A 72,089-nucleotide genomic window follows, 5' to 3' on the forward strand; every position below is an offset into this window, starting at 1 on the left:
ATAAGCTCAGACAGAAGGAGCAAGCTTGCTACAGCCGAGACGGACACTTTGAAGAATGCACAGGAGCTGAGAAGAGAGGAGCTGCAGATGACAGACAGTTTGAAGATAGCCATTAAAAGCAGACTTTGACTCTGGAGAAGCTAAGAGAGGACAAACACCCCAAGAGCAATCAAGAGTGACATTTTGGAGAGAAGCTGAAGCCTGGAGAGGAATGTCCTGGGAGAAAGCCATTTTGAAACCAGAATTCCAGGGCAGATGCCAGCCACATGCCTTCCCATCTAGCAGAGGTTTTCTGGATGCCATTGGCCATCCTCCAGTGAAGGTACCTGATTGTTGATGCATTACCTTGGACACTTTACGGCCTTAAGACTGTAACTGTGTAACCAAATAAACCCCCTTTTATAAAAGCCAATCCGTTTCTGGTATTTTGCAAAAAGGCAGCATTAGCAAACCAGAACACCTGCCTTTCAAGCAATGTTAAAGGGAATTCTTCAGACTGAAAGGAAAGGACACTAAACAGTGATTCAAAGTGGCATAAAGAAAAAAAAGCCTCCTATAAAGGTAACCATTTTGGTAATTACAAATGCCAATATTATTGTAGTGTATTGTTAGTGACATAACTCCACTTATTACTTTCTAGAGGTACTAAAATGCAAATGCATTATAAGTAATTATTAATGTATGATTTTGGATGTACAATGTATAAAGATATCAGTGGTAACAGTTACAGAAAAAGGTGGGGGAAAGAGGGTTATGGAAAATTATATTTGCATGCTATTGAAATTAATTTGGTATCAAATCAAATATGACTTTTATATCTTTAGGATATTAAATTCAAATTCCATAATAACCACAAGGAAAACAGGTAAAAAAATATATATATCAAGATGGAAATGAGAAGGCACTCAAGACAGTGCAATAAAAAAAATCAAATAAAAAAGCAGGCATTAATAGAAGTGAGGGACAAAAAAGTATAAGACTTACAAAGGCCAAATATCAAAATGATAGAAGAAAGTCCTGTATTAACAGTAGTGACTTTAAATGTGAATGAATTAAACTTTTTTCAGTCAAAAGGCAGACATTGGCAGAGTGGATAGAAAAGCCTGACCAACTGTATGCTGTCTGCAAAAGACTCACCTTAAATTCAAAGATACAAGTTGGATGAAAGTGAAAGGATGGAAAAATATATACCATGCAAGTAGGAACCACAAGAGAGCTGGGTAGCCATATTAATAGCAGATAAAATAGACTTCAGTCAAAGCCACTTATGAGAGACAAAGAAGGCTATTACATACTGATAAAGGGGGCAATTCAACAAGATGTAACAATTATAAATACTTATGCACCAACAGCAGAGCCCCAGAACATATGAAGTAAATACTGAGAGACTTGAAGGGAGAAAATGATGGTTCTACATTAATAGTAGGTGACTTTAATATATTTATTCTCAGTAATGGATAGAACATATAGTGAGAAGATCAATAAGGAAACATAAGACTTGAAATATAGTCTAAAACAACCAGACCTATAGACATAGAATGCTTCACCCAAAAAAAGCAGAATATACATTCTTCTCAAGTGCACAGGGATCATTCTCCAGGATAGACTATATGTAAAGACACAAAACAGGTCTCAATATTTTCAAATGTATTGAAATAATACAATGTATATTCCCCAACTACAATGGAATTAAACTAAAAATCAATAACAGAGGGAAAAATGGAAAATTCACAAATATGTGGAATTTGAGCAACATGCACTTAAATAACCAATGGGTTAAAGTAGAAACACAAGCAAAATTTGGAAATTTCTTGAGGCAAATGAAAATACACCATACCAAAACTTATGGGATACAGCAAAGGCAGTGCTGAGAGGAAATTTATGGCTCTAAATGCTTATGTTAAAAAGAAGAAAGACTTCATGATGTACCTATCTACTGTTGATGAGCAGGTAGAATGGTGTAGCCTTTCTGAAGGTCAGTGTGGTTGTTCCACAAAAAGTTAAGTTTGTGGGGACCATAAGGTCCTGCAACCTCATTATGGGGTATGTCATTTGAAGATCTGAGAGCAGAGATATTAATGGACATTTGCAAACTGGTGTTCATGAAGGCAGTAATCATGATTTGCAAAGGGTGAAGGTGACCTAAGGGTACATTGACTGAAGAACTGAATGGTGTACTGTGGTGTACGCATACAGAGAAACATTAAGCAACTATGAGAAGGAGTGAAGCTGTGAGACACATAACGAGGTGAATGGATCCTGTACACAGTATTTGAGTGAATTACACCAGAAATAAAGGCAAACACTTTAATGCCTTGCCAACATGGACTAACTACAATGTGTAAACTCAGAACTGAATCTCAGAACATAGCCTAACGTGGGCATAATTATTGTAAAAGTCCCTAGATCGTAAGCTCTTACAGCAGTTAACTCTATTCCTGATTGGTCTCTGGAACAATGTGTATCTCTGAGACACCTGAAACTCAGAGCTAGAGCTTGGCAGATATGAATGTAAGTATTACTGCATACAGCATCTGTTAAAAAAAAAAAAAAGCTGAAAAAGAGCCCAGACTTCAATTAGTGATATGAATGAAGCAGATCTGGTTAGGACTAGGGCAAACTGGGCCAAAAGGTAAAGGTTGCAACTGACTGTGTTTTAAAATTTCAACTTCCATGTGAGACCAAGGTAAGAGATGTCTATTTGGTGCAGGATCTATATTTTCTAAACAGTATAACTCTAAGTAGGTTTGTTTGAATGCCACAATTACATGGAACTTTGAATAGAAGTGAGATATGGTAGTTTAGTATAGGTTAGAATGAAATAGTGACACATCCCAAAGTAATTTGGGCAGAGAATAAAAAACATATTTACAGCCCCCCCCCCCCCCCAAGGAGCTGGGGGAAGGTGCAGAAGTGCTGGACTTCCTCACCTGGACTGGTGTTGATGTTGTCACAAACATTGGGACTGGTGGTTTGATGTGCCAAGCCCTTGATCATGGGACTTGCCCTTATGAAGCTTGTTGCTGCAAAGGAGAGGCTAAACTTGCATATAATTGTGCCTAAGAGTCTCCCCCTGAGTACCTCTTTGTTGCTCAGATGTGGCCCTCTCTCTCTCTAACTGAGCCACCTCAGCGGGTGAACTGTCTGCGCTCCCCCCTACATGGGACCTGACTCACAGGGGTGTAAATCTCCCTGGCAATGCAGGATATGACTCCCTGGGATGAATCAGGACCCAGCATTGTGGGATTGAGAATATCTTCTTGACCAAAAGGGGGATGCAAAATGAGATGAAATAGTTTCAGTGACTGAGAGATTTCAAATGGAGTCAAGAGGTCACTCTGGTGGACATTCTTATGCATTATATAGATAACACCTCTTAGGTTTTAATGTATTGGAATAGATAGAAGTAAATACCTGAAACTACCAAACTCCAACCCAGTAGTCTGGACTCCTGAAGACGATTATACAATAAGATAGATTACAAGGGGTGACATTGTGATTGTGAAAACCTTGTGAATCACACTCCCTCTATCTAGTGTATGGATGGATGAGTAGAAAAATGGGGATAAAAACTAAATGACAAATAGGGTGGGAAAAAAAAAAAAAAGAAGAAAGACTTCAAATCAGAGACTTTAACTCAAAGCAGAGCTACCAGGAAAATAAGAGCAAACTAAATCCAAAGTGCACAGAAGGAAATAACAAAATTAGAGTGGACACAAATGAAATAGAAAACAATAAAAAAATAGAAAGAATAAACAAAACCAAAAGTTAGTTATTTTAAGAGATCAAAAAAATGGGCAAACCTTTAGGTACAGTGACAGAAAAAAAAAAGAAAGTATAAAAATAACTAAAGTCTGAAATATAAAGTGGGACATTACTACAAAATCCACAGAAATGAAAAGGACTATAAATGTATACTGGGAACAAATTAAATAACATAGATGAAGAGGACAAATTCTTAGAAACACACAAACTACCTACATTAACTTAAGAAGAATTAGAAAATCCCCACAAACCAATTACTAGTAAAGGAATTGAATCAGTAGTAATCTTCCAAGCAAAGAAAAGCTCAGGACCAGATGGCTTTACAGGAAAATTCTACCAAACATCCCAAAAAGAATTAACTCTGATTCTGTTCAAACTCTTTCAGAAAATTGAAGAGGAGGAAACAATCACTAATTATGAGGCCAACATCACCCTAATACCAAAATCAGATAAAAATAGCAAAAGGAAAGAAAAGTACATACCAATATTTTTTATGACTATAGACGCAAACCTCTTCAACAAAATACTAGCAAAATAGCATGTTAAAAGAATAATACACTATGATCCAGTGGGATTTATCCCTGGTATGCAAGGTTGGTTCAATGAAAGATAATCAATTAATGTAATGTATAATATTAATACAATGAAGAAAATAAACAAAACAAAACATGTGATCATCTTACTTGATGCAGAAAAGGCATTTGACAAAATCCAGCACCACTTCTTTATAAAAATGCTAAGAACATTAGGAATGTTCAAAATGATAAAGGGAATATATGAAAATCCAAAAACTAACATCTTACTTGATGGTAAAAACTAAAGCTTTCCCTCTAAGATCAGGAACAAGACAAGGATGCCCACTGTCACCACTGTTATTCAACATTGTACTGGAAGTTCTAGCCAGAGCAGTTATGGAACAAAAAGAAACAAAAGGAAATTGGAAAGGAAAAAGTAAAGTTTCACTATTTGCAGATAATGTGATCCTGTAACGAGAAAGTCCCAAAAAATCTACCACAATGCTCCTGGTGCTAATAAACAAGTTCAGTCCAGTGGCAGGGTGAAAGATCAATGTACAAAAATCAGAAACGTGTCTATACACTAGTAATGAGCAATATAAAGAGGAAATCAAGGAAAAAGTTCCATTCACAATAGAAATTTAAAAATATTAACTGCCCAGGGGTAAATTTTAATCAAGGATGTAAAGGAATTTTACTTGAAAAACTGCAAAACTTTGCTAAAAGAAATAGAATACCTAAATAAATGGAAAGAAATCCCATGCTTATAGATTGGAAGACTAATTATTGTTAATATGCCATTTCTATACAATGATTTAGAGATTCAAAACAATTCCTATTGAAGTACTAATAGCCTTCTTTGCAGAAATGGGAATGCCAATTATCAAATTTTTGAGAAGGGTAAGGGGCCCTGAATAAGCAATATAACTTTGAAATAGAAGAGCAAAACTGGTGAGCTCACACTTCCTGACCTTGAAATGTATTACAAACTACAGTAGTCTAAACAGCACAGGACTTGCACAAGGATATTTAGACCAATGGAATCAAATGAAAAGTTCTGAAATAAACCCATGCATCTATTGCCAATTGAGTTTTTACATGGCTGCCAAGTCAATTCAATTGGGATAGAATAGTTTCTTCAACAAATGTTGCTGGAAAAACTGGATATCCATATGCAAAAGAATGAAGGAAGTCCCCAATCTCACACAACACATAAAAACTGACTCAAAATAGTTCAAAGACCTAAATATAAGAACCAGGACTATAAGACTCTAAGAAGAAAACATAAGGAAGCATCTTCAGGACATTGTGTTAGGGAATGGTTTCTTAGACTTTGCTCCCAAGGCACTTGCCACAAAAGAAAAAATAAATAGATGTGACCTCATCACAATTAAAACATTTGTGGCATTGAAGGACTTTGCCACAAAAGTGAATAGACAACCTACTTAATGGGAAAAAAATATTTGGAAACCACATATCTGATAAGGTTTTAATATCCACAATATATAAAGAAATGCAACAACTTAACAATAAAGACAACAATCCAAATGGGCAAAAGACTTAAATAGACATCTCTCCAAAGAGGATATACAAATGGCTAAAAAGCACATAAAAAGATGCTCAACTGCAGTAGCTATTAGGGAAATGCACGTCAAAACCACAATAAAATATCATTTCACACCCACTAGAATAGCTACTATTAAAAAGGATACAAACAGAAAACTACAAGTGTTATAGAGGATGTGGAGAAATAGAAACACTCATTCATTATTGGTGGTAATGTAAAATGGTGCAGCTGCTGTGGAAGACAATTTGGCAATTCCTCAGAATGCTAGGTAAAGAACTATAATATGACCTGGCAATCCCACTACTAGGTATATACTCAAAAGAATTGACTATAAGGACTTGAGCAGATATTTGCACACCAATGTTCATAGCAATATTATTCACACTTGCCAAAAGATGGAAGCTGCCCAAATCACCATCAAATGATGACTGGATAAACAAAATGTGATATATATATCACATTGTATGTACATATATATATATAAAAATTGTTTTGGTTTGCTAATGCTGCCCTTTTGCAAAACACCAGAAATGGATTGTCTTTTATAAAGGGAGTTTATTGCTGGGAAGGCATGTGGCTGGCATCTACTTGTTCCCAGGTTGCATTTCAAAATGGTGTTCTCCAGAATGTCTGCATCAGCTTCCAACAGTGGTCTTCAAAATGAGTCTGTCAGCTGCAGCTAGCTGTGATCTCCTTCTGTCTGAGCTTTTTATGGCTCCGGTGAACTAACCAAGGCCCAAGCTAAATGGGTGGGGCCACACCTCCATGGAAATTATCTAATCAGAGTTATCACCTACAGTTGGGTGGGTCACATTTCCATGGAAACATCCAATCAAAAAGATTCCAATCTAACCAAAACTAATATGTCTGCCCCCACAAGATTGCATCAAAGATAATGGCATTTTGGTGGACATAATTCATCTAAACGGGCATGTATACACACACACACACACACACACACACACACACACACACACAAAAAATGAAATATTTTTCAGCATTAAAAACGAATGATGTTCTGATTCATGTGACAACATGGATGAACCTTGAATGTTGAATGAAATAAGACAGACATAAAAATACATATATGATCTCATTGATATGAAATAATTAGAATAAACAAATAGAGTTAGAATCTAGAGTATGGGTTACCAGGGACTGGCTTGGGGGTAGAGAATGGGATTTAATGCTTAAATTTTACAGAGTTTCCATTTGGAATGATGGAAAGGTTTGGTAATGGATAGTGGTGATGGTAGCTTCACATTGCGAGTGTAATTAACAACATGAATTATGCATGTGAATGTGGTTGAAAGGAGAAATTTTAGAAGGTATATGTATTGCTAAAATAAAAATTAAAAGAACAAATTAAAAGAAAATTAAAAGTTAAAAGAAAAAACACCTGTGAAATCAGTCATTGTTATTAAGGGGTAGAAATGCAAACTCACATTGTTGTTTTTTCATTTTTTAAATCAGTAAAACTGAATTAAAATGAATAATATGCTTGATTAGTTTCATTAAAAATATAATGATTACTCAAGATAAATTAAAATTTTGAACTTAAACAAAACAAAACTGTAGTATCTAAATCTTTGGAAACCTGGCTAGTAGAGACAATGGGGGAGGCTCAATTATATTTTTGTCTCTGAGTTCTATTCACAGTTTGATCATATATTGGATCATATATTGAAGGAGGATTTCTAGTGATACACAGATATGGCAAAACCATGAGGAGCAGCAATTTAGGTAAATCTGCATTGGGCATCTTGTAGATGTGTACCATAAATAATCTGGTCAGAATATTCAACAGAAACTCATATAATACTTAAACAATTTTAAATCTTCTGTAGTATGAACTTGATTTTATTTGACAAAATACCTTAGTCAGCAATAATTAATATTTTCCCTTAACATTGAATGTGAATAAAAAGTTAGGCAAGTTCAACATGCAGAAATATGCAAAGAAGTTGTCCTTAAATTAGACTACATTAGACGAGAATAAACTGATTCTGTTTGGAGGGATTATTTGAAAAGCATGCGGGAATTGATTTGCTCTTTTATCACTAAAACCCTAAGAAGAATAGTGGAATTTAAAAAGTGACATTTTAAATAATATACTAAACCAAGTGAAAAAGTGGTGCAGGAATTCCAGCAGGTAAAATACCTTAGCCAGGGATTAATTATAGATGAATATAAAAGCAGAGCCACCCTGACAGCTTTATGCAGAATTCTGACTTTCTGTGTAATCCTAGGACATTACACAGGAATTTGGGAAGAAGTAGAGAGAAAAGTAAGGCTCTTTTAGAAGTTGGGCCAGGCTTAAATAAATAGTTGACTAAACTAAAGTAAATTAAATCAATAATATATAAAGTAAAATAATGTTATAAAGTAATGCCATGGGTTTATTTATAAGAAGTTCACAACAAAAAAAAGTGTTGTACCAAGTAATTTCTCCTTACTTATAAATATTTATATACTTTTGTGAAATACTGTCTTGAAAACAAATATTTTAAGGCAATTTTGCAATCTTGAACAAGTAATTGTTTCACTTGTACCAGTAATAAAAACTAAGTGTGCCTTTTTATATCTATAGAAAAAAATTTGTAAAAGCGTCATAAAAATTCTAAGTAATTATTTTATTTTGCATCAATAATTTTTGAGTGCTGAAGCATGAGATATGAATACTTTTCTAGTACTTTACATAACTATTTATATGACAGTGGGTCATAAAGTTTACCAGCAATTTTAAACATACCCATTTTGAAAATACCCACATTAATTAGTGTGTTTAACTATATGCACCCTCATAGCTGTTACTTTCATATTATGTCTATATGCAATTTAATTACTATAAAATTGCTGACAAATTTTTAAAATCCTTGAGCAAATAAAATTGGGTTTAATTTTATTTCATTATTAATCAATGTAGTTCATGTGTTGAATTTAAAAAAAGCACACAAAAATTCTGCCACCTAGTGGATAATTGCCATTAGATTTTGACATACAGTCTTCCAATCCATAATCTCTGTGTTTCAAATGCCCATATCAGTGAATTGTTTGTAGAATATGATCAAAATAATATAGATAGGATACTGTATACCTATTATTATCTAATACACATATGCATACAGTTTTCAATGAAAACTTATAGTTTTGATATCTTTTTATTCCTTTTATAATTTAGTATCATTTTTTCAGTTATTAGATAGAAATCAATTGGAGTGATGCATTTACATTAAAAAAACTAGAAAAATTCATTATGATTATTAAAATTCACAGCAGTAAAAATGAAAAAAACTATGCATGTATATATATATGTGTGCATTTATGTATGTATATATGTATACACAAATATGTCACACATAAATGATATATTTTTGTATTACCAGGGATTAAGGTAGTAATGTCTCACTTCATTTTTTACCTATGCTCTTTATGCTAGCCTTTGAATCACTGTATGTAAAGGGCAAATGCCAGTTTGCATGAATAACAGCTTATATGCAGATGGTAGTATTTATATAGGGCTTGAATTCTGAGGAGGATCATATAGTAACAGAAAGAAAAAAATATGGAAAACTTTAAAGGTAAAATGATAATATAATTTAAAATGGTTTAGCAAGTAGAACTTGACATGTTTAATATGATGTTTTCACATACAGTGAGGATAAATATTACACTTTTTAAGAAAAAACATTCATGTTCACTCACCTGATCTGTTATCACACACATTTGCTTTGAAGAAGAAAATTAAATCCCTATGCCAGATTGTATTACTTGCCCTAGAGAATGGTTTTAAAAAGCAAGTAGAGTATAACAAACAAACAGACAAACAAACAAACAACAAAAAAAAAACCTGACAATACCAGGTGCTGACATGGATGCAGAGGTACTGGAATTCATTCATTGCTAATAGGAATGCAAAAGAGTTTGGACAGTTTGGAAAACAGTTAGCAATTTCTTATAAAGCTGAAGAGATACATACCTATTACATGACAAAAATGTGTATAAATGTTTACAGGTGCTTCATTTATAATTGCCAAAAACTTTATGATTGCCAGAAACTGTAAAACATGTCTTTCATTTGATAAATGGATAACAAAGTGTGGTACATCCACTTAATGGGATATTGCTTAACATTAAGAACATACTGTTAATACACACAATAGCATAGATGAATTTCCAATACAATATAAGTGAAAGTTGCCAGACTAATAAGGATACATAGTGAATGATTTTATTTATAGAACTTTCTGCAAAAGGTAAAACTGTGGTGACAGAAAGGAGATCAGTGGCTGCCTGTGGTTGGGGGATTGGAGAGGGATTTATTTAAAATGACATCAATATGGAATTACTTGGGGTGATGGAACTTGATTGTTTTGATAGATACATGCCTCTATGCTTTTGTCAGAACTCATAGGACAACACATCACTTGTGAATTTTAGTGTGTGTAAATTAAATAAACATGCAAATAAATGATTTAAAAGAAGCAGGATATAAGACAATGATCAAACATACTGACTTATTCACAATATCTACAATGCAAATTACATTACTTTTTTTTTAACTTTACCTATCAAATAAAAAAAATTCGAAATAAAACAAAGCAAAGCAAAGGAAAAACAAATTTTACATTATTCTTGATAATATAAATTGGTAAATGAGTATTTATATTATAACATAATAGAATGAGTTCAGGTTTTGAGAACAGAAAATGGAATCTCAACTCATACTATAAATTTATGACTGAAAAAGTAATGGTGCCTTTCTCACAGTCAGTTAACACAGGTAAATAATTAAAATTTATAATTCCTACTATAAGTTTTTTAATAGATTCAAATGATTTTGCATGCATGGCAAATAGCAAGAACTCATGAAATGTATAATTTTTTAAATTATTGTACTACTTTTATTAGCAATAACTATATTATATTATTTTAAATCAGATGCCAAAATGAAGATGTCAATATGAGTGAAAATTTAATTCCCTTTTGATAAAGAACAGATTATCCTACAGGGACACTTTGTAGTTATTATTATTTTGCAGTGCAAGCTCTTAACAATCTACTCAATGCTTGATGTGAGCAGAAAATTACCTGAAATTATTGTATAGATATGATATATGTGTGATACCTATTATTTGCAATATTTAAATACCCAGGTAGACTTGAATAGATTCTCTTAGTGCCACACTGTATGTCAACTAACCTAAAATATTAAATTCTTATATATTAAAATATCTGTTGTTTATTGAACCTTTTGGGTTTTACTATTTTTTATCTACCAAATTTTTTATCACTGTAATCTAAAGTAATTTTTTGCTGGTTTTTATCTAAAGACCAGAAAATATGGCATTTGTTAAAGAATCTGAAAATATAGGTAATGTGTATTAATCATTTGTGTGTAAAAATTGTTTGTCATTTGTATGTAAAAATTAATTTAACTACCTTAATGGCATTTATATAATTGTAAATGGATATTTCTGTCCTCTTTAAAATAAATTTCCTAAACTTCCCCTTAATTTTTAACCTTTTTTTTTAAAAAAAACATAAACTGTCTTCTTTCGTATTGCTGACCTTCTGATGTACTATCATTTAGGATATATGATTTTAAAGAATCAAAAATAACAGTGGATTTTTCAAGTTAGTTATTTACTTTTTTTAAAACTAAAATGATTCTAGAGGTAGAAGTCAAGGCTGTTATTGAAGCTCTATTTATGTCAGGGACCAGAATCTTCCTTTTTGTTTGTTCATTTGTTTTATTTTCAAATTTTCCTTCTCTGCCTTACCTGGTGAATAGTTTCCATCTTCAATATCAAATTAATATTCCATGTGGAAAGAAATATGATATGAAAACAGAAAAAGATGCTTCTATATTTGACAATCTCTTTTAAACAATTTGTTTAAAGGCTTCACTCAGCAAGTCTTTAATTCATCTGGTCGCCCTCGCTGCAAGGGAATCTATGAAATATTTTTTTTTAGCTATGGTAAAATTGGAGTTTTATTAGTCAGGAGGTTGTGGAACCACATTTATCCCTCCCAAATAATGATAAAGCCAAGATCCTATCCAGTTATTCTGTTAAGCCCAAAGTTTTTATATTTAGGTTCTGGGTAGTCCTTGCCATCAGTTAGGGATATAGGTCCTCTTATCTGTAACCCATAAACTAAACTGCATTTTATCTATCCATCTCATACTAAATATGTAATAAAAAAATGTGTGTAAGCTCAAAAAACTGAGTCAGAAAGTAGAAAATGAAAAAAAAACATAGCAGTAATAAAACTATCAATTCACTAGTTCACAGCAATAATCCATATTGTTTTTAGAGAAAAAGAGAAATTTTTGCCCACTGTTTCTGTGAATTTAGCAAGTATGCATGGCATACAATTGACATTTAGTGAGATGTGAATCTGGCACAAAATGTATGCTCAGTATATATTTGAATAATGCGTAAATGAATAGAGTATTCCAGCTTGCTAGATATGCCATTATGCAAAATACCAGAAACAGATTGGCTTTTATAAAAGGGGATTTATTCAGTTACATATGTACAGTTCTAAGGCCATGAAAGTGTCCAAATTAAGGCTTCAACATGAGAATACCTTCACTGAAGAATGGCCTATGGCATCTGGAGCACCTCTGTCAGCTAGGAAAGCACAAGGCTGACACTTGCTGGCCCTTTGCTCCTAGGTTGTGTTTCAAAATGGCTTTCTCCAGGGCAAGCTCTGGGCTTCATCTCTTAGCTTAGCATCTCCAAACATCCTTCTGTCTGCATCTCCAAGCATCTCCAAGCATCAGCAAGCATCTGTGTCTGTGTTGGCTTGGCATGCAGCATACAGGGGCCAAACCAATCAGACAATAGGACTTTCCACAAATCTTTTCTGGATAGCTCCATCTCCAGTCCTGGCTTGTACTGAAATGGCTGGTTGTTTCCAGGTTCCATTTAATCCTGCATGGGGATGTAGCCTCTGGGGTTTCACTTTTTGGAAACCCGGAGTTTTCCAGACCATCAATTTCTGGTTTCTTTGTATCTAAGAGTTCAGTTCTCAGCTTATCTTTTTCATTTCACATTTTACTATAAGCTGCAAGGAGAAGTCAGGCTGTATTTTCCACATTTAGTTTTGAGATCTCTTCAGGTAAATATCTCAGCTCATCACTTTCAAATTCTGTCTTCCATTTGACACCAGGACACAACTTTGACAAATTTTTTGATAATTTAATACAAGGATCACCTTTTCTCCAGTTGGCAATGACACAGCCATCATTTCTGTCTGAGTCCTCATTGGATGTATCTTTAGAGTCCATATTTCTAATAGTCCTTTCAAATCTGTCTAGGCCTTTTCTATCAAGTTCCTCACAATTCTTCCAGAATCTTCCCCTTATCCATTTAACAAGCCATTCCAAAATGTTTGGTATGTGCAAACTCAGCAGCACCCCACTCCTGGTACCAAAATCTTTTCTGGTTTGCTAATGCTGCCATTATGCAAAATACCAGAAATGGATTGGTTTTCATAATGGGGATTTATTAGGTTACAGATTTACAGTTCCAAGGCCATAAAAGTGTCTAAACTAAGGCATCAGCAAGAGGATACCTTCACTGGAGAAAGGCTGATGGTGTCTGGAAAACCTCCGTGAGCTGGGAAGGCAAGTGTCTGGCATCTGCTGTTCCTTTCCTCCTGGGTTCTGGTTTCAAAATGGCTTTCTCCAAAATGTCTTTGGGCTTGTCTGTTTTAGCTTCTCCAGAGCAAACTCTGTGCTAGCATCTCCAAACATCTCCAAGCATCTCCAAGTGTCAGCATTAGTGTCAGCTATTTGCTTCTCTCCAAAATGTCCCTCTCATCTTCTCTAAGTTCCTTCTGTGTGTAAGCTGTCTTATAGGACTCCAGTGGTCTAATTTAGGCCCACCCTGAATTGCCAGGGTAACACCACCATGGGAATAAACTAATCAAAGCTCTCTCTCACAGTTGGTTGAGTTACATCTCCATGGAAACACTCAATCAAAAGTTTCCACTCAACAACTTTGGATTAAATGATCATGGCCCTTTTGGGGATGCATAATATACCCAAACCAGCATGTGGAGTATCTCAGTAGGAAGATATGTTAGTCTTGTTTGTTTGCTTTTGATGGGACAAGAGAACATAAGTTTTGGATTCAATTGCATACTGGCTAAGATGAGTTTTCATCAAAATAAATGGCAAGCCTCTGAATATTGACTATTTATTATGAAGTGATAATCTGTAGTTACTTTAGGACTTAGGTAAATTAGATTTAGACTTTTCAGCTGAAGACTCCCTTTGGTAAGGTAGCTAAGAGCTTTCATGATGTAGATTAGGAGACAAGACTGAGATGAAAAGATATAAAGATATTGAGCTAAATTTAAAGTGTACATATGTTCTTAATATATACTTTTGGATATATATATATATATGTATATCATTCAAAGAATTAAGGAATTTAAAAATTCTTAAGGATTTCCTTCTTTTAGGTTGGAGTAGAAATACTCAATAATCCACAAGGTATTATTGACTAGTACATTATGAATTCCATCTGTGGAGAGAACTGCTATGTGGCACATCATGGGAACACAGGCACAGGGCAGCAACAATTCTTAAAATAACCACTTTATTACTTACACAGAAGAAAGAGGTCCAAAAGTGCAGGGAAAGAGATTTTGTCACGGCCAGCTTCCCAGAGAGGGCAACTGCTCAGGTCAGGATCAGTAGATGGCGGCTCCACATACCCCACTTTACATGGGAGACAATAGCAATTGAAGCATGTGTATTTATATATCCCAGGGAGAGGAAGCCCTGCCACTGATCAAAAAGCATGTATCAAGCAACCTTTGTGCAGATTTCTCATGCTGATAAGCCATAGGGCTGCTTGTTCTCAGCTTGGGGTTCAAGGTAGAGTCAGGCCATTCCACTAGACCTAAAGCTTCACAAGATTGCAGAATGGAAACATTGAAACATCTGCACACACAAAAAAGGAAGGGGTAGGTGAGGGCTGGGAGATGGCTTTTCAGCACTTACGTGACTTCCCTAGCACCATCTACTATGTTTCTTTCTTATGTAATTACTGTACATTATAAACTCTACCTTATGTGTACTGTAATGAAAATTTTTTTGATATTCTTTCTGCAGTATTAATATCTTGATTCTTCCTTTACATATTTTGCTCTTTTGGTCTCTTAGTTCTTTCTCAACCCTCATCCTTGTTTCAGCAAGAATTAAAGGAAATTGAAGAATAGGCATCATCTGCCCTCCTCTCTCTCTCTCTCTCTCTCACCTACTAAATAAACTAAAATTTCCCACAGTCAAAAAATTGCAATTTCCACAGGAAAAGTGAGCAAAATTTCTAGCTTTGTTAACATTCTAAATTGCATTCAAACCATTATTCTTCTTTCTTCCTGGCTATTACTCCTGGATGGAGTTTTACTCAGGTACTACTCCCTCCTTTTCTGGTATTTACATCAGGGAAAATAAATTATATCTATATATGTGTGTGGTTACAAATATGCATGTGCCTCTGTATGGAGATCTGTGGTGAGAGAGAGAAAGAAGTGAGTGTGAGAAGGAGAGGATATGAAGGAGAGGGAGAGGGAAAGAGAGAAGAGATGAGTAGAAGAAAAGGGGATGAAAAAATATTATTTTCTTAGAAAGTTGAAGTCTTTCTTTCACTTTCAGTTCTTTTCCTGGTTTTAATTACTCATCCCCAAGAACGAGCATCTTGGGTCAAAATCAAGACACCCACTCCCAAATGAGGCAGAATAATGGGCATGTTTTTTTTCTGCTTATTTATATCATGCACACAAAGCCATTGGTCATTGTTCCAGTATTCTCGCCTCTTCCTTTAAAGCAATAAACTACTTAGTTTACTGACCCAGTAACAGCTAGGAATTAATGTTTTCTTTTGATTTTGCCTCTCTGGTCTCTTTCACCTAGATTTGATGGATGTGCATTTGATCAGTTATTCTTTACATATCAGTGATAATTACAATTGATGAAGGAGCGAGAGAAATTCTTGAATTTACTTGATCAGATGCTAATTAGTCCTGATTAAGTTATAAAAAATGAGACTTTCACTAAGTTAACTTTTTATGAAGATATGACTGATGTTTGGGTCAAAGCATTAGTTGGCTTTTTTTGTCACCTATGTGGGCATATGTCCCTCATGATCTTTATAAGCAGCAAGATGAGTTGAGTATGGATATATTTGAATATATTAGAAATAATTATATATAATTTGCCCAAGTTAAAAAACTTGAAAATTCATAATTTTAAAAATAATATTCCTATTGCTGCAGCTTTTCACACTGTGATTATACACAAATTGGAGAATGTGTGGTGATATATAAGATTTTGGTGAGGGTGATATATGCCTTTCCTTTTAAGAATTAGTACTGTTAAATTTAATTTAAATTTAATTAGTACTATTAAACTGTGGTTGTATTTATTCTTATTGAAGATAGTGCATACTTGTATTTACAAGTGCCTGTTCTGGTTTGCTAATGCTGCTGTTACGTAAAATACCAGTAATGGATTGGCTTTTATAAAGGGGGTTTATTTGGTAGAAAATTTACAGTTCTACCTGATAAAAATGTCCAAACTAAGGCATCAACAAGAGTTTACCTTCACTAAAGAATGGCCAATGGCATCCAGAAAATCTTTTAACTGGGAAGGCATGTGGCTGGCATCTGCTGATTCTTTGTTCTGTGTTCTGGTTTCAAAACAGCTTTCTCCAAAATATCTCTGGGCTTGTCTCTTAGCTTCTCTGGAGCACACTCTGGGCTAGCATCTCTTAGCTAAGTATCTCCAAATGTCCTTCTGTCCTCATCTCCAAGTATCAGTAAGCATTAGCATCAACAAGCTAATAGAAACACCCTGGGAGAATAAGTAAGAATGCACAGGAGCAAAGAGAGAGAAGCTGAGAGACAGTAGCCCAGAGGCATTCTCAAGAAAGCCATTTTGAAACCAGAACCCAGGAGCAAAGGACTAGCAGTCACCAACCTGTGCCTTCCCAGCTGACAGAGGTGTTCCGGATGCCATTGGCCTTTCTTCAGTGAAGGTATCCTCTTATTGATGCCATAGTTTGGACACTTTTATGGCCTTAGAATTGTAAATTTGTAACCTAATAATCCCATTTATAAAAGCCAATCCATTTCTGGTATTTTGCATAATGGCAGAACTTGCAAACCAGAACATTGCCTTAATTGGGGGGGGGTTATTTAAATAAATCATATAAAGCCAAATAAGTGCCCTTTATTAGAAATTGTATTTACATCAAATGTATGAAATGACTTAGGTTTCTCATCACAATAAACTATACCATTAATAATAATGGTAGTCTAGAGAATGACAAAAATTTTAAATTGCTCTAAGTTCATGATTTTTTTTTAAGATTTATCTTAGAAACAATATCCAGAATAAAAATTAGTGGAATTATATACACCTATTCATAGAGAGGGAGAGACGAGAGAAAGCGTTCCAATTGTGGCAAAATTTTTATTTCCAAAAGATGTTTTCCAAATGTTTAAGGTCTTGAAAATGTATACTAAAGCTGCTTAACATATATAAAAGCAAACAGTAAACAAAAATGCCAAATACTCACCTAATTAATATTTATTAAAGATTAAACAGCTATAATATTTATGAATTATATTGCCTTTTACCTTGGTGAGCATAATTTTACTTCATTTATTAGTCCAAAGCTTTTCCAAATGCAGTTAAAATATGGTGGAGTAATATTGTTTGTAAGGAAAACATACCTGCAAGTTTTTGAGTATTTTAAACATGTTTTGCCATGTGTTAATTACAATAAATAAATTCCACAGAAGTCAACATGACAGTATTTTGCAAATGTAAGTCAATACCCTTTTCCAAGCAGGAATTTTATCCTTTTGGCTTTTTTAAATTTCCAGTTATAGAGGTGGCTCAAACTTAAATAGTAGAATTGAAAATAACAGCAAATTATCTTTCTTTAATTCCCTAATCCAATTTATATAATTTTAATAAATATAAAAAAAGAAAATGGCTTCAACTTTTCTTCTTTTTAACTATTAGAAAAATATTAAACTGTTATTACTTAGAATTTCAGTATTTTTATGGTTCTCAGGTTTTCTAAATATAGTCTGAAAGCTGAACATTTTATTCAAATTGTTAAGAATAAGAATGATATGATTCTCTGTATCCATGTTTTTCAAATGAAGAAAGTAAAAAAAAGAAAATGTGACTTGAAATAGTTCACACACAAAACTCTATTCTAAGGCAAAGAATTATCTCAATACTTTGTAGGATTATATTATAATTTAACTAATGCACACCATGTTAGGTATTTGAACAATTCCACAACCTGAGGATCTTGGGTGTTGAGACTCCAAGTCCAGAGAATAACCAGGTTTCTGCAAAAACATAGATATGGACTGACATGAATGATGGAATTTTCTCCACCATGTTGATTTGATAATCATCCAATGAGAGGATGTAGTGCCTTTAGAAGATGCTTCACATTCCTTAAACTGTGTTTTTTGAAGTGGGCTCCCTCCCCTTTATCTGTAACAGAAGGGTCCCCTCCCCCTCAACCGGCAACGACTGCAAAGTAAAAAATGTTGTGTAATCATTAAGCCCTGAGAAGAAGAACGTGAAACTGTACCGTTTTAGGGAGTGAAACTTGCGGTTGTACGCATCAGCCAAACATACCCGTTATAACAATCAACAATCGCACTGTTTCCAAGTGAAACTTTTTGTAACCAAGTGAAACTTTTTGTATCCAAGTGAAACTTTTTGTAAGATTTCTAAATGCCAACCTTGCTAAATTGTCTTTTGTAACCAATAGCTAACTGCCAACTCTGCTTCTGTTAAGATAGCTTGCTTGTGTTTCCAGGATGTGGTTTCTGTCTATATAAGGCACCAGCACACACAGGTCAGGGCTGATTACTGAACTCCCTGCACGGAGTGACAGTGAGCAGTCACCGGCTGGCTAATAAAGGCTCTTTAAATTCTGTTTGGCTGTCTCATACTTTAACTCACGGGCACCATAACATTTTTATATTTTAAGTTGAAGTTATCACTACAATGTTATTCCTTAATATTTTGTTTTTCAGAGTATACATGTTCATTTTCTTTGGGATTGCTTATCAAATATACTCCCAAGAATTAGCAATATTGGTGATAGCCTACTTTTTATAGGCTTCAGCTTGCCAATACTTGCAATTTTTTCACATTAAACAAAGTATCAAATTTTGTCATATATAAAAAAAAAAAAAAAAAAACTCAAGCATTAGGAGTTGTTGACTGTTTTAGAGTCCTGAGCTGCTTAATCAAATACTATGAAATAAGTTGGGTTAAACAATGGGAATTTATTCACTCATGGTTTGAAGCTGGGAAAACAGTCCAAATCAAGGTGTCATCAAGATGATGCTTCTTCCTGAAGACAGTGGCATTCTGGGGCTGACTATTGGCAACCCTTGGCCCTTAGCTCATCACATGGTGGCATCATCTCCTGGCCTCTCCCTTTTCTTCTGGGTTTTGCTGATGTTCATTCATCTTCTCTCTCTCTGTATTTCATTCCCTTATAAATGATTGGCCCTTAGCTCATCACATGGTGGCATCATCTCCTGGCCTCTCCCTTTTCTTCTGGGTTTTGCTGATGTTCATTCATCTTCTCTCTCTCTGTATTTCATTCCCTTATAAATGATTCCAGTAGTAGGATTAAGACCCATCTTGATTGAAGTAAGCCACACCTTAGTTTTTCAGCATACATTACTTCAAACCATCACAGGGACTATAATAGTTGGAAGTCACCTCAAAGACCAATGCAGTGAAGTATTGTTGCCCATAACTGTTTATCTGAATTCAAGGCAAGAACAAATGATTGTCTCCTTTTGTTCTCTTTTGGGCAGGGAACAAAGCACTCTTTATGTGTTAGAGTGGAGTTGAGTTCTACTCCTGAGAAAGACACAGTAAATTTAGTTGTTAATGCATTTATCCCCCCTTTTTCAGTCATTGAGCATTTGCCCAGCATGAGCATATCTGAGATTGTTCTATATATCTTTTAGTCATCAGAAAGTGTAACTATCACAAAATGCTAAGTGTAATTCTTACGTTTCAGTTTCATATTTTCAAGCAAATATCGCTTAAGTACAAGCCAACTCCATCATCTATTCCTTAACTGAAGAAATCATAATCTCCTTCAAACTGAAAGGAAAATTAGCTGAGTTATATTTATCATGAGATGGTATTTAGGGATGCAACATCATGGATTCATAAAGGACTTGCAAGAGCAATATTACTTATATGAGATTTTCTGCTATATTGAATTAAGAATCTGTAACTCCCACGTTAGAGTATGCTACTATTGCTTTGATAGTGGCAATGCCACTATCTTGTACTCTTTTTTCTATCCACAGAGAGCAAGTAAAACATAACAACATGAATATACACATCTAAAATTATGGTTTTGTTCTGTGTTTCTGATTAAAACTGAATGGAAAGAAGTAAAGAAGATAAATATCTGTCTTCTCAGCAAGAGTGACTGGATTTTCTTAGTGGATATTTTAACTTGGCTTTTAAGAGTATCCTAATCATTGACAAAAGGTCATATAAAGTGCCACAAAGCATTCAAAATAGAAGTTACATAGTATAGACAACAAGGGTCAAGTCCCTAAATACTTACTTATTATTAATTTGGATAATTAATTTGCTCATTTATTAATTCTTTCATTATAGTGACCTCCAGTGTTAATTAAATATGCAATGTGTGTCATGTACTGTCTTTGGCATCTTGGGAATGGCAATGAATGCAACAGCTAATGATGCGTCATTTAAAGATTTTTCTCTTCTATTTGAATGAGGCAGTCAAGAAACACAACAAAAACAAAGGCAAATAAATATACAACAATAATTTCAAATAAGAGCAAAATACTTGAAGAAAATAGAAGAGATTTAGGGAAGGCTTCAAAGGAGGTGAACTTGGAATTTAGACCTAAGGAATGGGATACGATTTAAAAAGCATAATTATTTGGTTTCTCAGTAAATAGCATATTATAAATTACAAATGATAGAGGTATTTATCTGCTGATCTGAGCAGGTGAAATGTTTGGAGCCATTTCTCCTGTGATCTATACTGGGTAATGGATTGATTTTATTATATACAAAGCAAACTTTTTAAAGGAAATACTAATATTTTTTGTTACCTCAGTTTTTTCCCCATTTTTGATATAGTACCTTGTATAGTCTCCTGTTGCAAATATAACTATGTGCACTTTGAGTTTTAGAATTTTTAGCAACACATTCCAAGCCACTTTATTTTTGAATACTGGGTGAAAACAGCATTATATAAATAGTATAACTAACAGATAAATTTCATATTATATTATTATCTACCAAATAAACAAGAAAGAGGAGAATAACTAGAAAATCTCTGCTATTTTATGAGAAAAAAACTTGGTTGAGAATCAAAATCTCTAGGTAATTTCCAGGTAAAGTGCAATTGTGTTTCAAAATGCAATGGTTTTGGCTAGAGATAGTGCTGTTAATTCAACATTTCTTAATTAGAGCTACAAGACAGACTTTATTTTGATGTAATCACATTTAAAGAAAAATACCTGGCTTATAAATCAATAAATACAGAAGGGCATTAATTTTGATTTGTTATCATTAATGAAGAGGGATATCTACAACAATTGTCAACAGAAATAGCAATTTTTGAATAGTCTCTACAATGCTATTGGATTTCTTCCACCATAAAAGTAAAATAACATTCTATACAAGTACACTCAACAAATAACAAAGTATGATTGATCAAAAACTCAATATTGTTTTTGGCTGTGTTACTTTTTACTGTTCTAATGAAGAAAGTAAGTTGATCATGTAGCCAATTTGCTCAATTATGCTTGAAATTGGTCAATGGGATGAATAATACATTCCAATTTGGAGGAAAAACAACTGATAGTATACCTATATTTGGACATAGCTTACATATGCATTACATAAATAATTAAAATGAAATTTGAAACAGTTACCTAAAACTTCATATTCAGAGCTATTTTGGGTCTAAAATACATTAATAAAAATAATTCAGGAAAAAGTCTAACGTATTCTCCACCATCACCCCTCTTCTATGGATCTTATTGACTTAATCTCTTTGCTTTTGGAGGAAACATTAATGATAAAATGAAATATATTTAGAGGTTTTAGGAAACATGATGCATATACCCTATTGCTTTGTCTCATAACTTGATTTTCTCTTCTTTTTCATGAATGATTCTAACTTTTTTCTGAGGCATCATAATCTGTCATCATGGAAATAGTCACATATGCCAGCATCCCACTGCTTGTGTTCAATTTGCAAACAGTATGTGAAAGTTTGTCAAATTCATGTGTTTTCATCGTGCTACTTTGTCACCATCTTGCAGGTTAAAAAGCCACCATATCTACTGCTGCAGTTTTCCCAGCAGAAAACAGGTGTGTATTGATTACACCATCAGCAGGGAAACAACATTTTTGTCTCTTCCTTACCATGTCATTATAATGTAAAATACCAGCTAAAAAACGGCAACAAGCTGATAGGTAGTGAAATGGAGGTAAAGTTTCCAGGTGTTTGGGAAGTTCTCCATGTGATTTTGCACAAAGATTTGATTTTCCTCATTTAATGACAGCATTTTGCTTATTGCCTCTTTTAAGAAGAGGGGGTGACATTTTTTACAAATGTATTCCCTTTCTCTCATATGCTCTCTCTCTGTCTGTGTCTCTGTCTCCATCATACTCACACACTCTCCCTCTTTCATATACATTTTCATATATATATATATATGTACACATATAAATGCATATACTGAAAAGCTGCATGCCAGCATTTAGCAGTGGCTTGGGAACATGATTAAGGCTAATCTTTTTCCCTCTACATTTGTTTCTTTTCATTTAGAATTTTTTCTTCATTAAACAGATATTTGATTTGTAATTTTTAAAAATGGTAATAAAAATACAGGATTTATAATCATGGATATTTAGAATACGTCCTAAAGGTAACAGAATCCTGTATATGTTGAATAGCATATTATTTTTAATTATTTCAATTATTTTTTTTCCTTAAAAAATGTAATTGCATATTATGGGGTGTGAAATAAAATACACTTCACCAATGTGAAAATATTATTTTAGTGCATTATTTATTGATTATGACTACCACTGTAAATATAAGTACTAGTTATTATGGTTCACTGGAAAATGAAATCTCTTGCTAAAGGTTAATTTGGAAGATGTTAAGTTAGAAATTTACTACACTTTTTAAAAAGATGTCAGAATTTGGAACAACTTACATAAATATCATGTATAGAGAGAAAGAAAATAAATTTTAAAAGCCTATGAACCTCCAAATATCAATAAAATGGAGAAGAAAAATTAAAAGAAAGTATAAAAGTGAAGAATAAGGGAAAGACAGTCTGACTCTAGCATTATCAGGCTCTGTTCTAATTTTTGATTATTTTATTTTATATTTTATTTTATTTTATTTGAAAGATCAAATATCCTTTTCAATGCTTACAGAGGATAGCTTTGTGCCTAGAGATAAGGTCAACATTTACTAAAACAGCCATATGGCTGGTAAAAGATCTTACACATGGATTATTATTTGCTAAAATTGTATTTCTTGAGCACCTACTAAATTGTAGGCACAGGGATTGCACTGTGAATGTAAAAAAAAGTAAAAACCACCAAAACCTTTTCTCTCATTAGCAGTCTAAAGAAAAACAGAGATACAAGTATTCACAAAATTAAATATTAAGTGCTTGAATGGAGGTAAGCATAAAGGGATACAGAATCACACAGGAATTCCACTCCCACCACGATGTTCTGACTTGTAGTTGCCCAATCCTCAAACTAGCTTCTATGTCACACATCAATCAAGCTTTTTCACTCTTTATATTTAAAAACTATTTAAGCCTTGTGCCTACCGTGGAGGCTGATCATGATGTAACCTGTTTTAAAAATTTTAATAATGACAGCCTTAGCAGCAGCAGTAGGAGCAACAAAACAATATGTGATGCATCAGTCACCGTGTCCCAGGTACTCTAAGGCTATCTAAAGGCATCACCAGATAGTGTCCTCACACAAACTATGCAATTGCTCAGAAATGGAACCTAAAACTAAGAGAGGTTCAACATCATGCTCCAGTAACAAATAAAATATCCACATTGATATTTGTCAAAACTAAGCTATTGATTATTATACTAATGCTTATATTTGCATATTTTAAAAGTATGAAATTTGCTTTTATATAAATTATCCCACTTGTCCTTTATAAAAATTTTGAGAAGGCAACATTATCAGTATTTCAGTTTTTAACATCATACCTTAACTTTTAATAGCCCTAGAGTAAATTTCTCTTTTTTTACATATATAATTTTTTGAATTTTTGTAAAGTTATACCATCATGTAAACACAACTTCAATCAAGTTGCAAAACATTTCAGTCATACCAAAAAGTGCCCTCATTTACCTTTGTAAACAACACACAGCTGCCCATCTGTAGTGCCAGACACCACCAATCTGTTTCTTGCCATAATCACAATTTTCCAGAAAGGCATCTGAATACACTCATTCAGTATGTAGTTATCTGAGTCTGGTTGATGTCACATACCATAATTCATCTGATTTTCATCCATGTTGTTGCATGTATCAACCATCCCTTCCTTTTTTACCATATTTTTTTATTGGGGAATAAATATACATAGAAGTGATAACTTTCCAAGTGCAATTTAACAAGTAGTTAGAGAGCAAATTCCAAAGAATGTTATGGGTTACAGTTCCACAATTTCAGTTATTTCCTTATTGTGAAATATAACATATAAGAAAAAAGGTAACAATTTTCAAAGTAAAATTTAACAAGTACTAATATAGGAAATTTCCAAAAATGTTATGAGTTATAGTACCATAGTTTCAGTTACTTCCTTATTGTGAAATATAACATATATACAAAAAGGTGATAACTTTCAAATTAAAATTTAAAAAGTAGCTATAGAGCAAATTTCAAAAAATGTTACGGGTTACAGTTCTACCAGTTCAGTTCTTTCCTTCCAGGTATTCTAATACCTTAGTAACTAAGAAAAAGAGAATTATATAGAAAATCAGTATTCATAATTTTTTGTTAAATTCCATCTTGTCTGTTGCTACCCCTTTCTCCCATTTAATAACTTTCCCGAACTTCAGGAATGTCTAGGCAGTGAGCACCCTAAATTGTTCATGTTGAAAACGGGTGTCAACATTATGGGAAAAAGGGACACATCTGGTTGATGTTCTGTAAGAGGCTATTGCCTCTGGGTTTTGGGAATTAGCTGGCATAGGAGCTCTCTGGATGATTTAAGATTCTGAAGAATAAACTTAGTGAGTGAAACTTTTCTACAGTCTCAGATTATCCCCTCCTTTTTATTGCTGAATATTATTCTATTGTATGACTGTATGATGGATGCAGCAAAAGTACTCATCTGCCCAACAGATGGGCATTTGGTTTATTTCCAGTTTTTTGCAATTATGAATAAACTTACTATAAATGTTTCTATGCAGGTCTTTGTGTGGTAATTCATTATTTCTATTGACTAAATACCTAGGAGGGAAATTACTTGATGGGATCATCTGTTAAACGTGTTTAACTTTACAAAAAACTGGCCAACTCTTTTCCAAAGTGGTTGTACCATTTTGCATCCCCAGTAGCAATGTATGTTGTTTCCCTTTGTTCCATATCTTCTCTACCACTTAATACAGCCAGATTTATTTAATTTTAAAATTTTAGCTATTTTATTAGGTATATAATACTATCTCATTTTAGATTCAATCTGCATTTCTCTAAGGACTAAAAAGGATGGACATGTTTTCACATGTTATTTGACAGCTATGCTGGTTCAGATATATTGTGCCCCCTAAAAGCCATATTATTTAATGCAATCTTGTGGGAGTAGACTTATTAATCTTTCAGATTAGGATGTGACCTCTTGATTGAATGTTTCCATGAGATTTGACCCCGCCCGTTCAGGGTAGGTCTTGATAAGTTTACTGGAGTCCTTTAAAGGGAGCTCACACAGAAAGCAGAGAGACGAAAATGCCCCAGGTTATGCTAAGCCAGAGACTCAGACCAAATTGCTGATGTTTGTAGACACTGGGAGATGCAGACAGAAGGATGTTTGGAGATGGCTACATTAAGAGATGAAACCCAAAGACATTCTGAAGAAAGCCATTTTGAAGCACAACCCAGGGGCAAAGGAACACAGATGCCAGTCACATGACTTTCTAGCTGACAGAGTTTTTCCAGATGCTATCAGCCATTCTTCAGTGAAGGTATCATCTTGATGATGCCTTAGTTTGGATATTTTTATGGCCTTTGGACTGCGAATCTGTCACTGAATAAAACCCCGTTTATAAAAGCCAATCCATTTCTGGCATTTTGCGTAATGGCAGCATTAGCAACCTGGAACAACATATATTCTCTTCGGTGAAATTACCATTCAAACCTTTTGCTTATTTTATTTTTTACTGTTTATTTTATAATACTTTTAGGTTCACAAAAGAATTGTGAAGTTAGTATAGAGAGTTCCCAAATAACCTGGTTCAGTTTTGCCTATCATTAACATCTTACACTGTTACAATTAATGAACCAATGTCGATGTCATTATTAATAAAAGCCAATAGTTTATTCAGATTTCCTTACTTTTTACCTTAGGTCTTTTATCTGTTTCACTATCCTAGTCAGTACATCACATTACATTTTAGTTGTCATGTCTCCTTAGGGTCCTTTGGTTGTGAATATTTCTCAGGCTTTCCTCTTTTTTTTTTTTTTTTTTTCCCATGAACTTAATGGTTTTGAGGATTAAGAATGGGATATTTTGTAGAATTCCCTCAACTGGCATTATTTGTTGTTTTTCTCATGATTTGCCTGGAGTTTTGGAGTTTGGGGAGGAAGACCACAGAGGCACAGTGTCATTCTTATCACACCATATCAAGGGTACTTGCCATCAACAACACATCACTGTTGATGTCACCCTTGAATGCCAGAGGCTAAAAAACATTGTACAAACCAACAGCAACAACAAAAAAAAACCTAAAAATATTTCTCTGTTTCTGTAGATTGGCTCTGTGCTAGGGCTTTCCTTCAGTGCTTAATTAAATTTGCACTGAGCCTAGGGATCAGCCTATGATGAAGACTGAAGGTTGTTTATGTCTTTTCTGGACATGTCTTTTCCTGAGCATATGTATGGCTTTCTATATTCCATATATGCAAGCACTCTGAATACCCTACTTCCCCAAAGAAACTCTCCACAGTCTTTCCTCCAAGGCCCTAGGTGACCTATTGCATTTCTCTATTGCAATCTTCACCAAAGATGGCTGTGTTTTGATTGTTCCTTTACAGTGTTATTGTGGCTGTGCCTACTGCTTGTCTACCCTGAGGGAATTCTGGGATAGATGAGACAGAGATGAACACCTTGGGTCAGTCTTTCCGGTAATCACCAGATGGTTTTGGTAAGTCATACACTTACCCTAATTTAAAATAGGGTGTGCTCTCCTACTTCTGGAACCAGAGAATAGGGACCCACACTGGGAGTTTGGGCTACCATCTTACAGACTTCCATGCTGAACCATAGGGGTGGTGGAGGAAGTGTAGTAAAAGTGTCACAGGGCTTTCCTACAACATTTCAGTTGCTTTGTTTCTATGGAGTAAAGGGATTTTGGAGCTGCCTACTCTGCCACCTTGCTGATAACCTCCTTTATCTCTTAAAAGACCATTGTATTTCCTTTATTTTTTCTTATATTTTCACTGAATATGCAACATTGTCTTTCAAAGAACAGTAGTAACTGTGTTAAATAGTATTTCCACCCAGGAATGGCACCCCTCTTCTTGTGTTAGACCATTGACCTTGGGGATTGAGTCAATCTAGTCAGCAGGTGAGCTGGTTTTGGAATTGGTTACTGCCAAGGTTAGCTATAAATAGTTCATCGCACCATAGACTTCAAATTTTTCCCACCCTGGCTGCTGCTACTTTGTACTTAGTGTAGTGCCAGGGTGCCAGAGGTTTTGTTGTTCTTATTGTTATTGTTGTTGTTGTTTTTGTTTCCTTTGTTCTTAATCCATCATCAGCTTTCAGTTATTCCTGAATACCTCTGCCACAGAAGAGTTTCCTTTCTAAGTCCTCCGTAGTATCTGGCAGTAAATTTGACTTCCTAACAATGACATAATACTTTTGCTTCTTTAAGGGAAGGGTTCCAGAAACTGGTGAGGTCACCACTGAAGGGAGCTCTCCCTTGTGTCCCTCCCTGCTCTTAATCTTTCTCATGAGAGCTATTGTGGGTACATGAAAGAAAGCCTTTAAATTGGGGCAAACTCTCCTCATGTCTGAGGTTTTCAGAGACTCCAAACTAACACCAACACACATTTGGCCTTCAGGAATTCATTACGATTTTAGCTATATTCTTCTTACATACTTCAATTCCACTCTTCCCCCTCTGCTGTGCCAACGGTAGCCTATCTATACAGGAAAGGATTTCTCACTCCCTGGAATTCAGTTCATCTGCATACCTGGGGACTTCAGCTCTCTGATTGGCTCAAGAAAAGGGAGATTACATGCATTATTTCATACTTTCTTGCTGTAACAGGAGGAGCAATTTTCTTTTGTGGTTTTCTACATCATAATAAAAAGTAAGCTTCCATTAATTACATATTCAAAATGAATATGATGGTGTATTCAGTGTTTCTGGCACAACTGACATGAAAAATTATACAAATCATTCACCATATAGCAGACCTTTATGTTCAAAAACAGCACTGTTCAACAGAATTACTGCAACAATAAAAAATGACACATTTGTTAGCCACTAGCCATTTGTAGCCAGACAGCATGTGAAATGCAGCTAGTGTGACCAAGGGAATGAATGTTGAATTTTATTTAATTTATTTAAATTTAGATAGTTGCATGTAACTGCTGGCTACCATATTGGACAATACAATTCTAGAATTTATTATCTCTACAGACATTTCTAACATTTTTGATTAAAGAAAAACTAATTAGGCATGTATTACTCCATTTTACACTAAGATGGACACAAAGAAAATGCTACAAAACTAGCTCTTCATAAACATCATATGTAAGGTCAATTTAGATGAGTATATAACTAAGACTTTATCAAGCATGACCCATGATATTTCATGTCCACATCTAAAAACATTTATGTTTATCAACAGTATTTTTCTATATACTGCAAAATGTATGAATCTAACAAATACGACTTTTTGAAATAAAGGGATAAATTTATTTTACCACTTCACTCAATTTTGACCAAGGTGTGTATAATGTCATAGCCCAGTACAAAGAGGTCAAAATTGGGAATTAAAAATGTACATCTTGACTTAGTGAGAATATACCTTGAACATAAACTATTTGAAGGTCATTTTTCTTTTGTGTAAATTGGAACAATGATCTACCTCATAAAGTTGTTGAGATTGCAAAGGAGCTATTCATATTTTAAGAAATATGCTTTGTTTTTGTTTTTTTTCCATATTCAATGTGTGAATACATTTACTTTTATTTGTGTAGGTTATGTGCACAGTACAAGAGATTACATATGCATTTTAATTATAAAATTACCTTACATCTACAGGATATTACCTCTACAACAGGTGACCAATCTCATTTAAATAGCTCCCTTATTAATCATTTAAAGCCAGAAAAGACGTGGTACTGAGATATAATTTAAATGTCCATGAACTGACTCTATTTATTAATTTGAAGATTTACCCCATTCACCCCCTACTGTGCCCCTGCATTATTTCAACTAGATGAGACGGTGCACAAACTACTGGTAATTCAGCGGGCTGATAACAGATGCTTACCATTTTAACTTTACAGCAGGGAGCCCTTGTCTTGCCTTTTCAGTTCACAGCATTGTTGTACAATATAACACCAATTAACACTTAAGTGATAGAGTTTCAGTTTCAAGGCAAAAACTGGGAATCTTTCTTTCATGCCTCTGTTCTGGAGCCTGGGTAGTTATGATATTTAATCAGCTGAAAGCTCGGGGCATGCTCTGCATCAATTTATAATTGAATGCAGCTTGCTGCTGTGGCAAACCTTACTGACATCATTTGTGTGAGGTTTAATGGTTTCTGGTATGGCTCTTAGGTCTTCGCTCACCAGGCTATTCTGCTGTATTGTGGCAGACTATTTTAAAAGACTGAAGTCAATGGGGGAGAGGGAAAGGAGAAACAAGAGTGAAAGCCAAAACAGAATAATTAATTTTCGAAAATAAGCGTGATACGTATTCAATCCTGGCCAATTGTCAAACTCACAAACATGCAATAATGGCTCAGAGGAGGATAAATAGTAATCACTCAAATATCCATTTTGAAGTTTAACACTTCATATATATATATTTAAAACACTGAGTACATAAAGATGTATATATAAATGAGGAAAGTATGGTTACGCAAATCATATTCTAGAAACCTAGTTTCCTGAATTCTAGCATCTGGCTATAGTCACAGGAGGATGCCCTGAATGATGCTACAAGGAAATTGGCATCAGTGTTATTACAATGTACCTTTTACAATGACAACAGTATTAAAATACAGTAGTTTCTGAAATAAGCCTGCACAATTATTTCTCAATAAATATACATTAAGATATTAGGCTATCCTATCTTTATGGGACCATTTTGAAACAAAGTTTATTAGACAAAAATAAAGGCTACTATTGTGCTGAATTCACAATTGTAATAACTTCATGTGCATTATAACTATTTAAAATATCTTTTTCTCTGCTCTTCCTTCTCACATTCTCATAATATAATCCAAATGTGGATATGATTAATATATTCCTTCATCAATTTCAATAACATAAATTGCATAGAATGTTAGGTATTTGCTAACCTGTAGCCAATATTCTGGGGATGCAACTTTGAACAAGACAAATTCCCTGTCTTCATGGAGTTTATATCTTATAGTGACATGAGGCATGTGATCTTTCTCCCTTCCAACTTTGTGCAAATGCAATGAAGAGTCACATGTAATTTACAAATAAATGTCCTTGATCTTGAAAAACTATGGCCAAAAGAGAACCTAAACCTCTTTTGTTTCTGCTTGCTGACTTCTCCCTTGGTTTTGAGACTCAGATAGAGGTTCTAAGAGACTGATTTTTGCTACTGCAATCTTCCTTCTATGAAGGAAAAGCTGCTTTCAGAGCAACTGCTAACCTACTTGCATAGAAAGTCAAGTGGCTACACTTAATTACAAAGGGACAGAAAAATGCAATCTTATCATATGCTCTGAAAGCTGACAGCTGAAAATGCTTGGTATCCAGCATTAATGACAACCCATTTTATAATATTTTTAATATTTTAATTGTTATTGTTAACATTAAACTTATTTTTCATAATAAAACTTAATGTTAATAATGATTATTTTACAACTTTCATATGATTAATATCAATATATTTTTATATATATTTTTTGGATTAGTTGACTATTTTTAAAACCCTTTATAATAATTTACCTTATTTCATATAATCTACAATTCTGACTTTTTGTTAATGTTAAAACTGATGTAATTTCATTTGTTATTTATGCAAAGTTTCAAGTTGGAAAATGATTATTTTATTAAGCAAATTCCATAGATATACAATTAAGACCTATTCCTACACAAATGTAAAAATTAAAGATTTTTCTATGGTCTGATATAATATTACCATATAGATTTTGCTAATCATAATTTGCTTCTCTAATATTACTGACATGGGTCAATAAATCCATATTTCTTATAGTTTCAAATAATAATTTTCTGTTATATGAGTCAGGGTCCTGGAAGGAAATGGAATTTATTACAATGGTAGAAATAAAGAGACTTTAAAGAAAAGAAAACTTAGAGAACATGAGATGGGGAAAGGTAGTGCTTTCTCAACCAGGATAGGGGTGAGGCGATTTTGTCCCCCAAAGTACATTTGACAATGTTTACAGACATGTTGATTGTCATTTCTGGCTGGGGTTGGGGAGGGTAGCACAATTGACATACAGAGATCAGAGATGATGTTAAACACATCCTACAATGCACAGACAGCCCTGCAAAGCAACAAATTTTCCAGCCCCAAATGTCAATAGTGTAAAGGTTAAGAAATCACGGGTTAAACATTCAAACAAGGGATAGTATGGCACTCAGAGAATAACAACAGTGAGTCACCGTCACTACCTCTAGGGTCTCTGAGAAAGGGGAGAAAACAACTTTTGGTACTCAGAGAAAGCCAGAATTTTGGATGAGTGCCAACTTTGCATAAAGTTGTCTTTTTTTTCCTCTTTATTTCCATGACAGTTTGTACCCACTGACATATTAAAAAAAATAATAAAAATAAAAAAATTTTAAAAAGTGAGCAATTTGAGAAATTCTAAACTTATATTAAAGCATAATCTTTTCTTTCTCTTCACAAAAGAAAAACACTATACATGAAAGTTGCACAGTTTAAGAAATTTTGAACATTTTCTTTCCATTCACATTATTGTTTAATATGTTTCCTAGTAAAAATGTTCTCAACTAATGGTTTGTGGCAATTAAACCTGTGTGGGAACATAAGCTTTGAGAAACTTGCAAAAATGTTATTACCTGGTAATCTAGCTATATTAAAAATCTGCAATGCTCATAGAGAGCTGATTTCAATGTTTCTTTTTGCTCTTAAAAATAGGACCCCTAACTGGGGATTAAATTAAAATAAGTCCTTTTGTGCATGGCTCCCACTGGAATGTAAATTACAATTCTAAGATTTCTGGTTCTCCGGCCTGCCTCTGCTATGTTTCCATTAAAGCTTCTAATTTTAGCATACACTATTAGTATGTTTCAGATCTAATGAGAAAAAGACGGCCAGAATGGATGAAGACTAAGAGGTGAATTACATGGGTCTGATCAGTTTCTGTCTAGAGGCTGATTGGATGCACTTGTCAGCATTGACACTTATGGAGCTTGTCTTGTACTATTCAGAGACTATGCAAGTGAAGTCTCTCCCCCCGCCAAGGATAGTTTCAGTTTTGAAAGGAAAGAAATGAACAAAAAATCAAACAAAATATGCTCAGGCTGGGAACACATTTAGCTCTTTTTATATTTGTGGTTAACTTTTGTTTTTGCTTCATTTCACAATATCTCTACAGTCTTAACTGTGGACTAGAGCAATGTCTTTGAAAGTGTGGTCCATGAAACAGCTATACCAGTACCACCAAGAGCCCTTTAGAAAGGCAGAGTCATGAATTCAATGAATCAGGAGCTCTGAAGGGTGAGTCCTACAAGTTATTGTAATGCCAGGTGTATTAGTTAGGGTTTTCTAGAGAAACACAATCAACAAGAGATATCTATAAATATAAGATTTATAAAAGTATCTCATGCAACTGTGGGTATGCACGAGTTCAAATCCACAGGGCAGGCAGCAAACTGGCAACTCCAATGAAGATGTTCAATGAACTCCTCAGGCAGCGAACTGGCAACTTTGATGAACGTGTTCAATGAACTCCTCAGGGAAAGAACTGGCAACGTAGATGAACTCCTCAGGAAATGCTTTGCTGGTCAACCGAAGAAGTGAAGGTCCGCTTAAAAGTCTTCAACTGATTGGATTAAATCCAGTTGACTGCATTCTCTCATTGTGGAAGACACGCCCTTTGTTGATGTAACCAGTCACAGCTGCAGCCAATTGACTGATGATTTAACAAACCAGCTTTCTGGTTTATCAAGTAGCCACAAACATTCTTGCAGCAATGGTTAAGGCAGTCTTGCTTGACCAGACACCTGGGTACCATCACCTGGCCAAGTTGACACATGAACCCAACCATTAACCAAGTAAAGTTAGTGGTGCACTGAACATATTTTAAATCAGAAGAGCTTCTTTAAAACACTTTTAAAATATATAATTACACCAGGCATAATAGATTGCTTTAGTTATCTTGATTTTACATTTTTCAAAGTCAAATATATTACAAATAAATATTTGAAAATGCTTGATTAGTTATATTTATTTTAGTATCATGTTATCTATCCCTAAAAATATTATGAGAAGAATTGTCTCATTTCAGACAAGCTGATCACACTTGAAAACTTTGGAAATAAATGCTTTAATTCTTCTAATTGGTCTGAGAAGAAATTATTATCAAAAATCAAAATTTTACTTGGGACAAATTTTAGTAGGAACAATCTGAACCTGTTAAAATGTTTTATTTGTATAGAATGTCAACTTGTGTGCAATTCCCACCTAGGAAATTGGTAAATACTATGTTAAAATGAATTAAGTTAAATAATAAGAACTCTATACATGAGATGATACTGGAATAATTACAAAGTCATGAATAGTGTCAGAAAGCTAACCTTTTGGTGTAGTTATAAAAAATGAAAATTTCATGTATATTTTCATTTTACCTTCAAAAACAAAAAGATAAGAGTCCTTGCCCTTCAAGTGTATTCAACAATCTAAATTATGGAGCCAATAAAGTTTGTAAATATTATTAGGTCAGGCTATAAGTTCATAGTCTTTAGATCTGTACTAATCCTTACTCTACAAAACTAGAGAGCACAGGACAAGTTACCGAATTTCTCAGATTTTATATCCTCATCTATTAAATAGGTAAAATAATAGTGCCTAAGATAGTGTTTTTGTGAATATAAAATTTATTTAATAGAGGTAAACATTTAAAAGAGTATCTGGCACTGCAAAATCAATATTAACCATCATTATTTCAAATTTCAGAAAATCAGTATATCTGTGCATTTATTTATTTCCCACCATTTATCCTTCCATCCAATATTCACTGTATGTTCTTTCTGTGAACATCTAGCTGAGAAATCTCACATACTAGCAGCCAATTCAAAGGCACTTCACAGACAACCATGCAAAAATTGTTTTAGAAGAAAATAATTTCATGAAAATTTTAGGCATGTGCTTACATAGTCAATCTATTTGTCCTGTCTGTATAGTCCTCATGCTGAATAACTGCTTTTTAATGCCAATAAAATATTATTTATTCATTAGAATGAATCTTAGAAGAACGAGGCTAGAATCCAGCTTCTGCCACTCCCCCTGTGTGATCCTGGGAAAGTCACTTGTATCTCTGAGGCTTAGCCTCTGTATCTATTATATGATAATACAAGACCAGGAGTTTCACAGTAGATTTGCCTAATCCTACAGCTGTAGGATGTAATTGCTATGAAAATACAAAAGCATATTTCCTGCCATTATGTTCTTTGTCCCTTACCTATTCATGTTCTTCTGATGGCTAAATCCAGTTGGTAATCTCAAAGCATATCTTTTGATCTTTTGAGTGTCATTAAAGAGGCACTCCCTTCTTAAAAGTTGCTTTAGCAATGTTCTCTACAATTCTTAGTTCTCTCTGAATACTGTTCCTTGATCTTTTTCATTGTTCTCTTCCCTTTATGGATTAAATATTTGCATTTTCAGGCACTGATATTAAACATATTTTTATTGAATGCTTATGATGCACCAAATTTCCTCTTGGCTAGTGAAATGTGCAAAATAGACAAAGTTACTGCTCCCATGAAGTGTACATTCTAGGGTTATCACCCTTCCCTCTTCTCAATCTGTTAGGTGACAATTTCCACATAGAACTTTTACTCATGATGAGCTCAAATTATATACCTCTTACCCAAAACTCTTTTTTTCAGTCCCAAACCCATGCATTCAGATACTTACTCTAATCTGCCACCTGAATATTGACTAAGCATCTCAAAGCATACCTAAACTGGAACTCAAAATTTATTTCTCTTTATTGTTTTTCCTCTTACATTTCCTCTTCTGAGTGATAGCACTACCACCCATCCATCGCCAAAGCCAGAAATCTGAGAGCTATTCTAGACTCATTTTTCCTTCCCCTACATCCTTTCACACAGCTGGTCTTTGTAATCTTCTGTCTTAAATATGTTTCAACTCCTCCCATCCTCACTTCTACCATCAAAGATCATATTGTCTCCCTGTTAAGTTTAATATCTTCTTGATTCTAATCTCTTCCTTACCATTCCTTCATAGTGGTTTTTTAGAACAAAAATTATAATAGCCCAGAAGAAAGCAAATTAGGACAGGAATTAAGCAGTATCATTAGAAAAGGAAATAAATGGGATTGCTATTATGAGAATACTGTCAGTAGAATTTAGTGAGCAATTGGATTTTGAGGAAAAAGGAGCTTAAGATGACCATATCATAGTTATTAATGATTATCAAATTCAGATTGAAACCCCTCACTTTTTAATTGCTTATTGAATGAAAGAATGAGTTAGTTGATACTGTATACCACATTGTTTTACTTCTTATTTTTCAAGCAGCAAGTCTCAAATTACCCATTCTGATTGAAGTAAAAATAAGTGAAGTATAGAGAAATGGTCCTGAAGTTAGCATCTATTAGCCAGATATAAAGAAGATCACATAATCATCTGCAGCCACATTATTGCAGACTAGAATTTGGCAGCCTGGCTGGGGGGAGGGGGGTGGAGCTTTCAAAAAATGGCCATATTTTAATTTCCATGTTCCCAGACAAAGGTTCAATATTAATTGTTTTGGGGAGTTAGATAACCATTTAATTTTAATGCATTTCATGTTAAAATTCTCTTTACCACTCTATTCTCAACATCTATCAGAATGCTGGGAAATAGCCAAGGCCCAGTCAGGTGATTTTCAGAGATCAGAGAGCATAAATGGTGCATAAGAATCTGGGTGTGTGTATCAAGGGAAATAAGCCAAAGTATTAGGCCAAAGAATGATTCCAGTAGGATGGCTTACCTAGGACCATTCCTCCATGGAGAGACTCTGCTGGGTAGCTAGGTCACAGAGGATCCTGATGGCATTGGGGCAAGTCACTGAAATCTGTGGGAAACAGTTATTACTCACTGAGCTAGGAAGAATTTTTCAACACTGGCATTAGACAGTAACAGACATATCCTAAAATCTGAAGTAAACAGCATAAAGTGTCTTCATACATAAAATGGACTTGGGAGAATTCTGAAGCATATAGGACAAAATACCATGACTGTAAATTAATGGAGGCCCTCTTTCCAAATTACAATCCAAGAGCCCTCTACTGGATCCTAAGTTTGAAGAGAATGGCTCAACCCCAAAATATATGAAATATATTTTCAGGAGAGAATATCAATGTGTGGTGGTGACAGCTGAATTAAAATGCAAATTTTGTTAATATGTTATCTCTCTGCCCTTTAGTCTCAAGCATAAGAGAGTATTATTTGGCCATATTTATAACAATATCCCAAAGCTGTGTCCTGACTAGATGAACACTCTTGCAGTTTCTAGAATCTTTCGGAAATACAAGCTGTTTCTGAAATTCTCTTACTTAAAAGAGTTTCCCTAGCCATTTCTGGGAATGGGGAATTGTCACACATAATCAGAACAGATGTCTTTAACTTTCTACTTATTCTTATCTTATGTTTACTTTGTTTGTTAGTGTCTTGTTCTTACTCTCAATGGCTCTGCCCCATCTGGACTTGTCCAGTCCATTGACCTCTGGGTTCTTTTTCTCCCAACCTCCAGCATTGGAACTCCTTCGGCTCTCTTTTGCAGCTCTTTCAGGGAAGTTCTCTACAACTGAGCTCTTGTACCAATATTGTACCAATAGTGTCATATTTCTATTATTTATACCAGAGTTCATGGATTGCCAGATTAAATAACAGGTGGGCATAGGCTAGCATTATACCAGAAACATTACCTAATATATCTCTTCTCTGTTTTATTTTCTATCCCAAAGAGCCACTCTTCTTCACTCCTAGATTTCCCCCCTCCACTTTCATTATCTCTCCCTATTACCAGCTTCTGGGAATTCAGTACATCAGACAGGTCTATTCTCATTAGAGTGTCAATAGCGGATTAAGATTAATTTCTCTCCCCATTAAAATAAAAGGCATCATAATATATCTGCTTCAATATACCAACATTCTGAAACTAAGATGGCCCATAAACTTTCTCTAGTCATGAAAGTAGGCTTCCCAGGACATACAGAGAACCAAACAGGCATTATTGCACAATTTCTCAAAATAAATTTACAGAGGCTCTAACACAACTGACATGTCCTCACAAGTAAATCCTTTAGAAAATTGGAATTTGGGGCACTGACACATAATTAAATTGGAGGCTATGAGGTAAGAAGAAGATAGCCATGGTCACTTAGTATCATATGAAAAACAGATGGGATTTTAAATTAACGGAAAAAGATCAAGAATGGGAAAAATTGAACATCATAAACTAGCTGTTTCTGCAGCTCAAAAATAGTTGAATATTTACAATTTAGTATTATTTCTATTGAATTAAATTATGTAACGATTCTGAGACTGTGATTTTACTACTCTTTTTGTATCCATATTCTTCAATTCCAGGCAGTCATAGCCCAACAAATCATGTACATTCGCTTTAAAAGCAAAATTCAATTTGCTGAGGCATTAGAGCAGCACTGTTCAATAAAATATGATGCAAGTCACATATGTAATTTTAAACTTTCTAGTAGCCACATGTAAAAAAGTTAAAATATATAGGTATACTTTTTAATATATTATATTTAACCAAATCTATTTAAAGTATTAGCTATCAAAAATTATGATAAGGATTTTTTCCTGAGTTTTTAAAAAATCCAGTACGCATTTTTACAACTATAAACATATCAGTTTGGACTAACTATATGACAAGTGCTCTATAGAATGGACATGCACACTGTGTTTTTACATATGTCTTTAGTGGATCAAATTGCATTTATCTATTTTTAATATCTCCTTAAAGCCAGTGTAAGATTTTTTGTCAGAATCTAACTTATCATACATAATACCTATTTGTACAATATATTAAAATTAGTAACAGTGTGATCTTAGGGGTATTAAACTTTAAATTTGAAGAAAATAAATACACTTTCAATAAGTTTGTTCCTGAGCTTTTTGTATGAAATTCATAAATTTTTGAAAAAAGAATTATTTTAAACAAGCAAAATATATTAGAGCCAATCCAGAATTATGGAAGATATGACAATATACATCATAAGGAAATTATGACATTGATTAACTAATAATGATCAAATACATTTTAAAAATATACGAATTATATCAATAAATTCTGGGGAAAAGTATTAACTGATTTAATGTGGAAAAATCCTAATCTGAGAATCAGTTGAATTCATTTTATTCTGAAAACTATGTCACTAATTAACTTTGCCCTGTAGAGATACAGCCAGAGTCCAGATCTATGGATCACTGGTGAACAAGAGCCATCAGCTACATTATTTTTCTGCCAATATTAGCAAAGCTTATCTTAGTAAAGTTCATGTGGTAATCCATATTTGCTCTGAGCCATCTAACTAGTGCTTCCAACTGAAGATTTTAGAGGCTCAAAGTTCCTCATGAAATTAGATTAAAACCTTTAAGGAAGTATCACAGCCATTGCTAAAGGCAAGTGAGATCATCATTAGTGAACTTAAATCAAGAGCCAGAACCAGGATAAAAGGTTCTTAAACTGAGAGCCCTGGTAGCACCCAGCATCTAGCATAGCAGCAGCAGGGGCTGGGGTTGAAGGGTCTCTAAATCAGAGTTCTTGAGGGCATTCAAGTGATAGCAGCCTTAAGACATGCCTTACAGTACAGTCGTGGCTTTAAAATAGCTCCTGAAATCCTTCTACTTCTGCTTAAGTGGGAGAAGCTTTCATTTTCATTTTGCTTAGAGGTCTCACTGGATTTAAGGGACCAGTCACTTTCCCTCTCAGTAATCTCTGGGAGAGACACTGACTCTGCAGAAAGGCATCAGGGTTTGGATACACTTAGGCTTATTAGCATAATCCTCTGAAGTTGGAAAAACTTAAAATTTCTTATTTGCATAAAAGCCCAAAATCAATTGCCCAAATAATGACAAAGAATCTAAATTTTACATTGATAGAGCCCAGGTTAATCACTGGTATGAATACCTGGTCTTGAATTTGATAATCTTAAAAAATATTTTCTGGTATTAATTCAACCTGTAACAACAAACATAACATATAACAAGAGGTTTTTTTTTTTGTTTTTTTTTTTTTGTTGTTGTTGTTGTTTTTTTTAAGGTTAGTGGAATTATTTGTGGATGAGGATGAAAGTAATATGAATTTCTTTTACAAAGTGAGAACAAAGTAACTATCTGGTAATGTAGTTACAGAAACAACCTGAATTCAAGTTTACTTTAGTCATGAATTTGAAGTAAACTTTTATAAAATAAGATGTTAGCCTTGTTGTGCCTAAAACTAACCATGCATGATAATTATTTGGTAAGATCTTATAAATACTAATTCTGAGAATCTGATCCAGATAGATAACTGAGCCTACAGGCTCACCATTCCTCTATCCCTTAATCACATTGAAATGACTATGAAACTGTTCTAAAATGAATATTTTCATAATGACACTGAGAATAGGTGGAATAGCAATAAGTGACTCAGAGACTTAGAAGAATATCTGAAACACACCAGTGGAATAGTTTGCAGAATACACCAAAACATAGGAAATCGTAGGTCAAAATGTGAACAGGAGAAAACTGCAGAGGAAATGGGAATCATTTGCCATTCTTTTCAGTGGAGACTCTGGAGAGCAGTTTCAAGCTATGGGTCTGCATATGTTGGAAGCAGAATGGAGAAGTAGGACTGTAATCATAGTAATTAATTAACAAGTCTGCATAGAAATAGCTGTATCGGTTCTCTTATTCACCCACTCCATATTCTGGGTTGATGTGGGCAGCAGTAGGGCTTTTGTTCTAAATTCATATATCTGCTCCCTAAAGTGACTAAATAATCGACCTGAAAGATGATTTTAGATGCAAATATTAGATATGTCAACTAAATATTACTTATATAATATGGACACTTACCTTACATGACAAGAAATCTGGAAGATGGATTACTTAAGCATTGGTCCATAATTCTCCACCTTCCCCAGCATATTGGTTAGTTCTTAAGTTGTCTGCTAACTGCTGCAAAATGGTATCACGCACAGACATATCAATATTGAAACAAATAAAATACCTCTTTTTATTCATCATTTAGCAAAAGCATCCAAGGACTTCTCTTTAGATCTCATTGGTCAATTCTGGTTCCTGTATTTAAATCAAAACTACTGATCCATGCTTACTTTAGAAAATTGTGGTTCAAGCCCTGGGGCTAAGGCAAGGCTTGAGGGACACACAACAGCTGAACAAAAATGGGGTCACACTAACGAGAAAGAAGGTGGATAATAGGCTGTTGGATAAGCAAGAGTGCTTGCCTCATAGACCTCTTAGTGCAGGTCTTGGCCTTCTAAAATTATAACAGTCTTAATTTTGCATTGGTAAGGGTGGTATCATGCTTGCCTGATATCTATCCACACTGTGTGACAGTCAGCTTGCTTTGTCCATACACATAAAACCACTTTCCATTCAAGAGAATGGGCAAAGGGGTAAATACATCTTCATATTCTCTACTTTTATTAAAAAACATTGGCCCTTATACATAAATATAAATGGCAGCCAAGGATGACCAAACGTTTGAGGAAACAGACAAGGTGTAAGATGAACAAGAATAATTCAAGGAATAGGAAATAGATTGGAAAGTTACACTCAAAGAAAGTGTTGAGAAATAAAGTGAAGGATATTTTTACAACACAGAAAATATAGACACAAGCATGGAAAGGGTGAGAGAACAGTGAAGACAGGATCCAGAAATGCAACATACAATATGAATCCTGAGATCACAAGAACTTCCTCTACAGTCCAGAATATTTTGCTTGAAAATGAGAGGGACATCACTCAAAATTGTTTACCAAATAGGACAACGTTGACTCACACATTTAAAAGGTATTCCTAGCTTTAGTGCTAACATTAGGTATAATATATCCGGAGGGTTCTATCATGTCACCAGGTATTAATATATCTTTATATTAGGAAAGGTATGATATATGATATTTTATATGATCTATCCATCTCTGGACTCTGATAATTGTCTGTTTGGATTAATCCTAATGTGTGCTCTCTTCATGTGGTAGCCTTTAGCAGTTCAGGTATCCAGAATAGGAAAATCCATGGAGACAGAAAGTAGATGAGTGATTATCTAAAGCTTGAGAGCAGTCTATGCCTGGAACTAAGGTGTGGGATCAGAAACACCTGAACCAATGTATTAAGAGTGAGGGATGGAACTTTCTCAAAAGAAAAAAAAAAAAAAAGGTTTTGTGATCAAAATAATGGAAGAGAAATGCTGAGCAGGTAAACAACAGATTGTGGATAGACACATTAGGCTAAACAAGATGAAGGAAAGACATATGCACACATACACACATATCTCTATATAAATCCTAATGAAATTTCAGAGCAAAGATAATCACCTAAAACATTTTTGGAAAGAATGAATAGGTTATTTAAAAGGGAGTTAGAATCACATTGCCATCATACATTCTATGAGCAACACAATGTTAGATCTTATGCCAAAATCTTTGAAATGAGAAGAGTATTTTTGAAAACCAAAAATTTATATCCAATAAAATTACTAACCACATTTGAAGGCAAAAGAAATACATTCCTTTGAAGAATAATTTTAAAAATTACCTCTATACACCATTTTTCTACTCCACTGGGATAGGAAGAATTCAAAAAAGAGGAAATTCCACAACCTTCTAAAAAGCAATGGTTCATTAAGCAATACAGTAATGACAAATCTCAGAATAATTACACAACATTACTAACAATAAATCAGTATAACTTAGAAAAAATTGTAGAACTCTTAAGAACTCTCTTTATGGCAATTTTACTTAACAGTTTGTATGAGTAAGAATACAGATGCCCTTTGTGATATCATATATGCTTCTTCTATCATAAAGGACAATAAAAATACAATTAGGAATTTCAAGAAAAACAATATGCTCTATAATAAATTTGGGGCCAAATTTTAATGTAGCTAAATGCATATAATGTGACTTTATTAGAGTCCATTTACCCTTGATGGTTGGAAGATTCTGCTTTTTTATATAACAACTTTACTGGGATACATCTCATATACCACACTACTCACCCATTTGAAGTCTACAATTCAATGGTTTTTAGTATTTTCATACAGTTCTGCAGCCAGCACCACAATCAATTTTAGAACTTTTTCATTAACCCAAAAAGAAACTCCATACCTATTAGCATTCCGTCCCATTTCACCTCAACAACCCCCTACTTTCATCCTGCGCTCAAGACTTAGGCAATCACTCACCTACTTTCTGTCTCTTGATTTGCTTATTCTGGATATTTCATATAAACAAAATCATACAACATGTGGTCTTTTGTAACTGGATCCTTTCACTCATCATAATATTTTCAAGGTTCGTCCGTGTTGTAGCATATGTTAGTACTTCAATTTGCCATTAAATTTTGTCTATCCACTTTTAAGAGCAGAGTTTAACAATTTAGTGTAATTCAATGTTTTGGGTTTTCCTTTTGTGATCTACTCCTTCCCCTTTTCTCATTCCCAAGATTTCAAAAAATTTATTTTTATAAAATATTTGTAACATAAAATTTGCCATTGTAACCATTTTAAGTATACATTTCAGTGATATTAAATACTTTCACTGTTATGTGAAACCATCACTATAACTCCCCATTTCCCCTGCCTCCAGTCCTCTAATCTACTTTGCCTTTATAAACTTGTTTATTCTCAGTATTTGATATAAGTGGAATCATATAATATTTGCCTTTTAGTGTCTGACATTTTATTTAGCACACTGTTTCCAAGATTCATCTGTGTTGTAGCATATGTCAGCACTTCATTCTTTCTTATGGCAGAATAATATTCCATTACACACACACACACACACACACACATGCACACCACAGTTTGTTTATACACTTATTTGTTGATGGACCTTGAGTTGTTTCCACCTTTTGGCTATAGTGAATAAAGCTGCCATGAATGTTGATGTATTTGGGTGAGTCTCAGTTTTCAATTCTTTTGGGTATAAAGCCAGTGGTGATATCAAGTCATACATTAATTCTATGTTTAACTTTTTGAGGAAACAACAAACTGTTTTCCACAGTGGCTGAACCACCTTCAGCAATGTACAAGGACTGTAATTTCTCCTATCTTTGCCAATAATTTTTATTTTCCATGTTTTGACTATGGCCATCCTCGTAGCTGTGAAGTAGTTTCTGATTCTAGATTTGATTTACATTTCCCTCATCACTAGTTATGTTGAGCATCTTTTCATATTCTTGCTGGGCATTAGTATATCTTCTTTAGAGAAATATCTATTCATGTCCTTTGCCCATTTTTTTTTAGTTGCAATGTATATCTTTTCGTTGTTGAATTATAGGAGTTTCCCCAGTACCATTCACTGAAGAGACTGTTTTTTGCCTCATTTAATGGTCATGGCAATCTCAAAAATCAGTTGATCATAGATATAAGGCTTTATTTCTGGCTCTCAGTTCTAGTCTATTGATGTTTATACTTGTTCTGTCAATACCACATTGGTTGTATTACTGTAAATTAGTACTAAATTTTGAAATAGAAGTGCGTCTCTTCTAAAATTTTTTCCTTTTGGAGGCTGTTTTGGCAATTCTGGGTCCCTTGAAATTCCATGTAAATTTTAGGATGGGTTTTTCCTATGACCAAAGAAATGGGAATGTAAGTGTGTTATTATGACACAGAAAGATAAACCTTAGAAGAAATAAAATCATATGACTGATACATATGAAATGAATATTTAGATGCTGATTTCTTAAATTAAATCCTTAAAAAGTAAGAGTAGAAGGTCATTATTTAGAGCTAAGAATTTAATAATAAGAAAATATATAAGCTAAAATAGTAAATTTTCAATATTTGGGACACAGATTGAAAGTAAAGGATAGGATGGGCAGAAAAAATTTCATTTTTACCCTTCAGAAACATAATAAAAAAACTAATATAAACTAAATTAAAATATTTATTTTTAATTTGTAGCCAAGTCTACTGAATCATATATTCTGAGATAATAGTTGAAGAGCTTATTTTTAAAACTATTTTTAAAACATTCTAGGTAATTCTCTCACACAACCATATATGTTTACCACTACTTTATCTAGACACTATAATGCTTTCAATAATTTTGATGTTATATTGAAAATGAAATTTGATATTTGATAATCTAGATTTGAAATATTTAGTTAAATACTTGAGTATATGTAAAAAGTTTGAAAAGTAATCGTATAAAGTCTCGTCTTTGCATATTTTTCTTATAAACCAATAATAAAAGTCTTGCTGGACCATCTGCTCATGGTTATAATAAGCATATCTAAAAAAACAAGTTTTACATTTAAAGGGTTGAAGTATAAATATAATGAGACAACCTAGCATAGTCATATATAATCAATGCCCATTGATTTAAGGCATTTATTTCATTACTTATCTTCACTCAAGATTATCTAACCTATATTTTATTATATTTAAGATTGAGAAAAATATCATTGGTATTTCTTTTTTCAATGATAGTCATAAAATTTAATAAAAGGAAGTGGGAAAAAATACTTCTAACATATTTTTTTTCCTTAGTTTCAAGTTAAGTAAAGCCAGAATATAAGAATATTTATACATCTGTGTGTGTGTGGTGCATATGTATGCATGTATGAGTATGTCATTTCTGAAAGTATACAAAAAAGTGGGCAGTGTTTTTGTGGAAGTTTTAGGATCCATGCTAATGAAGAGACTATTACAGTTTTTCTATAGAAAGTTCTTTTGTAAAAATCCTCTTCTTTTTTCAGTTCCATTTTTATGATTATAGAGTAACTATATTTTAATTGTGCTATTTCCATATGATTTAATATTTGTCTTGAATCTATTGTTCCATAAACTAATCTAATTTTCTAAAATATATTTGACTTTAAAATAAGGATATTTGTTCACTTATCTTTTTAAAAAGCAATAACATCAAAATTGAAATGTTAAATTATCACATTTTATTTCTCTTACTTTAACACAGTATGACATGAAAAACATAAAAATTACCCTGGAAGATGCCATATATTTTTCATTCATTTGTGCAATTTTCATTCCTTCTTTCTTTAAACAATTAAAGATTATCTACTATGCATCAGGCAGTGTTCTTGTAACTAGGTAATTAACTATGCAATTTAGAAGAGGGGAACATATAGAGAGAACCAACGGAAAGATGTGATCAATAAGGCATACAGTGAAGTCTTTGTAGGCAAAGTGATGTTTGAGGGGAGTTTTAAAAGACCAGATAACTTAGGGGATGGTCAATGTAGTCACTTTTAACAGCAAAAGCAACGGAAAGGAGGACTGAAAAGTTATGGCATTATCAGGGACTGTTACTCATTCAGAAATATTTGACCATAGAGTATCAGACGGGCACAAGAGAACATTAAGTTAGAGAGCTAGCTTTGCGGAAGGTCTTGGAATGTTTTGCTTGTCATGTCATGGAATTTAACCTTAAATGCACACAGGTTTGAAAGGTTTTGCCTTGATCTCAGAGAGATATTGAGCCTTAATCAGGCACTCATTCTAAAGAGTTTTAGCAAATGACTGAACAATCATGTTTGAGATTTAGAAAATATAACGCAGGCAAAAAAAAGATAAAAAAAAAAAAAACCTAGAGATAAAAGGGGACATTTCATAACGACTTCAAAATTCAATGTACCTGAAAGATATAAAAGTGCTAATTTTTTTATACTATTTCGTATATAGCCTCAACAATTTAAAGCCAGATTGGAACAAAGGGAGGAGGAGGAGGAGGAGGAGGAAGGGGAGGGGGGGGAGGAGGGGAGGGGAGGGGTAGGAGGAGGGGAGGGGGAGGGGGAGGGGGACCACCCAAAATATAATGGGGTATATTAACATACTAACAAAACTTGTGGAAAATGATGGAAGAACAGAAAAAGAATTAGTAAAGATATCAAAATTTGAGAAATCCATAGATATGAACCTATATTCAAAACATATTAGCAAGCTTATTATAGATTTATAAAAATGATAATGTGTTATAATCAAATTTTGTTTATTCCAGGATTATGAGTTTGAACACCCACCAATTTAATAATCCACCTTAACAAAATAAAGGAGAAAATTCACATGATTAGCTCATTAGATGAAGAAAAAAGAAACTTTTGATATAATTGAACATTTATTATGGAAAAAACTTTTAGCAAACTAGACCAAGAAGGCTATTAATTCATTAAACAGAGTGTGTGTGTCTAACCACCATCACACTTAATAGTAAAATGTCAAAAAATACTTTTCTAGATTGGGAATAATGTAAGAATATCCATTATGATCATTTTTATTTACTAGATGTCCTAGCCAGTGTAATAGTGCAATAAAAATAAAGTGTATTATAAGAAATAAGAAATAGAACCATCATTATTTATAATAATTGTGAAAATAGAAAATTAAACAAACCTATAGAAATATATGAAAACTGATGTAATACAGGGTCAATATGCAAAAATAGCCCCCATTGCTATAAGTGGGCAGCAAATTATTAGAAACGGAGCTAAACAGGAATCAAATCATTTACAATAACACAAAGTTTGAAAAAAAAATCTAGGGATATATCTTATGAAAGACGTGCTGAAAGTCTTCAAATAAAATTATACACATCATCGAATATATTAATAAAACTATAAAAATAAGAGCATATATTACATTCCTAAAATAGCTTTCTTAATATGTTAAATATATCAATACTTGCCAAAACGTTCAATAGAATATGAATAAAATACTCAATTGTTTTGTTCTAGAAATTGACAAGATTATCCTAAAATTGATATGGAAATGTAACAAATGAGGATATCCTGGATATACCTGAAAATATAGAACAAGGTGGGAAGATATTCTCCACCAGATATCAGTACTTATATTAAAGTCATACTAATTAAAGGGAGTGAGGAATAAACAATGGATTAGACACAGAGTCCAAGAAAAAGCATTTTTCACTTAGCTTATTAAAAAAGTGGCATCATAGACAATGGAAGTTGAGGTCTTTTCAATAATCTGTGGAAGGTTGACTGAATATATATATGGACAAATAAATAGGTATAATAATGATAAATAAATGTAATCCTTATCACATGCACTACTAATTAAATAATTCCAGATTACTTACAGAAATATCAAAACAGTAAAGCTTCTAGAATACATATTCTTGAAATAAGCAATGATTTCTTAAATAGGATTCATACCTGTTCCAGTTTGCTGCAGCTGCCTTTTCACAAAACACCAGAAATAGATCAGCTTTTATAAAGGGGGTTTATTTAGTTACAAAGTTACAGTCTTAAGGCCATAAAGTGTCCAAGGTAAGTCATCAACAATTGGGTACCTTCACTGGAGGATAGCCTATGATGTCTGGAAACCCTCTGTTAGCTGGGAAGGCACGTGGCTGGTGTCTGGTTGCTCCCAGGTTGTGTTTCAAAATGGCATTCTCCAAAACATGTACATCAGCTTCCAACAGCTGTCTTCAAAATGTCTGTCTCGGCTACAGCTCCTGTGCGTTCTTCAAAGTGCCCTCTTAGCTGTAGCAACTTGTTCCTTCTGTCTGAGCTTGTATAGTTCTCTAGTAAACTAATCAAGGCTCAAGCTGAATGGGCGGGGCCACACCTCCATGGAAATCATTCAATCAGAGTTATCATCTACAGTTGGGTGAATCACATCTCCATGGAAACACTCAAAGAATTACAATCTAATCAACGCTAATATGTCTGCCCACAGAAGACTGCATCAAAAATAATGGTGTTTTGGGGAACACAATACATTCAAACTGGCACAATACCGAAGGATAAAAAAAAAATTGCTTAAATAGCCAACATTAAAATTTGTAAGAGTCATCCATTTGATGACAGTATAAAAGAGAAAGAAGGGAAATTATGGCATAGGAGACAATGTCTTAAGACAAGAAGTTCATAGTGGAACATGTAAGAGCGCCTACAATTCAACAAGGAAAGACAGACAAGCCAAGAGAAAAATGGGTAAGAAATCTGAATAATCACTACGTAAGAAAGATATCCAAATGGCCAATATAAAAGGCACTTAACCATAAGGCAATAAGTAAACAATATGATTAAAATGTAAAGGATAGCAATTCCAAGTGGTAAGGATGGGGGTGAAAACTAGAAAGAAATCAAATGTCTTTACAAAGGACAAAAGGGTTTGTTAAAACTTGTGCAATGGTTTATGAATGCAGGGACTAATAAAATACTGGAGAATAAATTAGATCATGAAAATATGGTCATGATCTGTGTGAGTGTGTGTCTGAGTGTGTATGTGTGTGTGTGTATCTGTGTGAGAGAGAAAGAGAGAGAAAAAACAATCTAACAGTATGTGCATGATGTTTTGATGTTTAAAAATCAGTGACAGAGAGAGAGATTAAAATGATATGCACAAAGAACTAAGTTATTTGTTCTGGCTGGTGAAATCATAGATGTATTTTAAGTTTCTTCATTTGCATATATGTTTTCAATACTCTGAGATGAGTGAGAACTTATCATATGATTACATTAAGCAACTTTCTACACAGAAAAGCAAACAATGATGATATAGGGCAATGAAATACCCAAATCAATCCTCTTCTTTTCAGATGAGAGGATTCCCTCTGAAACAAGACTTTTAGCCTTTTGTCCTACTCTGCTGCCTACCCCCCTCCAAATTACCCCAGAACAATAGGAGAAAGTTATTTAATTGGGGCTTTTGAAGAATAAAATGAGATGGCATCTCCCAGCCCCTTCCTTTCCCTCCGTCTTATGGTATCTGCTGACTCTGAGAATCTGCTTGGGTTGACCTCAGATGTGCTGCGAGCTTCATGGAGCAGACCCCTCTGTGTGCTAAGGGGGATGGCCTGCTGAGTTTTAAACTCTGCCAATGTCTGTGAGGAAAAGATTCTTTATTCATAGGTGGAATATTAGCAAACCATTGCTGCCAGCACTGTTGTAAACAAATTGTTTATATTATCAATTTTATCACTGATAAAATGCATATTATCATCTCCATCTTTCTGACTTCCCTATCATTCAACTGAATCTCAACTTAGACAGCAGATATTATATTATTTGCTGGCTCTTCTACAATGTCACGAAACAACAGAAAATGTGCCATCACACCTATCCTTTAAGCTTAATTGTTTTTCTTAGGATGTTATTTTCTTTGTGACTAATTTATATTCTGTATTTTATTTGTATATTGAATCAAAAAATACAATATTTTTCTACCCCATTACCTTAGTTATTCAATGTTACCCTGAGATAACAGAGTAAATATTTCTATGGCCAGGATTGGTTTTAGATGTGGCAGAATAAAAGTTTTCATTGTTTAGGCAAAAGTTAAAGTTGTGCAAGACAAGGGGGAAGGAGATGAATTAGAGTGCAGGAAATGAAATGTTGCAAAGAACCATGCAAAGATGTAAACCTCCCTTATGATAATATCCAATGTAATTTCTCTGCATTAATCTGTGGCTCATTTACTTTAAATTAATGAGATTTGGTGACTAGTATTTCAAAGTTCATATTCCAACTCTATTGCTTAGTGGATCTGTTCTTTAAGGTACTTAATCTTTTTGTGGCTGAGTTTTGTAATTGCTGGTGGGGGATATTGATGGAATCTACCTCATAGTATTCTGTGGAAGAAGTGAGAAAAACATATGTAGACATTTTGTACAATATCTGTGTGAATACTCCATAAACGTTGAATCAATTACTATTTATATTATTGTTACCATGCTAATATGGAACATTAGTCTTCTGTATTTTAAAGATAAAATTAGTTAATATTCAATTTCAGTTGACTATAAAACTCAAGGTTTTTTTTTTAATTAAAAATCTTTGCTTTGAAGCTTCTTAGAATTTCTTTTCCATGCACAGCTCCAAAACTCCCAAGAGCCACTAAAAAATACAAAAGTATTACTTGGATTTATTATTTTGATCTTACATGAACCTACACTATCTTCTTCTTGTTAGTGGACTGAAAATTTGTGGTGGAGATGAGTTAATGCACTAGTAGTCCAACACTATTAAATTTTCTAGCAGCTTAAAATAAAGCGACTTTTCTTTTTTCCACGGTTTTGCCACTAACAGGCCTCAAAGCCCCCAACTGATAGTCAAGTTATCAGATGACTGTAAAGAGAGCCACAGTAAACATATTGAAATCTCTGCAGAATCTCTTTCTTTTTGTCATTATTTCCATGGTCTATAAGTCAATAAGAATATGCTGAATGCTGTCAGAGCATTGTAACCTGGGGCTTTGAAGGGTGGTCTCAAATGATGTGTCATACACTTTCTCTTTAATATAAACTCAGAAAACAGTCACTAACGCCTTTAACAGCTTTAGGACTGTGTCTAATTCTAAACGTTGCATATTAAATCCCCTATGCCAAAGAAAGACACTTTTCCTTAAAGTGTTGTCAATTCCTGGTTGCTTTCAGTAGCTTTTTCCTTTTTCTGTTTTTGGCCTAGGTGGTTGTTGTAAAGCTTCAATCTGTAATTATTATCATCATTACATTTTGTTTTATAAATTATTTCTCTAAAATATGATAAAATATTTTCAAGTAAGAGCTACATTTTAAGATACTCATTTTGCAAGAGTCAGGTTTGTTTGTTGCCTTAAAAGTAAACAAACTTATAACTGAATCAGTGGCTATATCTGGGAGATGCATTCTGAGCTTTAATTCTATAGATTTTTCTCTATTTTTCAAAATTTTCTTCCAGGAACAGCCATTAAATAACAAGAGGCAATAATAAAGCTTTTGATATAGAATATAATGTATGAATTCACTTGCTAAATTGTAAATCTTTATATAAATGTAGGAAAATATAATTTTTCTTGTATATCTCATCAGAGAACATCCAACTTACATATTTCAAACCACATTTCATTTCAGGAATAAGAATATTTTCTCTACACAAAACTTTTCAAAGTGTCTTTCAAACATTGTTCTATTAATCTTCTCCACATTTCTTTGAGTTTATTACTATTTTTTTCTACTTTATGGGCAGGAAAAATAAAGATAGAAATGTTGATTATCTAAGGTCATGCAATAGCAACTCAATATCTACTTTAGATTTTATTTCCTCCACAATTCTGCATGGAGAGGAAATCCATCAAGATATTTATAATACTGAGAGAGTTCTCATTATAATCCTCTGCAAGCAAAGGAAATATACACATTTCAAAATCTTTAAGGATATCTAAAGGAAGCACAAATTTAAACAGGTTGATAATACTGATTTCATTCTCTTACATACATGGCAAGATTAACTTTTCAAAGTACAGTAGAGAATAACTAGAAAAACAAAATGAACACAATATGCATACAAAGAAATTACAAATAAATATATGATGTGGTGATAGCCAGTGTATGATAGATAATAAAGTATATTAAAACTGTTTGCGTATATACCTCTCTCCCACCCACCTTCTTGGATTAAGTGAACTTGGAATAAAATGGACAAGTAAAGTTTCCTCAGCCTTTGAAATAAACTCGAGATAGCCTTATTACATTTATGGAAAAGCAAAGCATGAAAGTATACGAAAGGGACATATAGTTTTGTGTGTGTGTGCAAAATGAACAAAATTAAAAGGCAAAGTATTATTGCATAGGCTTTGTGAAATACAATTTAAGATTATGAACTCATTATTTATTTCATTAACTTGGAGAAATATTGGCTATAAAGTGCTATAATTGCTTTTCTTTCTCCAAGAAGGAGAGACAGGTGGGTTTTAAATCCTGGGTAATATTACTGCCCTAAAAGACATTCACTTACCTTTGGGTCAGAGGCACAGCAAGCTCCTTTTGAAATGTATAGTGCCTGCTACTGCTTAAATTGTTTTTGCTGTTGACCTGAAACAGAGAAATTACAGTAAAAATTATAGGAAAAATGCACTATAAGGAAAAAACAAGCATTATTAAATTAAGTAAAAGCACTCTCAATTGCACACCTACAATAATATCTGTATTTGCACCCACTACCCCTTGTTTATATCCATACAAAAGGTGGAAATATCTCCTTTTATGGCAAAGACTCACTTCTTTGATTTGGTATTGATCTTGTTCTCTTCCTTTTCTCATGGATCATCCTTCTACAGATATTCTTTTGCTTTCCTGTAGTTGAGTCTTTCTCTTTTTACTATCTCTTTTTTTTAAGCATTTTAGAACAAAACAAAAAGAAAAAAATCAATACTTTGTATGTAGAAAAGCATATTTTTCTACTATATTTTTCTAAATATACTTTACTAAAAATCCTAACTCTTAAAATATGCACGATTTTTTCACTTAAATTTGAAGGAAACCAAGAAAGTTAGAAAATCACATACACACACACTCACACATTAGCCGTTTATTTGACTACCACCCTAATCCTTTCTTCTACTCATCATGGGTAATCACTATCAAGTAGTCATTGCTATGCGTTCTTCCAATCCACTTTAAACTTTTTAGTTATTTCTAATCCCTGGAAAAGATTCAGTATTATTTCTGTGTTTTAACTGTAAATTATATCATTGCAAAAATATCATTCAACAAATTCCATATTTCCATAAACAATTCTTTCTGGACACCAATACTTATTGATTCTTATAAATTAACTTATTCCACTTTGCTGCTATATACGCGTAAAGAATTAACATGTTATGTTTTATTTCTAGATTTTCTCATTTGTGGGTTTTATTCTTGCAACAGGGTTTTTCCGTTGTGGTTTAATAAGCCTAGATATCAGAAATCAAATAAGGTGTCAAAGCAAGATGCAAGTTTTTGAACAGTGGCTGAACCTGTAAGAGCAGTGATAGTCCAAGTTACAGGCAGCATCAGCATCACCTGAATGCTGGTTAAATTCTTGGGCATTTTGCATAACCCACTGAACCAGATTGTTTGGATGTGTTATCCAAAATCTGTGTTTAACAAGTTCCCCATGTGATTCTTATGCATGCTAAGGGTTTGAGGAACCTTATCTTAGAGGTGTCTGTTTTAGTTTTGCTAGGCTGCTAACACAAATAGCACACACTGGGTTTAGCTTAAACAACAAAATGTATTGGCTCACTGTTTCAGAGGCTAGAAGGCTTGCTTCCTCCTGGGGTCAAAGACATTCTGGCCAGCTGGCAATCATTGGGCTCCTTGGCTTTCTCTTCGCTTGTGATGTCCTTTCCTTTTTCTTTAGGGTTCTGTTGACTTCCAGCTTCCAGCCCCCAACCCACAGCTTTCTCTATGTCTGAATTGTTTCTGCTTTTAAAGGACTCCAGTAACCCAGATTAAGTCCAACCTCATTCAGTTGAGCCACACTTGAACTAAAATAACATCTTTAAGAGATCCTATTTAAAATGGGTTCACACCCACAGAAATGCAGATCAAGATCAAGAATATGTCAAAATTAGGGTACATAATTCAATCCACTGCAGTGTCTTAACCCTAGATTAATAATAAATGTATCTTTGGTGATCAATAGGGAGTTTTAGAAGAGTATTTTTGGAATAAGCTGCCCTATGAGGTCACAGTGTAAGGGGTGCCTATCCCTCACTGTGCCTCATGTCTAATGAAGGGACTAAAAGGGTCTTTGTTGTGAACTCAAATGCATTTCCTATAGTTGGGGAATACAAGATTTCTGCTTGACATCTCTATTGTACTAGAGATTAGCTAGCTAGCTGCTGATGTGTAAGTCAAATCAGTGATTTTCTTGCAATGGAATTTGCCTGAATTCTTAGATTGTATTTGGAAAAAAATACATATGAGCTGTTTTTTTTTTTGTTTGTTTTGTTTTTGTTTTTTCCTTAAATTATGTGGAAAACATAACAAGAGAGTTCACATGAATGTTCCATAAAAGGCTCCTGGAGAGGAAAATAGCCATCAGCATGAAGCTGGGAAAATCAACAAATCACTTGGCATAGCCAGTTGAAGGGGAAAGCATGACCCACACAAAGGTCACTGCTGGTGAGATATCCCCAGTGGTGGGAGAGTTGCTCTAAATAGCCACGAAAGTACTACAGGGTAGCAGTCTGCATTTAACACCTTCTAAGCCAGCAGAAGGAAATGCTAGCCAGCCAATGAAGGCTTAATATGCCCTCTAAGTTCCCTCCTTTCATCTCATCCCTAGACTTCCATTCTAAGGAGATAAGACACTGTGAAGGTAAGCCATGATGACAGGAAGAGAGAAGGGAATAATATGACCACATGCTCAGTCTCAGAAAACAGGCTTCCCATTCACTAAAAAGTGGAACTCAGGTTTGGAAAATAATATAGCTTGAGTTATTGATTAGTATATGAGATTGGACATTCTATCTTTTTAATTTCATTTTAAATGCTTCATGGCTTAGAATAATCAGAAAAGATTAATGGAGCCTATCCAAATTTTCAAAGTAAAACAAATAGCCCCATTGAATAAACATAAAGAAATATTGGAAGATGAAAACAAAATTGTTTTATTACTTTACTCTGATTCATGTTTGTTCATCATACTGATTTCTAGTAGATTTCCAATATTTGCTTGTAAAAAATGCTAGACATGCTTTGTATAACTGTAGGCACATGTGTGTTTCTCTAAAATAGATGCTTAGAAGTAGAAATCCTGGGTTTTAGAATATGTACCTTGTAGTACTAGATGCTGTTAAATTGCACTCCAAAGTGTTTGTACCAGTTTGTACTCCCACAGCAGTGGATAAATAGGTGTTTTTCCATAACTTTTCCAAACATTTTTTAAATGATTACAACTGGGATTTCAATCATATCTAAATTTAAAATTTTAATGTATCACATGCCATGATTTCAATTTATTATTGGCATTTTTTTCATTTTATATGCTGTCCAAGAAAACACAGTCTTCTGCAAAAGTCATAAAATAGTTGAAAAGTTTTGGATCATTTGTATATAAATCTTGATCATAAGTAAATTTTGTTCATTATGAAAAAAAATATATCTATAAAGGCAGCTGTCTTTATACCATATGTTGATTAGATTATTTTCTACTGGTTTGTGCCCTGTATTTGATTGTAAAACAGTTTTTATAGTATAATTTTACTTTTTAAAATTGTGGCTATAAACACACACACACATACACACACACACACAGTCGATCCTGTATTTGCCAATATGCCTACTCATTAAAATTTATTTGTGACTCCTAAATCCATACTCACAGAGCTTTTGAGGTCATTGGTGGACATGTGCTCAGCAGGCTAAAAATCTGAGTTGCCCAAAGTACACATTTCCAGCTGAGGTCAAACAAGGCACTCTATCTTCCCTTTTTTTGGCTCTTATATAGAAAATAAGTGTCCTTTTCACAGCAAATTCAGTGTCATGTTTTTCACATTTTGGCTTTAAGTTGGTGATTTAGCTGTTTAAATGGTCCCCAAGCATAGTGCACAAAAAGGCTGTGATGTAGAAAATACATGTGTTAGATAAACTTCATTCAGGCATGAATTATGGTGCTGTCAGCTATAAATTCAATGTTAATGAATCAACACTCTCTATTAAATAGTGTCTTTAAACAGAAACACACATAAAACAAGGTTATGTATTGATCAGTTTACAAAAACATTGTAACCAGAGGCTTGCAGAAATCTCTTTATTTCCTCTAGGAGAGAAGGTAGAGTATTCACTAATTCAGTATTTAGTATTCACTAATTCAATGACTCTAGAGAATATAACTACCATGAATAATGACAATTGACTGTATATGTACTTATACACATATATATGTATAACTGTGATCGTGTATATATCTATAGTCATTTAATTTCACTTCTGTAAAGTTACATATGCATTGATAAAATGCAATTAGTAATTGTTTTCTCAAATGTTTTTTTCTGGCTTTTTGCATATAACACCCATAAAACAAGTTACTTTAAAAAAAAAATGATTGTACATAGGGATGTTTAAATAAAAGTTACAAACGATGGTTATTTTTGAAAGTGAAAATGTATAACAAAAACACTTGGCATATACACTACATCAAAATGGACATGTTATTTTAATTAAGGCTTGGATGGAGTATTACGTTTCTTTTTTGGAAAGCATGAGACAATATGTATCAAGATACTTTTTCAAACTTTATACTTGTTTATCATTCATTTCAGTTCTATTAACCTATAATAACAAATAATCAAAGACAACTACCAACATTTCTATATTATATTGCTTATTGAAACTGCATTTATAAAATAAAAATTACAAATAATCTAAATTTAAACAATGATTAAAGAAAGGTTGTTAATGAAGATGATGGAACTTTATATTCCATTAGAATTAAGTTTTCAAATACAAATGCTAACCTCATATACAAGAAAATCACTTTTAACAAAATGACACATTTAAAAAATGAAAACAGCAAGCTACAGAGTAATATGTACAATATATTTTAAATTAAAATTGCTGAATAATATTTATATGAATATGCTGTATTAGTTTGTAAAAACATATATGTGAAAAAATAGACATGGAAAGATAACAATAAATGTTATGTTTATCACTAGGCATACTATTAAAGGGAAGAGAGGGAAAAGATTAACTTTTCCTTTATATTCATAGTCATAGTGTTTATTTGTTAAAAGCATGTATAGGGAAAATAAATATGTATAGAAGTGTCCCAGTTTTAAATAAAGGAACATATATACATACATATATGCATCAATAGAAAAATGGAATATTTTGCCACAAAATATTAATAATTAATAATATATTATTATTTTTAAATTTAAAATGCTGAATTTCCTTGCTCTGGTTATATAACAAGTGACATTTTGTCTGGGAAGCAACCCTTGAAAAATAAGGTTCATGAATTATCTTGGAAGAAATGCTCTGCAACATTATGTATATTATAATTGATAGACATATATTACATTTAGGTTTTTCAAAGTCAAAACTTCTGGAAAATATGTAGCTCTTTAGTATAAGGGGATTTGCCACATTTACTAACCAAACAAAATCAAATAGCCTCAGCATCATAACAGAATAATTGGTTAGGAATTAGAATAACTACACCTCTTTTTGAATACAAAGTAAGTTCATGCTAATTTGGGGCCAGATCATTAATAAATAATGAAAATAAAATAGCAAATCTCACTGCATTTCTACTTGCTCCTAATACATACCTTTCAAAAGATATTAAACGAGGAATTGCCTTTAAAAATCAATTCAAAAGACCCATTTGGAAACCAGGATTTGCTGTCAAAACTTGGAATCTGCTATTTGCCTGATTCTGGAAGAATTATATCTCAAGATGATTTGGTCAAATGGGAAAATAACATTGGATGAGTTCTAGACTGATAGTCATAAGTCTGGGTCTCTAGCCCTTGTTCAACCATAAGTCAACCTAAGACCAGACTAGCAAATTAATTTTTCTGAGCCTCAATTTCATTGCATGTAGGATTAGAGATTTGTACTTTCTGCTTCCAAAATGACTTGTATACTTTATAAACTAAAAACATTGTAAAATCAGAGAATTATGGTTTTAAAAAATTCAAAGCAGAATAGTGCATATCTAAAAAGATAAAAGAGATTAGTAGTTACAAGATTTCTGAAAGAAACTAATTGCTAGATTGGGACACTATATTTGGTTTTAAGTTTCCTGGGAAGAATAATTTTCTAGCAAGAAGAAAAAATTCATCAGCAGAAGCAAGCTTATTCTTGGAAATAAATTTAAATAGGAATTAATTAGTCTCCTGTCTACAATAGAGAACCTGGCTAAATAGAAAAAAATTAATCAATTACAGCTTTGTACATGGCACTAAAATATGGCTCAAACATAGGTTTCTATTATAAACTTTCAATATGATTACTATTTTTATTTACTTCTTTGTTTTCAATTTTTGCTGCAATTTCCCAATTGTTATCTATTGCTTATTAAAAAGAGTATTCATTTACCAAAACGGCAACATCCTAAATTTACGTTTGAAGTATCAGATAGTAACCCAAAAGATTTTAATTCATGCATGTAGCCATATGTATCTATATGTAATTTTCAGAAGAAGACTGGAAGTAAAACGCAATAGCTATTAGTGGTGATTTTAATGTTAGGGATATGAGTAATTTACTTTTTTATACATTTTCCATAGTTTAAATATTTTCTACACTTAGCACATATTTATTTTATAAATGCCATGCAATTTATTTGCATTTTTAAAATGTGCAAAGGAATAAAATAGTAATGCAGTTATAAATACAAGAAACTGAAATAGTTGTATTTCTCAAGAGCAAAAGGACCTACAGAGATCTATCATAAAACATACATTTCTCACTCCGAACAATGAGTATCCAAATTTATAACAATAAGCAAGTGTCATTCATGCTGCAACCGGAATCAAAGTTGACAGATAAGCCCTAGAGCAGGTGGATTGCTTCAATTATTTGCCATCTATGATGAATACAAAATAACTTCTAAAAGCATTCTGGAGATCTGAAAGATGCTGGCAATAGCTCAGAGCAATATGACATTGATGATGAAGCTTGGGCTAGATAAAAACTTAAAAAAAAAGACAAGGCATTGTTTTTTTGTGGCCTTTGGTTTGGCAACCATTTAACTATAAATGCAACAGCTGGCCACTGAAAGGATGGTTTCAGGACCCGTTGAACGGTGCTGAGATATGATGCCATTGGCAGGCAGCCTACGTATTTGAGATGAAATAAGCCCAGCAACTGGATGCTTTAGCAGCTGGCCAAACAAAGGATATTGTTCAGATATTTAACAGCTGATAATTGAGCATTCTACTAATATTTCTTGAAAAGAAGGTTGAAAAGAAAGTGGTTACCAAATGGGTTGGCAAATGCTGGGAGACAACTGATATTCAATGTTTGAGAGAAAGATTTACAGGAATATATGTCAGGAATCATAAGATTGTTATTATCTGAACTCTTTTGGGAAGACTTGCAGAAAGATTAGGCTAGAGACTCCATAGCATAAAATGAAATTTATCATGCTTAAACTCCAATAAAGAGTAGTCATTTTATACTCTTTGGCTTTGTCTTCATTGCAGATCAATCCTCTTGCTCTAATATAATCCATTTCTTATTTATTTCCACCACTCTGGCTTTCCTAAGATATTGTATAATATATCTCTTTAAATGTCCTTTCTGTATTCTTTTATATGCAAGATAGTTTACACTTTTCATTATCTAGCTCTTTAATAATTTCGTTTCCTCAAAAACACATGAAACATTTGGAAGGCTGTTCAGTCAGGATAAAAAAACTACAGTAAAAGCAATTATGCATTTAGTTGACAATGAAGATGAAGTCATAATTGCTTTATTGGAGGTACACTTAAGTACAATAGGAAAAAAGAGGTTTAAAATATCTTTGAGAGTTTGGCCTTTAAAACTTAAATCACACCATATAATTATAATTTTACATTATTTAGAAAGTTAATGATGTAAGAGAATGTATATATTATGTGCTGTTTTCAAAATCAAGAATCATGATATATAGTTAGAAGGTTTATAAATTTAAATAAAATTATAACATTGAATTTGGATTCTCATGTAGATATTTGTGGTTTGTTTTTATCATCTAGCTTTTCAAACAGCCCTTAATTAAAATTACTGTTGACTCAGAACTTACTACAAAGTTGCCCTCTAGCATTCCTCAAGGTACTTCTCTCCTAAGAAATGCTCTATAAAACCATAATTGTTCAAAGAAACTGGTAAAATTTTGATTACAGCAATTCCCACTGACAACTTGAAGAGATGTCTGACTTCCTCTCTGAATTGAATACCTAAAAGAATTCTTAGGACATAATGCTAAAGGAAATACAATCTGCACAGTTAAAAAGCAAATGAAAGATCTCATCTTATCTCACTTCATCTATTACATGCACTATATTGAAAACAAGGGTCAGAAACTGAGAGGAGAATTATCCATTACTTTAAAAGGACACATGGTCAAAACAATAAATAGAAAGACATTGACCAGGAAAAGAGTTCAAAATCATGAAATGGTGATTTGAGCTCTTTAGGGTTTAATGAGAATTGGAAAGAGTTTATAAGCTTTGTACAATTGGGATAATGTTTCACTATAAAATGCATACTGGACACAAAAAAAGGAAAAAAATAAAAAGTCCTCTTTCTTGCCTTAAAAACTACAATCCTAAAAGTATCTTAATATTTGTAAGAAATAGAATTTCCTGAAGACAATGTTTCTATTCACTATTTTCTTTTTAAAGTTTTAGAACTTTGCAAACCATCAGTGGGGAATGATTTAAACTTTCAAATAATTTCAAGTCAAAAACCTTGTATGCACTTACCTAAACTTCTACCTTTGGAATGATGATTGGTTAGGACTTCTGGTATTTTTAAATTGCTTAATCATTTCTTCATGAAAATAATTATTAGAAATTTACTTTTTATTTTTTTTTAAAAAACATACCTTCTTGGTATTAGTAGAAATGGTAATTTGGGGAAGCTAAATCATTTATTAATAGTTTTTTTATCATCTCCTTCTATTGTTATTGTATTTTGATGTCCTTAAAACATGAGATTTTGTAAGTAGTTTAAGGTCATCATTATTTAACTACTTCTCCTTGGCTTTAAAACCAGCATTAAGATGTTACATTTGATGGTCTCATTCTCCCAGTGTGACTTCTGTACTTAAAACATGATTCTATTTCTCCTTAACCATGAAAAGTGGATCTTGAACTGACATATTACTTCTTTAAATATAATTTAAGAAAGAAAATAAGCAATACAATACACACTGCTTTAAAGTTTACAGGTGTGTATTTTTATTATCTTATATCCACAACTATATGGATATTTTATTAACCCTATTGACTGATAAGAAAATTGGGAAGATGTTAATTGATTCATTCAGGGAGATCTGTGCTTAAGTGAACACCCAAATTCAAATATTCTTTCCACTACACTGGGAGAAAATTATAATGATGAAACATATTTTCTAGATTTCACTACTTTAAAAGTATAACTATTGTGTTACTTGTAACTAATCAAAATTATTTGCAATAAAATTTTATAGTAACAGCACTGAAATACATATCAGAATATGATTAAAAGGGGAATTGTTAGTTTGAATATATGGCAACAGAATAAATATTTTTAAAACATCCATGAAACTACGCTACACCAACAGTGAACCCTAAGTTAAACCATGGAATTTAATTAATAATACAATTATAAAATATGTAATCATCAATTTTGACAAATGTTCCACACCAAGGCAAAGTGTTCCTAATAGGGTGTTATAAGGGAATTTTGTATTTTATGCATAATTTTTCTGTAAACTCACAATTTCTCTAATAAAGGGCAAAAAAGATAGGAAAACTGGGACTTAAAGGCACAAGTGACCTACTAGAATTCAAGCTATAGTGGTATGCCAAAGTCAGGACAATTACCAAGATTTAACTCTTTGCACTCTTAGACTGTCTTAGCACTGGGCTCTTTCAACTACTCTATCATTTTATTGTCTTTCATATTAATTCTATGTATAGTATAATACGTAACACATTACGAAAAGTTTATAAAATTTAGACTCCAAATTTGAGTTTCCATTATTCCCCATATTTTACATATCCAAAGGTGAATATGTTGATTAATAAATAAAAAATCCAAAAACATATCCTTAATATATAATCCTCAATTTAATTGACCTATTATTCATAAATTTTCACTCCAGGCACCAGAGCCTTGAATCATGTAATCCTTTGTAACTGCTCCCTACTCTCCCTTTCTGGGTTATCCAGCTATATTTCTACTTGGAAAAAAAAATGAGAAAATTAATAACTGTAAGTCAAATTGATAGGTATGAAAAGAACACAGTATATAATAACTGTAAGTCAAATTGATAGGTATGAAAAGAACACAGTATAATATTTTCTGATTGGGGGGATGAAAGAAGACAAATGAAACAATTGGGTTTTATTTCTTGCTTTATTCTCATTTAAACTTCAAATCTATAGTTGATATTCAAGAACCACAGGCATCTCTAGATACTATGTAACGACGGAAAGTAGTTCCTTAAATCTTCATGGTCAGTCCCGTATACAACTATTCAGAGATTCTGATGAAACTCAATAAACCATCTTTGTATTAGAAGCATGCCCATTGTTTTTACATCCATAAATTATGACAATGATATTTAAATTTGAAAAAGAGACCTCTGTGATTTGTATTGAACATCTCCTTTGAAATCGTGATCCCATGTTCATTTCAGAGAAACTTTGCACTTTTTACATAATTCTAGTCAACCATTTAATATAAATGAAAGAAGCATTCTTTACCTCTATCTCTCAAAAGGCATTAAAGGTGAAAGTATACTTAACCTCCAATATTTTTTCTTTTATCTCCAATAGGCTTGGTCCCAATTTTTTCACAGCCTACATTCTAGAGCCAATCATCTCCATCCCAAATTCTCCTTCCTCATTTCTGTCTTTCCCAACAAGCCCCTCCTTTGTTCTTTAATATGCAGATTAAACATAATTTTTTCCATCATTTTGCTGTCATTCATTATAGAAGTTGGCTATTGTTTTTTTTAAAAAAAACTATAAGTATTGGCTTAGAGACCAAGGAGTAGATGGTAAAAATGCCGTTACACATACAGGAAAGACGGTAATACAAAGTACGCAGGGTTAAAAAAAAAAAAAGGTGAAAGTTTTACCTCAAGTAGTTAGGAGGGAGATTATGTACAAAATGAACTTGGAAGCCAAGGGGGAGAAGGTTCAAAACAGAATGTTATCACTGTGTATCTGTTTGTATTGACCTCTCTTTGACAAGAAAATGAAGAGCTCAGAATCTAGCAAGCAAGATTGCCAGGTTTTTAGACAGATTCCAAAAATCATGGCTTTACAATGTTGGCAAAGCCAACTAATTTTAGACCCTAAATAATAACAGTAACAATTGAGGAACTTTTTGAGAAAAAAAAATTAAGATAAAGATTTAAGGGTATGGCATGCCACATATAATTAAAACCCAAAATTAGACAGAATTATTTCAGACAAAAACCAAATAGTGATCTAGGAACTACCACATCCTTTCTGTTAAACAAAAAGACTCAGAAAAAAAAGAACAAGTATGTTAACTTTGTCACTAAAGTTAGATAAGCTCAAAGTATATGCAGACACGATTAAGTAAAGTGTCTTAGATAGGGATGCAAAAGCAGAAGAGTGTAGTACTTCTGGAAATCATGTCTCAAAAAGACAACATAGGTGTGTTTATTCACACATGGATATATTAAGTGTTTATGAGAGTTGTACTGGTTGATGATTCACCAGCCTGCCTGGGCAAAAAAAAAAAAAAAAGAAAATATCACTATTTAAAACTTCAAATTACCCTTGGGCTCCTAAGAATCTAGGGACAGAGAGCTGATAAACTATTCATTCCTAATCCCCGATGGCCACTTTAGATATTGTTAGCGATGATGTAAAAAAATTGTAATATTCTTCTATATTGGTTTTCATATGTTTATTGATGTTTTAATTCAATGGAGTCAAATAGGAATTGGTTTACTTTTTCTCCAATCAGTGCTTTCAACTGCTTTCAATGGAATTTAAATTTAAGCCCCATGAGGGCACACATTTTGTCTGTTTTGTTTACAGGTATATTTCCAGGGCCTAGATCAATGCCTGCTACATGGTAGATGTTAATACATATTTATTGACTAAACTAATTAACATATGTTCTTTCAAATATTGCTTTGCTGAACCTCTTCATTATATTGTGAGTAGATGCCATAAATGTCTTGTCACTTTCTAGTATTAAATGCAATTTAAAGCTCCATTTTCAAATTGTACTTACAGTGCATCACCTCTCCTCCCCCCAGGGCTAACTTGGGCTGGGATTTTGGGCTACAAGGAGTAAGAGAGGCACAATCTGTCTCTGAGATATGGCTCCTCCTCTCTTTATACAAGGTCCAGACCCTCCTGTGTATTGAGCTGAGGAGATTGAGAGAGAAATAGGTCAGCCCTGCAAAGGTCCCAGACTGGGGTTGTAATTTTCTTGAAGTTAGTTGTTATTGATTCTCTGATAAAACTGATGAATATAGATGGACTTTGTAAGCTAAGAACCCAAATGCTAGCCCTCTGATGGCTGTATGTGTGAGTTCTCCAGTTTTTCCTTCAGACTCTCCCTGCTTCACAGTTCTTTGAAATGGGAAACCCTCTGAAGTTTGATGTTCCATTCTCTTCAGCTTCCTGCAAGCACCTCTCACTGTTACCTGATGAGCAATTTGATCAGATTTGGGTATAAATTTCAATTATGGTTAAGACACCATATAATAGTACATTCAAAAGTATTATATATATATATATATATAATATTCAATGTTTAATGTCAGGTATCCTTGAGAACAAAGCAAAGAGACAGAAATTTCCAAAACCTCAGTATCCAAGACTTCTTGGATTTTATTATTTTTAAAATAAGCCGTTGAAGAAGCTCTTTTTACTTCATTGGCAATATATTATAAAACCTTTGAACTGGTCTCTGCCTTTCAATTCTGTTGAAGTGACTGTATAAGTGGAATAAGCCCTATCTTTCACAGTGAATCAAAACTCCATTCTGTTTCAGCATCCACACACTGAATTTCTTTGGATTTCAGGGGCATTTGAGAAATTAAGAACCAGTACCATGCAAATAACACTCACACTGCTCTAATCTATGTAGATGGTACATAAAAATCACTACTTCCTCCCCAGACAAAGCAAAGTATCATAAATTTTTGTAAAGGTAAATTTTCTTAAAAAGTCAGGATATTTTTTATTGATGAAATTGTCTTTTTTTGAGCTAATTAATACGTGTTTTTTAATTAAAAATAAAGTACTTGTTAATGAGCATGACTTATGTGTCTTGTCATTCACCCATAGTTTGAGACTAGAAGTAACCAATAGACTCTGCCTAAAGAAAGGGTCTTTAAGGATTACTAGAAATTAAGAGGAAGAAAATGCAGTGAAAGGGAAATACAGCAATGATGAGAAAAGAACTATGGTTTGCCAAAGCCTATCTGGGATAGCTCTCTGCTCTAGGTGTTCAAAGGGTGTCAAAGAAATTATTACATAGCTGGAGAATATCAGAAATCACAAAATTTTTGCTAATATTAATAATTAAACATCCTTTTGGATTAAGGCTATGAGTAATTATAATGCTAGAACAGCATCTACAAGTGTTCAAGTGTAACTGAATGGATGACAAGACAATCGAAGTTAGTTGGCATGGGAAATGGAGCACTAGCTAACTTTAAAACCTAGCTTCCCTCTCAAGTCTATTTTGCAGTATATAAGGAACAGAGGAACAGAATACTGTCAGTGTACAATAGATTCATATAAAACTCGACAGAATTTGGGGACTTACCTGCAGTGAGTCTTACATTCATTCTAATGCTATTTTATCATATAATGAGGCAATGAGAGCAGAAAATGCTTTTTTCAATGGTCAAAATCATTTTATCATGGCATTTTCTATCTTCTAAATAGAGTAATACACTTTTTTTCTGAGCAGCAGAATATATTTTTATAATTTTTTTCATAATCAGAGTCCAGTGAGAGAAACTGAAGGATTAAATGACCAAAGACTAAGGTTTTGTTTCTGTGATCTTGAAGCTGATGACATAACAAAAATAATGTTTTCTTTTTTTCAGAGTAGCTTAATGTGCTCTTTTGCATATATCAGTTTAGGCCTAGATGAATTCTTCAAATTAATTTGCAGAATCTTTGAGAATAATTAGGTTTGGGTAGAAATCCTAAACAAAATTGGATTAATAAGTCATAGAAATAGATTTATGCAAACTCTCACAGCATTTGACATTGCTAAACACTTCCTCTTTAAATTTCTTTCTTCACTTGGTTTCTTAAACACCACTCTCCAAGAAATTTCCTAACACACTAGTGTCTTCTTTGCAATTTCATTTTCTGAATGGTTCTTCCCTTACAAAATTGAATATTAAACTATTCCAAGAGTTAATTCTTCATCTCACTTACTCCTTGGTTGATCTCATACAATCCTGAAGCTTCAAATGTGATAAATAAGTTATGACTTCAAAAATATGCAAACAACCTAGACCTCTTCTCTGAGGTTCAAAACTCCCATATCTAAATGCCTGTTCAGTGTCTCCACATGAATACTTAATAGATACCTTATTCTTTGCATGTGCTACTGATTTTTATTTTAATAAAATTTCCCTCCCAAACATACTCTTCTTCCTTCCTTCTCCACCTCAGTAAATACACCTAATTTCTCTAGTAAAATTCTGGGAAGTCATCTTTTATTTTTCATTCTATGTCATCCCACTTTTCAATCCCACTTCCACCTCCATTATCTATCACAGGTGTTGCCAATCCCTTACCCCCACCCCCAAAAATACAATTCTCCTCCTTTGCTAACTCCATCTCAACATCCTTATATTGGAGGACTTGGACTGATACACTATTCATGGCTTATAAGGCCATCAAGGATATGGCCCCAATCTAGTTCTATTTCTTTTTCTGCTATTCTTGCTGTTTATTGATGGAAAAAAAAACAAAAACGCGCACGCACACACACACAAAGGAACTAAGCTCTCTTTCCTTGCATTTGCTTTCCCACCAACAGAATGAACAGGACACAGCCCAAACTGGAGGAAATTAGCAAGAGAAAAATACCTGGTGACAGTTATGTCCAATCCTTATAAGAACAGAGATTCATTGTATCAAATTAAAATTTGTTTTCTAGATTTTTGTGCTAGCCCCTCACTTTTCTACTAATAATTTGTAGAATCTGCATTTCATCTCTCCTTATGTAAATGATGATTTTGAGAATGCAGGTAGAATGAGTCTACTTTCCTCATTTAGATTATGCAACTGCAGATTAATGACAAGCTATAGGAAGTGAAATTAAGAATATTTCTTGATCCATGTATGGGCAAATATGAGTCGAATCCTCTTAGTTTCTAGTTTAACAGAATATAGGGTAGGGAAATAAAACTCAAAGCAAACAGACATAAGCCCTTGGCAAGGTTGGGCAGACAGGATATGAAATCAAACATGGAAGAAGCTTTTTAGGAGCCTATAAAATGTTAAACATACTATAAATTTCTTATTGCTCCACAAAAGCATAAGTAAGCATAATAAATCCAATCGTTTTGGAAAGCACCAGGTCTAACTTTTAGAACTGATAATAAAAGCACGTTTTGAGCATAGATGTCCAGGTACGGCACTCACAAAAAAGGCTGTAGATAAACAATGATGTCAAATATTGTTAGCTGTGGAGGTTTATGGCATTGTGACAAGGGCTCTGGTTTACTGTTGTCCGGTGTCTCATGAGTCTGGGACCCTGTATTTTTCTCTGAATAGTTCATTTGGTTTAACTGCAATCAATGAATGTTTTAGCTACTAGAATTATTCTATGAGAGGACTGAAATTGAAAACTAGTAGCCAATGCATGTAACGTAAGTTATGCTTTAGTCTAGACACACTGAATATATTGTATAAATTTGTGCTGCCTAATAGAACAGTCATACATTCATCTAGCTATGGAACATTTGAAATGTGGCAGTTCTGAATTGAGATGCACTCTAAATGTGAAATGCATACTGGATTTTGAAAACCTAGTTTTTAGAAAAAGAATATGTATCTCATTAAAATTTTTATATTGTTTAGATGTTGAAATGATTATATTTTTATATATTTGGTTAAATAAATATTATTAAACATTTGCCTGCTTCTTTTTATTTTAGTTTAGTTTTCTTTATTTTTTTATTTACAAACACCCTATAACCATCAAGCAAAAACTTCCCCCTTCCCCCTTGTTTTCATTCCTTATTAACCTCTAATCAACTTTCTGTATCTATAAATTTGCTATTTCTAGATATTTCATATAAGTGACATCATACAATATTTGTCCTTGAATGCCTTGCTTATTTCACTTAGCATAATGTTTTCAAATTGCATCCATGTTGCAGCATAAATCAGAACTTCATCTCTTCTTATGGCAGAAAAATACTCCTTTGTATGAATGAAGCACTTTTTGTTTATTCATTCATCCATTGATGGACACCTGGGTTTTTTCCACCTTTTGGCTATTGTGAATAATATTGCCATGAACACTGGTGTAAAAGTATCTGAGACTCTGCTTTCACCTTGTTTGGGTATGTAACAAGGAGTGGAATTACCAAGTCAGATGGTAATTCTTTATTAAATTTTTTGAGGAACTGCCATATTGCTATCCACAGTGGCTGCAGCATTTTACATTCTCATCAACAATGCACTAGAGTTCCAATTTCTCTGCATCCTATACAATATTTGTTATTTTCCATTGATTTTTTAAATAATAGCCACCCTTGTGGGTGTAAAGTGCCATCTCATTTAGGTTTGATTTGCATTTCCCTAACTGCTAATGATGTTGAGCATCTTTTCATATACTTATTGCAAATTTGTATAGCTTCTTTGGAAAAATGTCTGTTTGTGTCCTTTACCCATTTTTAATTTATTTTGTATTTTTGTTGATGAGTTGTAGGTATTCTTGATATATTCTAGATATTAAGCCTTTAACCAATATATGGTTTGCAACTATTTTCTCCCATTCTTTAGTTTTTTGTTTGTTCATTTGTTTTTTGTTTTTTATCACTTTCTTGATAATGTCTTTTGATGCAAAAAGTTTTTAACTTTGATTAAGTCTAATTTATCTATGGTCTCTTTTTTGCATGTACTTTTGTTGTCATATCTAAGAATCCATTGCCAAATCCCAGGTCAGGAAGGTTTGTCCTTATGTTATCTTCTAAAACTTTCATGCTTTTACTTCTAATTTTAGGTCCTTGATCTATTTTGAGTTAATTTTTGCGTGTGATATGCAGTAGGGATCAACTTTCAGGTCTTTGTACAAGGATATTCAGTTATTCCCACACTGTTTGTTGAAGGGACTATTCTTTCATCACTGGATGAACTTAGCACCCTTGTCAACAACAAATTGGCCGTAGGTGTATGGATCTTTTTATAGACTAACACTTCTAGTCAACTGATCTACTTAACTGTGTTTGTGCCAGTACCACACCATTCTGATTGCTATAGTGTTTTTGTAACTTTTGAAATCAGGAAGTGTGAGGCCTCCAAATTTGTTCTTTTTCTAAATTATTTTGGTTATTTGGACCCCCTGCAGTTTAATATGAGTTTGAGGATCAGTTTTTCCATATCTGTAGAAAACATTGATGGGGTTTTAAATAGGGATTGCACAGAATCTGTAGGTTGCTTTGGGTAGTATTGTCATCTTAGCAATATTAAATCTTTCAATATATTTAAGACTTCTTTAATTTCATTCAGCCATGGTTTGTAGTTTTTAGTATAAGTCTCTCACTTCTTTGTTAAATTACTTCCTGGATATTTTATTCTTTTATTTTAAATGGAATTGTTTTCTTAATTTCTTCTTTGTATTGTTCATTGCTAATGTATAGTCATACAAATGATTTTTGTGCACTGATCTTATACCCTGTCACTTGCTGAATTTATTAGTTCTAATAGATTTCTTGTGCATTCCTTTAGATTTTCTAAATATAATATCATGTTTTTGCAAATAGAGATAGTTTTTCTTCTTCCTTTCTAGTCTGGATACCTTTTATTTATTTTTCTTGTTTATGTGATCTGAGCATAACTTACAGTACAATAATGAATAGCAATGGTGAACGTGAGCATCCTTATCTTGTTTCTGATAATGACAAAAGGATAAATTTAATGAGAAGATACAACAATTATAAATATATATGCATGTAACAAAAGTCTTCAAAATATATGAACTAAACATTGACAGAATTAAAGGGATGAAGAGACATTTTCTACAATAATAATTAGAAATTTCAATACACAACTATCAATATTGAATGGAATATCAGGACAGAAGAGCAAGGAAATAGAGGATTTGAACAACACTATAAACCAACTAGATCTAAGTGACATATATTGAACACTTCACCCAATGACATTAGGGTATACATTCTTTTCAATTGTAGGTGAATCAAGCTTCAGGAAAGACCATATATTAGGACACAAAATAAGTTTTGAAAATTTCAGAATATTTACCTTACACCTGTACAAAGTACCTTCAATGACCACAGTGTAATGAAGCTAGAAATCAATAACAGAAGCAAAATTGAAAAAATGAGAAATATGTGGAAATTAAGCAGCACTCTATTAAACTAATGGCTTAAAGAAGAAATCACAAGGTAAAACATAAATTACTTAGAGATGAATGCAAACAAAAATATATATAATAAAACTTATGGGATTAAGCAAAGATAGCACCCTGAGGGAAATTTATAGCTATGAATACTTTTGTTAAAAAGAAGAAAGATCACAAATCAATAACTTAAGTTCACACCTTGATAAACTAGAGAAAGAAGAGCAAAGTCAAACTCAAAGTTAGCAAAAGGAAGGAAAAAAAATAAAGATTAATGTGGAGATAAATGAAATAGAGAATAGAAAAAATGAGAGCATCAACAAAACTAAAGTTGGTTCTTTGAAAAAACTAACCTTTAACTAGACTGTTTTACAAAGAAAAATTAGAAAAGAGACACAAATAACTAAAATCAAAAGTGAAAATGATAGCATCATTGTGTATCTTACAGAAACAAAATGATTATAAGAGAACACTATACTAAATGACAAAAAAATTTGGTAATCTAGATGACATGGAAAAATCCCTAGAAAAAAAATTACCTAAATTGACTCAAGAAGAAATTGAAAATCTCAGCAAATATAAAACAAATACAGAGATTGGATCAAAAAGCAAAAACCTTTCACCAAAGAAAAGGTTAGGATCAGATGGCTTTACCATGAATTCTACCAAACATTTAAAGAATTATTACCAAACTTCTGAAGAATCTAAGAGAAGGAACACTTACTAATTCCTTCTATGAGCCCAGCATCATCCTGATATGAAAACTTAAAGAAAATTCAGGAAAGGAAAATTACAGAACAATTTCCCTTAAAAAATGCTAGCAAAACAAATTCAATGTCATTTAAAAAATTAAATGCCCTGACCATGTGGGATTTACTCCAGTAATGCAAGGGTGGTTGTGGTTGTTTGGAGCTGTATGTATTCCAGAAAAACATGTTATTAAATTTAATCCATTTCTGTGGGTGTGAACTCATGGTAAATAGAAACTTTTTATGAGGCTACTTCAGTTAAGGTGTGGCAAACCTCAATCTGGATGGGTCTTAAATCCTATTACTGGAGTCCTTTATGAGTGGAATGAAATTCAGATACAGAAAGAGAAAGCCACAGGAAGTAAGAAGCTGAACATCAATGAAACCCAGAAGAGAAGAGAAGCTACCATGTGCATTAACATGTAACAGAGGAGCCAAGGAAGTGCCAAGGATTTCTGGCA

The 72,089-nt window shown here is 33.3% G+C and overlaps 1 long non-coding RNA gene across 1 annotated transcript; it reads right to left on the minus strand.

The window, feature by feature from the left end:
* Positions 1-33,477: 33,477 nt before the first annotated feature.
* On the minus strand, positions 33,478-40,859 carry LOC119539119. Its single transcript, XR_005217794.1, has 3 exons — positions 40,716-40,859; positions 36,622-36,705; positions 33,478-33,643 (listed from the first exon to the last, which is right to left on the minus strand). It is a non-coding gene; the product is annotated as an uncharacterized LOC119539119 (long non-coding RNA).
* Positions 40,860-72,089: the final 31,230 nt, after the last annotated feature.

This window comes from Choloepus didactylus, chromosome 7 (assembly GCF_015220235.1).
Source record: "Choloepus didactylus isolate mChoDid1 chromosome 7, mChoDid1.pri, whole genome shotgun sequence".
NCBI classification, from domain to species: Eukaryota; Metazoa; Chordata; class Mammalia; order Pilosa; family Megalonychidae; genus Choloepus; species Choloepus didactylus.